Below are 70,695 nucleotides of genomic sequence, written 5' to 3'. Positions count from 1 at the left end.
CGCAGCTGGAGGGACTGTCATCATGCATCACAGACAGGGCGGGGCAAAGGGCTCATCATCTATTTTCTATATATAACCCTGACCTACACCCTCCTCCTCCTCCTCCTCACCATCCAGCCGCCTTGTTTCCTCGCCGCGGCCTGAGTGTCGGAAGCAGCAGCATCCATCACGGGCCGGAGAGGAGCCTCCTGTCTGACTCATCCATCTCTGCTCTCCATCTCTCGGGGGAGGAGAGGACCACTGCTGGCTGTGTGACCTGAAACTGAGAGGTCACAGGTTCAAACAACGGCAACTTCACAATAAAAGTCTTCAATGAAAACTCAGTGCTGAACTTTGTCTGTCGATTATGTATTAATTGGTTTAGTATTTATTTACATTGGTTGAGGAATTACCCAGACCTTGTACTGATGAAGTAGCAGTACTCAAGTACTTGTCATGCATTTACATTTTTACAAAGTAAAAGTACAAAAGTATTAACATCAAAATATACTGAATGTACCAAAAGCATTTATTATGCAAACTGGCACATCTTAGAATAATGTAATATTATTGAATTATAATTATTGATCCATAATGTGACTCACTTTCATGTGAAGGTAGTTGAACTACTTTATAGTTTTTTTTAGTTGGTTTTATCTTAATCTGTACATCACAATTATTTGATTACATTTAATTTTGGTGATAACTCTTAAATCTTTAAAATAACTAGTAACTCCAGTTTTCTAATAAATGTCATGGAGTAAAAATACAGAACAATATTAACCTCTAAACTGTAGTGGATTAGCAGAGAATGGAAATACTCAAGTACCTCAAAACTGTACTTAAATACTTGAGTAGATGAACCTTTTATATTATTATAAATTACCTCAAACATCAAATTCAGACAGCAAAATATCCTACAAACAAAATTACCAAATCCAGCCAAGTTAGTTAGCTGCAGATGCTCTGAGGAAAACATACACTTCCTTGGTGTTTGGTGCCCAATGTGGGTGAATTATTCTAACAGCAGACGATGCTGTTTGATGAATCTTCATCAACACTGATTCATGTCTCCCACATCACCACATGGTTCTGCTCAAAGTTTGAACTCGGGCGACTCTAACCAGAGAGCTGACTTTGAAGAAAGGATTTCAAGTTTGCAGGTTGAAACTGTACCAGTTGTAAATTCTTAAAGGTCTCCTCCACGTTTAATATAATTTTGTGTCTAATGATTGTTTTTGTTTTTTTGTTTTTCTAACATCTTCGATGCAACAATTAACGGACATTGTTAGCATTAGTGACAGATGCTCTTTTTATGAATCAAAATTGAACTGAGAGACATTTCAGTCCAAATGATGTCAATGTGTAATTAAAATGTGTATATTAATAAAATAATAAGTTCAAACAACTAGTATTTCTGGTGCTGACTGCTGAGGGTGGCAACATTAAATCAACTAGTCAAATAATCGTGTGCAAGTAACGGTTATAATGCCAAACTTGAGGCTTCAAAATGGTCGTCCACACACTGATGGGTGATGTCACGGTGGGTTTACACTTGATGGTGATGTGGCAAAGACATGCTGTTCTTCTACACGTGAGCACAGAGACACTTTCCTCTTTCAGCAGACGATTGTGACGTGTCAAACTCTGCACATGCATCGTTCTGCATAGCTGAAGTTGGGGTGTAGTCTGGGTATTTTACTCCAAAAGTCATCGTCAGGCGAGACAGTAACCTGTCAGTGTCATCTGTCTTGACCTGGTCCTGGTCTCTGATAATCCTGTGGGAGGAGACACGCTGTAATAATCATCAATAACTGACTGACAGCTCTGATTTTCTGACCTGCTTTCTGATATATTTTTTAAATCAATCATCCTGCCACAATACATCCATCATCACCTCGTCCAATCAGCCTCAACTGCTCTCCACAGTCTGTCACATGTTCCTTTTCAGAGAAACAAACCTGATCAGCTTCAGGATCCATCAGAGACTCAACAGATGAAAGACAGAAAAACAGACTGAATGTCAAGAGTTTTATTCGTCAGTTTTTCATTTACGAGAGAAAATCACATCTCTAATAATGCAGAGACACAAAGAGAGTGTTCTGAGAGTGTGAGGTTATTTTTTTTTCTTTAAAAACAGCTGCTGATGCCACATTACCAACAGTAGCTTTAAAATAAAAATACCCAGCTGCTTTTTATGCTGAAACCTGTTTTTTTAGGGCTTCATATAAAACAAATTCAGTGGTTTCCCTGCCCTCTGCACCTGAGAGTAAAAATTAATCAAATGCAACATGAGCCTGAGCCCACGTACTGAGTGAATACAGTTAAACAAACACTACAAAGACAATTCAAACTGGTTTCCAGGTGAATCAGACAATGAAAATAGAGGATTTTATTTAATTGTGTTGTTGAGTTCAAATTCGACTGGAGGTTAAAACTATTCTGACAGTTTGATGATTAAAATCAAACTCATCATGTCAGAGAAAAATGACTAAAATCTGAAACAGGAAAATTTCTCAGAGAAAGTCCAGTGTGTAGCAGCAGCGCCCCCTGCTGCCCGTGAATAAAACTTCATGTTACTTTTAATAACAGATGGTGTTGTCCATATTTATAGCAGTCTTACCACATTTTTAGCTTTAGAGTGAAGAGAAAAAAATGCAACAGGTCAACAGAAATTACATTAAATACTTCCATTACTAAAACTAATCATAAAAATGATAGTGAAGTAAAATGGAGGGAAAAAATTAGGAGAGTAAAAATAGTTAGTATGATGTATAATTCATACATACATACACACAGTATCTATATACATGCATATACATTAAATATGCATATACAGTAAATTATTTTCAGTGTACGTTATTTTAAGAGAGCTACATGTGTCCACTGCAGCGAACACATCAACAGTAGAAAAAGTGATACAAACAAAACAAAAACATGGGAACCAGTTTTGGGAACAAAAAAACAAATAGAAAACATGGAGAGAAAAAATATGTTTATTTTTTTAAGTTCCATACTCAAGTCATATTAAATACATTTTATTATAGTGGACCATTGAAGCCAACAAACATCTCTATAGATTTATTTTGCAGGTATTTATCTCTGGAGCTTTTACATGTTTTTATAAATGAATGAATAGAACCTTTGGATGTTCTTTACACGGAAAGGTAAAAATACATTTGAATAATTAAAACAGAATTGCTTGTTTGTTTGCAAGTCCCATAGCTGTTGCTCTGGAAACACAGTTGGATTTAAAGGATTGGCTCACACTTCAAGTCTGTCTTAAAGCACTACTAAAACTGTGTGTACACTGAAGGGGTTGATAGTTGTTGTAAGCATTCCTCCTCTCCACACTGAGATTTATGTGAGACAGTTCAAATGTAAATGATGGGAGACAAAATCCACAAAATGTACTCACTCTGTGCAAAAAACTAATCTGAGACTTCAGCAGTCTGATTTTTTACAATTAAAATGTCTGTTTTCCAAAGTGAGTCTCTTTGTGTTTCCTTGCTGATCTGCAGCAGACAGATAGTAACACAAAGGGGGACTGTTACGCTAAAAGGACTTTGAAAGACATCAACTTGATTTGATTAACTCAGACTGCTGAGGCTGCTATTAACAGAACTTTACACTTCACATCAATCACTCACATTGAAAATTCTTTAAGAACCAAGTTTAGACAAGTGAAATTAGCAACCAGTAACTGACAATGTCATGTACACATGGGCATGTCCTGTATGAAAATAATATATTTAAAAATAATAATATATTTTTTCAAATGTGAACCCGTGCTTTAAAAGTGTGATAGAAAGTAACTGAGTACATTTACTCAAGATATGTACTTAACTAGGCTATATGTCAATATTCTGCTACTTAATTTTGTACTACTCCACTACATCGTGCAATATACTTAACTACATTTACCTGACAGCTGTCACTTTTCATATTAACATTTTACAATAAATCATAATGCGTTATAAGAAGTATTTATTAAAAATGCATTGTAAGAGATTGGCCCTAAAACAGTAAAACTATCCAATATTTCACGACAAATAAAAGGCTATAGAAAAGCTACAACAGTCAAATGCCCTTACACACTGATGCATCAGTAACAAAAACTAATGTCTTTATTATTTCCATACATTATTACCGACTTCAAGATTAAGTTAAGTAACTTAATTAACGTACATTAACTGTGGCACCACATTTACTGTATATGATTAATTAAATGTTCACAGAATGAATTGTTGCTGCTGTAACAAAACAGGTCTGTGTCCCACTGGATTCATTACAGCACAAACCTCACAAACATTAAATAATTATATAAAGTGTGTTTGTCTCCAGCAGAGAGGAGCTTTGTTCTTCGGCCGGCGCAGCACCAGTCAGAGGACGTGACGACGTGATGACGACGGACGCAACAGATTTCTGATGCTTTCAAGTGCTGGGTGAAATGTTGGAATTATGAATGATTGGAATTATGATTTTTCTTTTTGCTCAGTGAAGAAGAGGGGAGGATAATTTAGGTGATTTTGAAACATTCTTAATATGTTTGATTATCTGATGTTAAGGAACAGAAGAACATTTCACACTGAAAGTCAGTCTGTCATTTTGTCTGGATTGATTCCTTGCCTGTATTGATAGTTTTCTTTTGACATGTTGGCTTCACAGAAGCACCCAAGAAAACTGACTTCAAACACCCTTTCAGTATCAGCTCCACTCATAGATGTGACTTGATCATCTTTTTTTTTTCACTTCACCAAAAAACAAGACAAAACAAAAACTTGGTTTTGCACAAATGTAATGACTTACATCCCCCTAAATGCTACACTTTGAACCTTTGATGACAAACAATTTCTAACAATTTTAATAACTCTCTAATTTTCTATAAATCAAAGTTTGTGATGCAATTAAATAGCCAGTTTAATTTCTTGTTAAAGGCGTTACTATGAATAACAGCATGATCCCAGAAAATAGGTGAATTACAAAATGTTAAATAATTCGAGTTTTGTGGCAGCACTTGAACGCAGCACTTGGACAGAGCGCCTCCTACTTCCGGTACAAAACCGCTATCTGTCAGAAAAACATCCCGAGCAGGAATCCGCTAGCCGGACCCACGTCAATAACACTGCCGCTGCTTTTAGTCTTTATTTTCGGGGTTTGGAGCCTCACCGGACACTCAGAGAGAACATGGCCGTGCGTAGGTAACCGTCCCGGGGCTGCCGCTGCCTCCTCAGCCGGCTGAAGGACGGAGCAGGACGGATAGACACAGATGGAGAGGCCGAGCAGGCAGCTACTGCTGTCCGAGCTCCGCGTCAGAAACACCGCGTACGATGTGAGCCTGAGCCGGTCCCTGCTCACCTGGAAGAGACGGATCTCCAGCCCGGTGTACCACCCGTTTAGACCCAGTAAGACCCGCATATCATGTCTGTCTGTGTCATGTGTGTCTATCTTTACCTGTCTGTCTGTCTGTCTGTCTCTCTGTCTGCGTGTCTGTCGGCCTTGAACACACCGCGACATCCTGTGTGATAAACAAAGGACAGAGAGGACACAGAGAGGACATGTAGGACACGATTCAGTGTTTGGACCTGTGGATAACACACACCCTAATGTACAGGACATAATGTATGACAGTACATGAGACATAATGTATCCGGTTATGTAACACACAACATCCAGCCTGACACACAATATGTGGAGGTCACAGTGAGGCTGCAGGCAGGGGGGGCGGTGTAAACCAAACCTCACTCATTCTCTACAGTAGTCTAAACACAGGGGACTATAGAGGCTGTTTCCTTCTATGTGATAAACAAAAAAGATCCTGTTAGTCATTGTAATGACAGACTTTCTTTACATAATCACATGGTGTCTCAAAGTAATGGATTACAATTACAAAACAATTATGACTTGCTTATCTCAAAACAATGATTAGTATCTCAAAACAATGAGAAACTCTCTCAAAATGATGAGTCAGTATAGCAATAATAACTTTAGTATCTCAAGATAAGGACGTTTTTGATTTTGTCATAAAGTCATCATGTTAAGATACATAATACAGATCATTATTTTGAGATACTAAAAATATTATAATAATAGATCATTATCTTGAGATAAGACCCTTTTTTGAAAAGGCTTCTTATTATTTTGACATAATAAGTCATCATGTTAAGATACTATGTCATTGTTTTTGCGATACTTACTCATTATTTTGACATATTAAGTCATTACTATAAAATGTTGATTAATTATTTTGAGATAATAATTCATGATCTTTACATACTAAGGCCTATTATTCCTAGAAAGTTTCTCGTTACAATGACTCACAGGATCTTTTTTTCCATCCACATGACTTAAATGGGCTTTCATAGAGAAATATTGAGAAATAGAGGTGGAGATAAAATGTATTTGAAGAACTGCATACTGGACATTTTAACATGCAGTTATTTCCACATTTTCTTAAAGGATGTGACGACTTCTTGAATCACTGGGAGAAATGTGTGTGCACCCTCTCTCTCTCTCTCTCTCTCTCTCTCCCTTTCTTTCCCTTGTTCTCTCTCTCTCTCTCTCTCTCTCTCTCTCTCTCTCTCTCTCTTATTAATGTTTGATTGCATCATAACCTTTGAGTTGTGTCAATGAGGGAAATATCAGGGACTCTGGTTCTGCCAACCTCTGAAACCCTCAGGCGTTCTCCAATGAATGCTTTGCATTCCCTTGTGTTTTTTTCTCTCTGGACGCCCACTGTGATCACTCTTACTGAATACTGTGAGACCTTGAGTTTTAGCATCCTCAGCACACAGTGATGGAACAGTCCATTAATGTGTAGAGCTTATGTAATAATAAGTAGATATTATTAATAATCTTTATGTGTAGTGCACGTGATTCTGATCAACATGATCCTCATCAGTAGACCCTCCCTGTTCACCTCATGTGTCCTCATTCAGGAAACAGACTATTTGAATATTCAAATAACAGAAAGGTTTCAGATCAGACTGAGGCCGTCGCAGGGTTAACTGTGACCTGCTGACCGACTGCAGGCTACCGCAGGGTTCACTGTGACCTGCTGACCGACTGCAAGCTGCTTTAACTGAATTGATCCTGAACTGATCCAGAATCAGAAAGTGACCTTTTTTACGCTGCTGAATGTTTCCGCAGTCAAAGATTACACCTTCAAGAAAGACAGAATTTTAAGCTCTGTGATTGGATGTTTTTCACTGAAATGCAACCTGGGAGTTGTAGTCAACTTCAGATCGAATCAGATATTTTCTGAGACAGTTGTTCATCTTTAATGAACCAGTAGATTTTCACGTCACTGTGCAAACCTGAAATAACTCTGACAGTGTTTCGTGTCGGCAGGTTGACGCTGCTTTCTGTCTCCTTTCGTTCGGTGTTTCAGCTGATCACAGTGCAGCTGTTTCTCATCCACATCCCTTTGTGTTTCTGTCGTCTTGGTGATGACAGAAATACCTGCTGGGTGTGTTAACCTGAAATAGACAGCGGCGTGTGTTTGTGTTGTGATTGTGTTTCAGGTGTGAATCTTTAATGTCTGACCTGCTTTCTGTCTGCTGCTGTTGAAAGATGCTGCTGCTTTTTTCATAAGATTTACCAAGTCTAAACTACATATGAATGAGACAGATAGTTGAACAATAGTATATATAAAGTACAGTACAATAAGTGAAAGGATCAGAAATAAAAATTCTATTCTAAGCAAAGAGGGGCGTTTTCAGTGTCAAATCGTGGCTGGACCAAAGGTTTCTTTTTTTTAAATTCTCTTTTAATTTAGTTACTACATGGTACAAACAACCAATATTATCATTAATACATAACTTAATGTCTTTAACATAAATACTGTAAATCACGACTGTATCAGAAGGTTATACAACTGAGTTAAAATACATCATCCAGAAGCAAATAAGGACCATTAAAGTACAAGTGAAGTACATTTCCCTACAGAATTTGCTAAATAAACAATGCAATATTGCAATCAGCTACTGTCAAAAGAAGGCTGTCTTGTAGTGGTCTTAGAGGACGAGTTGCCGTTTCTAAACCACTTCTCAGGAGGTGAAACCAGGCCAAACACTTGGAGTGGGCTAATGAATACCAGAATATCATTTACCGATGAATCCAAGTTTGAGACAGTGTGTGGTTCTCCTGCAGGGTTTTGTGTTCCTTCGTTCCGTCATCGACCAGACTCAGGTAGGAGATTTTTTCCCCCCACGATGTAGTGGGCCACGTCCACCTGCTGACTGCAGGTGTAGTGATTGTGGTGCTGCTGTTAGAACATGTTTCTGTGTTTGATGGCTGAGCTGTGAGCTCTGTTTGTGTGTTCCCAAACTGAACCTGCAGTTATGTTCCAAAGTGATGCCAATTCATTTAAAAAGAAAAAAACAATCACTCATTCAGGAATCTCAAAAATGCATCTAAACCCTTAAAGGCACTTGACCTACTTTCCAAATTGCACATTAGTGTCAAACTAGTAGAGTACCATTTGTCTTGATTTCATGAAAAATCACATTTTGGAATGCAACTCGTTTTCAGATAGTAGATAGTGTCAGTTTTAGTGCTGTTTTCTATCAACATCAAATCCAGCAGAAACATGCTATCCTCCTCCTCGCTGCTCCTGGTTCAGTGTTCAATTTGTAGTTTGGCTGATTAGTTTCAGTAACTCTGCTGTAGTTGGTTTAGTTTGTAGATAGAAGTGCTGCTGCTGCTGCTGCTGCTTACAGGAACATCTGGTTCAATCAGATGTTCATTAAAGGAATAATTAAACTCTAAAATGTGCTTCCTTTTGTGAGCGTCAGATGTTCAAATCTATACAAATGAGTCTGCACATTAGCTGACGCTTTCAGGAACTTTTCTTAAGCTACCACCATGTGACGTTTCAGACATGAAACAAAAGCAGAGACAAGTACTTGCACCAAGGGATCACCTGACAGGTCATGTGACTGAACAATGTTAGTCACTAGTTTTCAGTCTTGTTATTCTGTGGCTGTCATGGCCATGTGTCATTCGGCGTTGGGGAAGGAAGGAGGGAAACTAAAGAATGGAGAGGCAAATAAGAGCCCTTTTATCGGGTAGTTGATAAATGTCATTATACAACAATGTCCAGAACTGAGCTTGTTTAATTAGTATGGACATTATGTTCTGGCCACTGAGAGCTGATGAGTCTGCAGCTGATTAACTTGGGTTTACAATTTAACATTTTATACTGAAGTGATGAATAATGTAGAACTACTGATCTCCTCTCAAACCTCTTTATACATCATCCATTTTCCCTGACTGTCTTGTTTAAATGTTTAATATTGCATAATCAAATCTAATAATAATGGTAATAGTTGTAAATGAATACAGAAGGAAGCAGAAAGTGCAAACTCCAGGGTTTGCGGTTTGACTCCTGGCTCCTTCGTGTCCACCTGTCAAGTTAAAGTGTCCCATATTGCTCTCGACATTTCCATCAGTACTTTGCATCTGTGTCCATGTGAGTCAGTCAGAGCCCTGCAGGTCTTACAGATGTCAGTGTGATTTTGGATTGAGGTTTCTTTACTTCTGGAAGTTCTGGTTTCACTTCAGTTCTCTGAAACACCCAAGAATAAAGCACTTGAGTAATGACTCTTACTCAATCCAGTCTGATTCTAGAGTGGTTTCTTATTTTCCAGGAGACTGTTGAATTAAATATTACACTAAACTTGCTGCATCACCGTGACAACTATTTGAGTCGCAGTGACCTCATTCCCGCATTCATGTGCTGCACCGAAATATCTGATGTACAGCTAACAAAATGTGTGTGCGTGTGTTTGTGTGTGGTCAGGTGTGTGTCACAGCGTGTCAGTGTCAGAGATCATCTCTGTCAGAGAGGAAGAGGAGGAGAACAGCAGCAGACGAAGAGATGATGGCAACTGGAAAAAGATCAAAGAGAGAGAAGGGAAGGACTGCAGGCAGGCCTTCACAGGTAAACACACCTGGAAACACAGTAAAATAAACATCTGGAATCACATCTGTACACGCAACTGAAAATAGTCACACCTCTCCACACCTTGGAAAGTACCAGAAAAGATACTCAAAATCATACCTGGAAACACAGTTGAAATCTGTTACACATCCTTTATGGGCCCGTGTCCACATAATGTTTTTTTCTTTTTGAGGGCCAGCGTTTTTTTTATTGTTCCCAATGAGGAGAAAGCAAATGCGGCAGCGTGCAGCTGCCTAGACAAAACCTCCTGCACCCAGCATCTTTTTTCAGAGACTCTGAGTGCTTCTAAAGATCTCCGAGCTTTTCAGAAAGGCCTCGGTGTGATCACAGTCGCTCTTTTTCAAGCAATCAATAATTTATCAGATCAGGCGGAACCAAGAAAATTGAGCAGAAGCTTGTTCTGGTCGTTTCTGTGTATCCTGAGCTTTATGAGACAGAAACTATCATAACCGAGAAAGTTGAGCCCAGATTAGCACTCCAAACCAGTGCTCCCCGGCGGAGTGTCAGTGTTTTCAGCTGGAAAGAAACATTATGTTGACATAAGTCCTAAAACAGTAAACACATCTGGAAACACAGTGAGAAAGTCAGTAAACACACCTGGAAACACTGGAGACACAGCTGCATGTTCACTCTTGGATTGACTCATCAAGTAACTGCATGAAGCAGCATGAGAATGAATTCTGGAAATAACTCTGTGACCAAATCTGTCTCTGTAGTTCCTTCAAAATAAAAGCAATTCTTTGGCTCACAGGTGAAATGTTTTTAATGTGAAGCAGCTAATCAAAACAATTTATGATCAGTTGTTTATTCCCTCATGAATCATTAAACGATCGGTTATAAAATGTTTTGAAGTGTGTCTGTGTGTGTGTGTGTCTGTTGTGTTTCAGTGTCGTACGTGGAGAGGTGTCGGCGGCACCGCTGGCGGTGCGCTGAGGTCACCTTCACGTGTCCAGAGGAGGCTCTGTGTCAGCACTGGGTCAGCAGCATCAGAGAGCAGCTCGCCGCCAACAGTACGACTTCACACCAACACACACTGACTTACACACCCTGACTATTTGATTGTAGCCATCTGTCAGTAACATTATTGTTGTTGTTTACAGCCAGCAGACCTAAAAACCTGCTGGTCTACATCAATCCGTACGGTGGGAAGCGACAAGGCAAACACATCTACGAGCAAAAGGTCGCGCCATTGTTCGCCCAGGCAGGCGTCTCCACACATGTCATCGGTATGTCCTGTATCACTCACTTCCTGTTGTTGGGCTCCCTGTGTCAGGGATTATACAACTAAAGCATATTTTGTCTGTATGTTTGTTGTCATAGTGACGGAGTATGCCAATCATGCGAGGGATCACCTGAAGACAGAGGCGGAGCTGAAGAAGTTTGATGGGTGAGCATCGTTATTGTAATTGCATCAAAAAGCAAGAGAGCTCATACAGGGTAACCGCCAAAATAAAAGCACCACAGAGAAGTCACCTGTCAAACACTTTGACTGGCAGTAAAAGCACAGAAATGTTTCACAGTTAAAAGCTAACTTTTGACCTTGACCCCGGCTCAGGGTGGTGTGTGTCGGAGGTGACGGTATGTTCAGTGAGGTGATGCATGGGCTTATCTGGAGGACACAGATCGACAGCAGCGTGGATCCAAACTGTCCTGATGAAACTCTGCTCCCCAGCTCGCTTCGCATTGGAATCATTCCTGCAGGTCAGAAACACTGTTACCACTCCTCGAATCACAAATTCTGATTTTATCTTTTGATTTTTGGGTTGAGGTCCTTTCGGGGGTTCCAAAGGTCGTCTAGCAGGTTGTGGACGTCCTTGAGGAGTTTAATGAGGTCAATAAGATGCTCCCGTTGGTCCCCGAGAAGGTTCCAGAGGACTGTGAGGAGGTTTTATAGTCCTGGAGGAAGTTCCAGGGATCCTTGAGGACTCTGTGTAACTGCAGAGTCTGACTGTGGCCTCATTTCTCAGCCTTTCTTTGCCTTTTGTTTTTCTGTTGTTCTGTCTAACTGCTCTATAAATACACTCACACGCACACAGTCATCTGGGAGACATTAATTTTCTCTGCAGCAGTGGATGAGAAGCTGCTCACCTGGTTAATTAATGGCTGCCGTGATTGGTGCAGGTGTGTGTTTGTGGAGCAGCGTTGTTTTTAAAACTTTGTATTCAAACAAGCAACGTTTATAAAAAAATAAGCAGAACGTTAGATGTTGTCAGTACCATCAGTGAGGGTAACTCGGCATGGAAAAGTTGACAGACAATCTGTTTGTTTGTGTGTTTGTTTCAGGTTCAACAGACTGTATCTGCTTCGCCACTGTGGGCACCAACGACCCTGTGACCTCTGCACTACACATCATTGTTGGTCAGTCACATGGTCTCACTACACAGTTACTATAACTTGAATCATTTCAGCACCAGACAGGTTATTTAACAGGCTGTAAACAGGAAACACATGAATAAAAATAATAAAGAAAAAGGATTCCCCAGAATACATTGATGTGATCTGCTCTTCCCAATTTGGTGCAAATCCAGTGGCACCTTTCTCCTTTTATCTCAGGATTAAATTGTAAGATGTCACTTTATTTTGGATCAATATCCAGTTTGTTCTCCTATGTAATTGTCCCATATTTAATGAAAATCCAGTGATGCACATAACTTTATTTTCCATGGTCTACTGCTGCCATCTAGTGTGCAAATAGGCTCTGAACATGCCCTTAGTGGACAGTAGGAGGGCCTCTGAGCACGGCCAAATGAACCAACAAACCACCTGTGTGAGCTTTATATAGTGATTCTCTTAGCTTCCATCGTACCTTGGGTAAATGTGCTTTTGAATCGTGGGTAATGAGACCTCAGTGCACCTGCAGGTTTAGTTTTTAAAAATAAAGATTTGAGTCCAACAAAATGATTCCAGGTTAGTGTGTTGATTGTGTGTGTTTATATGTGTGTGTGTGTGTGTGTGTGTTCAGGAGACTCTCAGCCGATGGACGTGTGCTCGGTTCACCACAACAACACTTTCTTGCGATACTCCGTCTCCCTGCTGGGATACGGTTTCTATGGCGATGTTTTAACTGACAGTGAGAGGAAGAGATGGATGGGACCGGCCAGATACGACCTCTCAGGTAGAAATACAACATTTTGTTAAGATGTTTTCAGGGGAATTGAAGAAGAACTTTGGTATTGATGTTAAATCATTTTGTCTGAAAAATATTACAATTACATATTGTCAACTATAATAAAAAAAATTAAAAATTCTTTGCTGAAATAATGTAGAGATTTTTTCAGTCCTGAGTAGCAGCTCTTTTTACACATAAACATTCATTTTACTGAATGGTTCATCATTCCAAAAACAAATCAGCTACGAGTGCTGTAATTCAAGTCTGTAGTCTGTAGGCAGTGAATGAACAGTCCAGTCCAGAAAATTCAGACTGTGAACTGACGATGAGGGTTGAGAGTAAACCCTGGTCCGTCTCCTTCATTGCAGGTGTGAAGATGTTCCTGACTCATCATTACTATGAAGGAACAGTGTCCTACCTGCCGGCCAGAGGCATCGTAGGAACGCCGCGGGACGCTGCTAGGTGTCGATCAGGGTGAGTGAGATGTAAATAACGTGAATGTTTTTTTAAAAAAAACAAAAGAGGACTAAAATTGCCTGGTTCAAGTTAGTTAACACTTTAATTTAGTATCCAACTCTATTTTGTTCAGATAAGCTACAAACGTTTCATTGTGGTCGAGTTAAGTTTATTTTCAAAGAGAAAACAGTTTGGTTAAACATTGATAACATTAAAGTTTACCATCTAAAACCATTCTGCTTAGTTCGGCTAATGATTTGGTCCAAGTGATCTAACAGTTGGGGTCTGATTACGTTTTATGATTATTGTTTTATGTATTTTTTTAAAATGACATTGGTGTCTGTACATTTCCAGCTGTTTGGTTTGTCAGCACAACGGGCAGCTACTTTCAGAGAAAGCCGAGATGTACGAGATGGATGACGCATCAGACAGCCGTGAGTCCAAAAAAATCTTCATTCAGAGCTTTTAAAACACAGTTAATAAGAAAATTACTGAACTGTCTTTGAAGTAGATATCCCGTCACACTGTCAGCTTGGCTTCTTTGAAACCGTCTGATGTTGAAGAATGTTGATTCTTGTTGTGAAAATAAAAGAGTGGAGCCCTGGGCCACACCACAGAATAGTCCACAGAAAAGACCCACAGTTCATATACTGCCAAGTGTTTTTTCATCCATTTAGTGGCTGTTCTGGAGTTTTCAGTCATTTCTCATGATCTTCAGCAGAGAGTTTGACCAGTTGGATTTGCAGAACAAACATAAATATTTGTAATATTTACTTTCAGTTCATTCTCAAACTTGGAAACTCTAACTGACAGAACAATCTCATCTAAAGGTCCATTTTGTAGCTGTTCTAGAGGCATCGATCACATTTCCAATAACAAGAATAAACTTTGACTCTCAACAGTTTAAAGTTATTCTAGTTTGTTGTGTGTTTATGTGAAGATGAATTTCTTGACTTCCGTTGCTAAACTGGCTAACAACCTGGATTGATGAAGGTTTGGCAGGAGCAGCAGCCAGAAATGTCAAACCTGTTTTTGGGGGGTTCTGGTTCCAGAGAGTGACAACGAGTGGAGGACAATCCGAGGGAAGTTCCTGGCTATAAACGCTGCCAGTATGAGCTGCGCTTGTCCTCGCAGCCCTAAAGGCCTCTCACCTGCTGCTCACCTGGCGGACGGCACCACGGATCTCATCCTGGTCCGAAAATGTTCCCGCTTCGACTTCCTCAGACACCTCCTCCGACACACCAGCAAAGATGACCAGGTAATAAATCAGTCTAGTTTATGCTTTCTCCACATAATCATAGTAAAAAGAGTGTAACCACGAGAAAGGTTCAGTTCTCAGTGGATGATTGAAAGATTGATCTGATCGAGATCAAGAACTACACCTGCTTTCCTCCCTCACTGTCTCCTTTTTCTTCCCTTGTTCCATTTTGGCCAGTTTGACCTGACCTTCGTTGAAGTTCACCGGGTACGGCGTTTCCGCTTCACACCACGTCACTGCCAGAGTGACTCAGACCTGGAGCTGGACCTGCGGGAGACCGGCAAACGCCAGATCTTCAGCCAGATCTGCCGAGACCACCCGGCTTGTGGCTGTGCCCCCGCCTACAGCAGCTGGAACTGCGACGGCGAGATCCTGACCCACACCGCCATCGACGTCAGGTACAGCGACCTCTGGGAGTTTCTCACTTTGTATTGTCAAAATTTTAACCCAGATTGATAAAAGCCTCGTTTTTTTGTTTTTTTTTCCAGAGTGCACTGCCAGTTGATCAAGCTGTTTGCACGAGGGATCGAAGAACCAACGGTGTTTGAAGATCTCACCAACCCCTGTGCAATATAGACCCACGCCCCCATTATTCCATCAGACACTGGAGTCGTCACTCTGTCTCCAGCCTCTGTCCACGTTACTGCTGCTGCCGTCACGTGACACTAATCACATCCTTCACCAGGAGACTCCAGAATATATGACTCAGCAACAAGTTTTGCTTATACTCGACAAAGACCAGTACAGAGAGAAACAAAACTTTACTTTCTGGGTCTTAAACTCCTGAATTGTTTAAATAGTAATCAGAAAATTACGTCCCAGAGGGTAAAGTTTGACCCTCAGATTTGTTCTGGTTGATTCTGTTGTTGTTTTGATGTGAACAGTTGAATGGTTGCAGGGTGTCTGGCACCTGATTTATTTTTAATATTGAACACTGAAAGTGAGACCTCATCATGACCTGATGATCTCGTTACCTTGAGGTTACAAATGTCGCCTGTTACAGTAACAAAATGTGAGCTGCTCTAGAGGGAAAACGTCAAAGCTTTTCTGTCTGCCTATAGAATGGACTTTTCTTGACTCAGACTTGTAGGTGCTTGCAGATGGATTCGTCCTGGTTTCATGGGTGTTTTGATGACTTCTCTTGACTCGGACTCGGTCATGTAGGTAGCTGCATTTGGACTTGGTCTTGTGGCCGTTCTGACTCTGACTTGTTACACCGTCTTGGGTGTTATGACTCAGCTTTGTCTCAGTGTCAGCCACCAGTCAGCGGATGTAAACTGTGAGTATAAAGCCTGCCATTCAATCGGGATTCTCCTTCCCTTTCACTAGCTGTGTGTTAGTGTTCTCAAAATCCCTGTCTCTACCGGAAAAGACCTCCTAACTAGCAACGTACACGGGAAATATTATTATTATTCCCCACTTTGCAAGCTTGACCAAAACAAGCTACAGAAACCGGACAAACATGGCGGCTCGTTTGGAAAATTTCTTATATTACAAAAAATGCTCAGCGAAATGTGTTTCTGAAGACATTTTAGGTGAGAAATAAGCCATGCAGTTACAGAATCTGTCTACATTTTAACTCGACAATGTTTAGTTTTTACAGTGTTTCACAAGTTTCCAGAGGCATCTCACGTATAATCCATTGCGCTGCTTTCTACATAGACAATGACTGGGAAGTGTGAAAACCACGGATCCTGTGGACACGTACCTTCTGACTCGGTGTTTTGAATCAGACTCGTCTCTGTCTTGTGGATTTTTTTACTTTGACTTTGACTTTTTTCGAACAGACTGAGAGTCTTCATATTTATTCAGCTTATAAGTAGATTAGGAATTGTTACATAAATGATAGCTCATTTGCACTTTTTAAATAGCTTTAATTATTTTAAATACTCTACTCTTTGCTTTTATCTGTTACATGTTTTAAGGATGCCAGACACCTGCAAGTCATTGCTGTGGTCATGTGATCATTAGGGGTCAGGAGTTGATTCACATTCAAGATAAGTAGAAAGTAAATCCCCTGCACATGGTCAGAGATTTATTTCCCACTAATGACCAGTAATGTGTCTATTCTTCAGCTGTGTGAAGGTTTCTGTTACATTCTGCGTCTCCAACAGGTCCACTAAGTTATCTCCAGTCCTCCATGTTCCCGTCTTTTTTAAGAAAAGCTCAGTCTCAACCATGAAATTGTATTTTTGTGCCAGGTCCCAGCAATTTATGAAAAACAACTATGACAAATCTCAAATTTTACTTTAAATCAAGGAAAACGTTGTGTCAGTCAAGCTGGTCATGGCTGAGCAAGCTGAGCAGCGCACACATGAATGTTTTCAAGCTTCCATTTCTGCTCGATATGCAAATGAACTCAAAGACAAACACAAATCAAATCATCTGAGCACTAAAAAGAAGAAATTCTGCTTTAACAGCAGTGTCTCACACTAACTGTGCAGGTATTCTGTCTGCAAAATGAGCTGAAGTTGTAGCCATAACTCCAATTTTCTCTGTGTGACATGATGTTCTGAAGTCGTCTGTCAGTTTTGTTTCATAAAACCTGAAGTCAATCATCTGAACCTTCCACAAATCAAATAAGATTCTCACACAACAACATTAATTGGGATTAATTGTAAAAATGTGACGATCCTCTTGCCATCTAGCGCCATCGTCAGGTCAAAATTTTCAGACCAAATGCCCTCAAAACTCACAACATTCCCATCAGCCTCAGCTGCAGCATAGTAACACTAAACTAAGATGGTGAACAGCTCAGGGCTGAAGATGAGCATGTTAGCATTGTCATTGTTAGCATTTAGCTCAAAGCATCACCGCATCCAAGAACAGCCTCACAGATTGTGAGAGTTGATGCTGTAATGATTCAAATCAAACAATGTAGACGTATGCAACCTGAGAAGAGGCCTCACAAGTAGACAAGATAAAAAGGTTGGAATTACTGCACAGGGCTCTAAGTGCAGATAGTTTCTGATTATTTATCTTGTTTGATACAAAACCTAGTTATGAATTTTATTGTATTAGTGGAACGTTCCTGTTATTGATTTGAAGTTTTGTGAATGCTGTTTTTTTCTAAGGAAGCTGCACTGTGAAGTCCAGAGTTGATATTCAACCATCTGCTCCCAAAAAACAGGTTGACAAAAAAATGTAATCGTCGTAGCCAAACTGTCTCTGTAGCCGCTGCTCACTGTGTCCACAGGGTTTGTTTTTTGGTCACAAAATACAATCTACATGTAGCACAATCATCTGTGATGTTATTTTCAATATTCTTTACTAATATTATTTAAAGTGAAAGTTGCATTTTCTTCACAGTCACAGGATGGTGAGCAGTTTGATCGAAGGATCTGTTTAAAGATTTTAATGACCTCATGACCTTTCACCTAGCACCATCCTCAGGATGAAGTGATTGTTTTTAGCTCCACTACTAGTCTCTCCAGCTTCTAGGGAACTTTGTCATTCAAAACACAAACTAAATAGATTTTAAATCATGTGATTGTCTCCATTTTGTTTTGGGAGAATAATTGAACTTTGACCCTGAGATGAACCAGACAGGACAGGAAGTTGAATATCAGCACTGGACTGTCAGACTGTGGATGCTGTTTGTTTGTTTGTTGTTTGTTGTTTGTTGTTTGTTGTCCAGCAGTTCTGTTTCCTCTCTGCTGACATTGAGCGGGACTCAAACTGACGGAGGAGGGAACCAGTAGCAGCTCACGGTGCTCCAGATCACCAACCAATCAGCTTCCAATCACCAATCCTAATCTGACCAAATACCAGCCGGGGTTAAATGATGTAGCTGTCTGTCTGTCTTTGACAGCTGTTGGTCATCCAAGAGATGTTCACAGGTCCAAAATCTCAGAGACCTCACAGACCTGATTAGACTGACAATAATGTGAACTCGGCCCGACTTGGGTCTCAGGTCCAACCTCAGTTAGAAGGAACCCAGTGGACCTGTGAAGATCTTTGGCTCAACTGTCTGTCTCGTGCTGATTTGTCTCTTAAAGTTATATTGATGTACAATCAGAGTCTTATTGTTTGCTGTAAAATCCCCAAACAACAACAAACCAAATGTGTTAAAAACATGCACACAGAGGTCGACTGATGACATGTGACTGAAGTGGCTTTTTAATTAGGAGAGGGTACAAATATTTAATGAGATTTAGCGAGCTGTACATATTAATTAAATGTGTTTGTGCTTTACCTTCTTTATATTTAGTGCCCAGTCAAACGAGAAACTCGAAAAATGAAAAAAATGTATTTTATGTTGCAACTTCCTGTTTGTTTAGGTTGAACTTTCTATTTCTCTCTTTCCACAATGCTGTGCTTGTGCTCCTGTGAAGTTTAGGCACAAAAAACACTGAGTGAGGGTTAGGAAAACATCATGGTTTGGCTTAAGATACCTGTTTTGGTCGCCAGGCGCTGTTTTCTCTGTACTGGGCTGTTTACGCTCTGGAGAATTCACACCATTCATTCAAAAGACATTTTGTACCATCAAATCCTGTCTCACAATTGTCTGTCAACCGTGTCTCTGTTGTGGAGCGGTTAATTAAAACTGGATGGTGAAACACTGCTAACAGGCTAAGCTAAGTCAGCACTGTCACAGCTCACTATTAATCTGTTTAGGTCAGCCTGTCCTGGTTCATTCAGAGTCAGGATCTGAAACTATGATACGACACTATGATATCTTATAACAAGTTAAAAGAACTACACAAGTATCCAAAAATTGATTTAAAAACATGAGGTTTTCTCGTTCTCTCGCGGACAAGCTCTAGTTAGCACTTACTAAGCTAGCTATGTCACTAAGTGGACACTACACACAGATAACGAAAAGAATCTATTAGTATCATGGACTGCTGGGTGATTGCAGACGACGCTTCATGTCTTTGTGGAGCTATTTTTTAATCACATCATACACGGTGACACGCAGCTAAGATATGGTCCTCAATTTTGGACAGTCCAACTCTCCATTCCTTCACAAGTCAACACTGAATGAGATCAGTAGCACAGATTTGTCAACGTTGAGGTCAAAGCGAAGACTCCTTACAAATTCTTTTTGACGCAAAGATGACGTTGAAATGAACTGATTTTGTCATTAAAAGTTTGCTGATACGAATGCTGCGGTGACCAAGAGCTTAATGAAATATGTTAAAACCTAGATTAGAACTGAAGAGGCAGAATTACAAATAAGGAGAACATCTGTAGCGTCGTGTTAGGTGCAGTAATCTGCTAACAGCATGTAGAATATGTAGAATGAAAGATTACTATTTTTATGATTGATTAGTCTTAATTAGCTTTCTGATTAGTTCTAAAATGTAAAAGAGCGCTTTTTCTCAAAGTCCAAAGTGATTCTACGAACTCTTCAGTTAGACTGAATAAATCACAGTTTGATGTAGTGAATCAGTCGACCTCTAGCTGTAATCTGAGCTGTAACTGATCTTTACCTTCTGCTGTAGCTGTTTCATTATCAGGAATTAAAACACTTATTCAACTCTTCTGTGTTCACATTGATTTTATTCCATCGGACCTCTCACTGTTTCTGCTGCATGTGTTGACAACCAGCTGCGTTATGATAGCTGTTCACATACAAGCCTGTATACTACCCGTGTTACTGGAGGATACCACTAGATAGCACACCTTAGCTTCTCTTTTAAACTTCCTGCCATTATTGTCCCTGTTGCTGACATCCTTTCTGACTCTGATCCTGTCACAACCCCATACAGGCCCTACACTGCCCCTCCATTCATGTGTATATTGCATCTTGCAGAAGCATAGCATTTGTTTCTTAGGATGTGCACAACCGACACCACAAACGGAAGCAGGGTACACCAGGCCACCATCATGCGTACGCAAATTTGTTGTGAAAAGCAAGTTTATCTCTGGTGTAAGACGCTCCAAAGAACCATTACATTATTTATTTCAAATAGGAAGAAGAGGTAGGCTGGGCTAGTATCACATTGTGTATGTTCTACTACCATAATACCTGGCTTAGATATTACCACTTTATTACCAAAACACCTGAAAGTGGGGGGACAAAGTCTCATCCCCCTACACCTGAGCAGTGGCTTTATATTTTCTGCCACCACTCCTTGTTAGGTTCGTGACATCTTTCTGTCAATCCCACTTCAGTTTAATTTTCTCACTACCTCCACGCTGCCAACCTGTTGTCCTTGCAGTGTTTGGGCAGCTGGGATCAAGTCCCAGTTGGACTGCAGGGCAATGAAACGTTTATTTGACTTATCAGCCTTGTTGTCAGACTTAAACATCAGTTAAACATCCTCCATTCTTGCAACCAACCTGGCTCTGTCCAAGGTTAACACCTGTTTTACCCCTTTTATTTAAAAAAGTGTGTAAAATGGTCGCCTAATTTGTTGTTTTTACACTTTTTTATGTGGTTTAAACAATTGACAATTGAGCTTTAAAGGTGCTAGAAGATGGCTTTTATGAATGTGGACATACTGATAATGATGCTAGTTCATTAAGTGACTTAATATTTCCTCAGGTCATCCTCTCACCTCTCACTAGTAGAAGTCATAGGATCACATTATCCCATTTAACTTGTGACCGGCTGTGTTTTCACGTAATTCTTTCCCCAAAACATCTTAAAAAGGAGGACACCTGAAACATATCACTAGTGGTGGTTCAGTGAAAGGCAATAACTGCAAAGCCCATAATTCACACAAGGAATGATGGGACTAGGACTCAGGTGGATAAACCAAGACAACAACAAAAATGTTTGTCATCTAAGTAATACTGAATATAGAAGAGACCCCACAAGGAGATGATAGAGGGAAACTTATGACTCAAGTGTGAGGACACTCAATCTTGCTGAGAGTGGTGAATCAACTCACTGCAATCAGGTGTGTGTGGCACTGATTGGCGGTGATTAAGCCCAGGTGTGGGAAGCCTTCATATACCCTCAGTCTCCAGTGCCCTGTGCTGACTCATTGTCTCACCTTCAGAGGCAGTGAGAGGTTCTCCCCGGTGTCAGTGTGTCTGACAATACCATACTAAGAATTCTACCTGTAGTTTTCCCAGAGAAATAAGTTGGTCCTTTAGAGTTTGCTGTGACTCCAGCCTTAGCCTTTCATTTAGAGTTTTTCTGGGCCTCCTGGACAATTTTAGTTTTAGTCAGCTGCTTGGCAGTGGTGGTTTTGTTAATCATTTGTGGTGCATTGTTTTCTTAAGGAAGCCTGTAGTGGCTCCAGACAATTTTGTTGTTTTGTTTTCCCCCCCCCCATTTCCAGCCCATCGCTACTGCGATTTTTGTGGTTATCCCCCTGGGATAGCTTAGAGACACCCCTGGGTCTGCACCTGTGTCCCACTCCCCCCCCCCTTTCCTGACAGAATGAGTCAGCCAAAGGAGGACACAGCGGACCCCTTCGCTAGTGCTTCTCAAACTTTGGATCTCAGTGATAAACTAGCTGCACATGGGCAGGCTATCACCGCACAAGGAGCCCTTTTAGGCTCTCATGAGCAAATGCTGCGTGCGATCGCTGAGCAACAGGTCTCTCATGACAATATGCTTAGGGAGATACTTGCATGTCTACAGACACCTGGACCAGCCCCAACCCCAGTACAAGCACCAAACCTCGCAACTCCCCAAGCCCCTTCAGTTCCACCTCATGGACCCATTGTAGTTCAGGAGACCGCTGGCACCTCCAGGGAGGCCTCCACCTCCACCCAGGTTGATTGGGGGTCAACCAGCATACACGGTTCGTCGGATATTGGACAGTCGGCGTGTGGGACGTGGGGTTCAGTACCTTGTGGACTGGGAGGGATATGGACCTGAGGAGCGGGCCTGGGTCCCGGCTAGAGACATTTTGGACCCTGCTCTTATCCGGGATTTCCGCCGCCTTCGGCCTGGTGGCCCTGTTGGAACGTCGGGTGCCGTTCCTTGAAGGGGGGGTCCTGTGAGGACACTCAATCTTGCTGAGAGTGGTGAATCAACTCACTGCAATCAGGTGTGTGTGGCACTGATTGGCGGTGATTAAGCCCAGGTGTGGGAAGCCTTCATATACCCTCAGTCTCCAGTGCCCTGTGCTGACTCATTGTCTCACCTTCAGAGGCAGTGAGAGGTTCTCCCCGGTGTCAGTGTGTCTGACAATACCATACTAAGAATTCTACCTGTAGTTTTCCCAGAGAAATAAGTTGGTCCTTTAGAGTTTGCTGTGACTCCAGCCTTAGCCTTTCATTTAGAGTTTTTCTGGGCCTCCTGGACAATTTTAGTTTTAGTCAGCTGCTTGGCAGTGGTGGTTTTGTTAATCATTTGTGGTGCATTGTTTTCTTAAGGAAGCCTGTAGTGGCTCCAGACAATTTTGTTGTTTTGTTTTTCCCCCCCATTTCCAGCCCATCGCTACTGCGATTTTTGTGGTTATCCCCCTGGGATAGCTTAGAGACACCCCTGGGTCTGCACCTGTGTCCCACTCCCCCCCCCCCCCCCCCCCCCCCCCCTTTCCTGACATCAAGTTCAGAAAGATGTAAAAACCCTCTAATGATGCTCTGAGGTCAAATCCTACTCTGGCAAACAGAGTAATAAAGAGATATATGTGTGTTTGTGGATCAATACTCTGCATTGACGTGAGGATGATTTCATGTGAACAAACAGCAGGCAGCTCTCACAGGTGATTACGGCTCATTAAGGAAGTCGGATCCAATAATTTCATTAAGATTTCAGCAAACGGAAGTTGGAAAATCTGATTCCTCACTCAACATGTTGACACGGTAAATAATCAAACCAATAAAATCAGAGTGAAGTCTGTCGGAGGGTCGATACCTGCGGGGGTACAAAAGGAGGCAGCCCGGACCCAACAGCCAGTCTGCAGTTCTGATCCGGTCTGATCTGGTCTCTGAGCAGGATCTGTACAGGTGAGTCTCTTCAGACACTGACTTTGTTCTTTCACTGTGAGAAAAGTTTTAATTTAATTTATGAATATCTCTGCTCTTTTCTGATTTATACGTTGACATGTTTGTGAATGTTGCATATTTGTGTGAACTTTCTGGTTGATTATCACTCTTTTAATGTTTCTCATTCTGTTGGTAAGGTTTTTAAAAAACATGTCGTTGACTCTAAATTTTTTTTTTAAATTAAGAAATCCATTATTGTCCAAAATGTGTACATCCCAACAATGCAGCCATTTGTGATAGATGACCAAAAAATCCAAAACCAGTGGCGCTAAACTGCTGCTATACTGCCTCCAAGCATGAACCCTTTATGATGACCCTAATTAATAAATCAAACATTTATAAACTTCAGAGCTGAGTCAGCTTTCACGCTTTTGTTATCTTCGCTCTTTATTATTATTATTTCACTGTCGTTTGGCGTCTTTCTACTTCTGTACTATTTGTCGCAGAAACTTTTTACCATTGTCAAAATGTCTTCTCCAGGAGATCTGTGCTATTACTTTTCTTTATTCTAACATGTGTCAGTGATATCTAAATTCTGGAGCCGTGGCCTAAAGCACACTACTCATCAGTGCTACAATCGATTTAAACCAAATTTATTAATGTTGTATATGCAGCCACATTGCACAAGTGTGTAACATTTCTTATAAGTATACCCTTAGGGACGCCATAGTTACAATAAAACATGATATTTTCACAATTCTGTTTGCTTTAATAAAATGTACCTTGTTAAACAAGTCAACGAGCATGTGCATGATATACTTAAGCATGGCACCAATAGCTCTACCTTGTGGCCACTAGCAAAACACCACCAACAAGTACATATTAATTGGCGTATCTATAGTAACCAAATTCAGCAAGGTTGTCCAGATGGCGATGCTGCTGCAGCTGTAGCTAAGCTAAAATTACCATTAATGAATTATGGTTATTATAAAGTGTTACCCTCCAATCTTATGGGAATGCATTCCACCTGATTTTGAGTCTGATTATAGAAATATATCAGTTAAAAAAAAGTGTAATGATCATTGTAGCAGTGATCACTGGATTTCATTCAATGTCTTTGTCTGTTTGTGAGGGTTTGAAAAATCATCTTGTGTCCTCAGGAAATCACCATCCTCATCTTCCTCATCCTCATGATGCCGTCCATCAGTGTGACTCAGGTGTTCTTGTTGTTGGCCCTCCTCCATCTCACCACATCACTTCCTGTCAGGTAAAGCACTCAGTGAAAAGAATTCAGGAAATGTTTTATCATTTCGTCAGATTTCTTCTGCGTATGTTCTCAAATACACTTTTCAATCTCCTCCGGATAAAAAGAGTTTTATTTGTTCTTTGTATTTATATAAATGTTGTGTGTCGTCCTGTCGTGTGACCTCAGGGATGAAGATGAGGTGGAGGGTTTCCTGACTCAGATCAGACACCTGAACGTACCGTGGTCTCTGTCGGGGATGAACTCTGAAGACGCTCTGCTCGAGGCCGGACTCAGGTGAGTTTACACTAAAAGACGCAACAAAAACACACAACACCTTTACACTTTTTGGTGAAGGAGATGAATCCTGGGGAGCTTGTAACTCCTATAGGTTCAATTTTTGCAGAGTCGAGGTTTAAACTGCCCCTAAAATCATCTGTTATTACTTTATTTTAGTAAAGTAGCTTCATAGAATAGTAATTACTTCCTGTTTTAGTTCACTCTTACGCCTGTCAGTGTAATTTTTGGCAGAATTATTCATTAGCAGCTATTGTCATTATAAAAACAACAAAAACACAGAAGCATCTAAATTGTGAGGGTGCATCAGAGACCAAATGTTTGATCCTTATGTATGTGTAACCTTATTAATGTGACTGTTGATGTGACTGTGTTTCAGGCAGCTTCTGTCTGCAGGTCTGGACCGCAGGAGGCAGCTGGGAGACATCGAGTTCTCCAACAGATACGCAGAGTTCCTGAGATCTAAAGCCAAACACAGCTCCATCTGCGCCTTCCTGCGCCGCATGCAGGGCGCCAAGAAGAGGTGCGAGACCTCACGTCTCAGACACGTCACACACAACAGCGATACACATTATAACAACATTATAAAACTGTGATACATGTGAAAGCAACTGGGATAAAACATACAAATACACTCAACACACTCAACTAAGGTTTCAGTTTCATTCGTTCAGTAAAACTGTAAACAGAGTCTTCAGACTTCCAAGCTGCCTAGTGCCAAACTCCAGAGGAGAAGATATGAGTTGATAAAAAAATATTGATGTGTTCATCCAGGTCTCTTTCAGTTATTACCCCATGGTAATTGCCCACAGCCCACACTGTCATTTTGCTTTTTTAAAAATCACGACTTATCACTCAGTCGGATGACGGATGTTACAATTACAAACTGCAGCAGGCATCTACTCTGTGCAGCAGCGGGGCCTGCAGCAGAGTAGGAGCAGGAGTCACATTTCACTTGTCTTTAGCAGTAAATTAGCATAGCGCTCTACAGATAGTGAGCTTCTTTTCTTGTAAAAAGCTGGTGTCATCACAAGCTTATTAGTCAGTAGGAACATTTTGTCATCGTTGGCTTTGTTATCATGCCGTGCAAAAAATTCACTTCATGTTAGGTTTGAACACACCATTACTGTTTAACAGTTTGTAAGTTATCATAAGAAGAGAAATGATAAAAAACTTTGTTATAACTGAGAAAAATCAGTTGTCAAAACGGGAATATGAGTAAAGATGACAGTCCGTCTGTCCTCTGCAGCAGTGTTTAACAGTCACTGTGTTTGTGTCCACAGCACGGTGGGAGGAGACACGGAGAGGGTGAACCTGCTGCTGAGACAGTACATGTGTCCGTCCGTCTACAACAACTGGCCGACCGACCTGTAGTGGACACTCAGCAGAGACGGAGGGAGATTAAAGCTGATGTTAGAGGGACAAACATGTTACTGATGATCTGAATAAATTATCATATTTAATGTGGAAACACCTTTGTTATTAAAATATGTTTTAAGAAGTACTTTTGTTGTTAAGTGTGTTTGATGACTGTGTGGAGAATTTCAGATTTACTCTCACCGTTCATACACTACAGCCAGGTTGCTGAGCAGATATAAACAAGCACTGTAGTAAAAAGTTATACTGAGTTATTGATCTCAGTGACCTTGATATGTTATGTAGAACTCGAGTATTTCTATTTTCTGCTACTTTATATCTCTACTCCCCTACATTTTGAATATTGTACTTTTTGCCCCACTACATTTATTTGATAACTGAAGTTACTAGTTACTTTGCAGATCCAAAGTAACACACTTTTAAATTAATTCATTTTATTGGCAATCTGATAAAAAAATTCTGATATTTTGAAAAATGATATCAGATCCAACAGTATATACATACATGTCAATATATGTATATTTTACTAGTGCATTTAAAATTTTAAGACTCTTATTTTATTACTATTTGTAAGGATGACTTTCACTTTTGCCAACATTTTAACGTCATATTTTTACTTCTACTCAAGTATGACTCTCGGCTACTTTTTACAACACTGTTTCTACATAATAGACACCCAACAGTAATTTTTGTAACCAGATATAAATACTATCTGGTTCATCCTAACGTGCTGTCCAGTGTCGCCTTTTATTACTCGTAATGTCATTTTTACCACAAGCTGAAAAACAAAGTCTGTTTGTGGCAGTCGACTGGATATATACAGTGTTTTAGTGTTAATACCAGAGGTGGCAAAAGTCCGCACTTCTTTACTCCACTAGAAGTTCAGATACTTTGGTTCTGAGACTCTGGTAAAAGTAGAAGTACTGAGTCAACTTCTTCACTCAAGTAAAAGTAATAAAATACAGGCTCTGACATGTACTTAAAGTATCAAAGTAAAAAGTATCCCTCTGAAGGACATTTCTACTGGCCATTACTGTGCAAAGCTAAAACAGCTGGGGAAAAAAACACAAAATGGCTCCATACAGCTCGTCTGGCATAATCCAAGTCCCCGGAAGCCCTGAGATCCCAAATTGGTTTGAAAAGACATTAATACGCCATCTGAAGTGGGTGCACAAGCTCAACCGCACGTCGAGGGTCTAATGAATATCTTTTTAAATCAATTTGCTGAGCTTCTGGAGACTTGGATTACTATGGAGCCATTTAATGTTCTTGTTTTTTTACATTTCATAACAAGTCTCCAGCTACTTTAGTAGAATGAAACTACAGAAAGAAACTTCACCTGACTTTCCATCAGTATGGGGGTGAGTAGTTGAGACTGAATTTTCATTTTTTGGGTGAACTTTTTCTTTAATCTTGAGTTAATTGTGAGGTTTTTTTTAAGTTCAAGAGAATGTTTTAACAGAAACTCAGACGTTTCCTTTGATGGACAAATTACTTGCCTGACCATTCCCTAAACATTAGTCCTAAATTGGTTTTTGCATCTCATTCCCAACTCTTCAAACAGCCTACTGACACTTTGGGATGGCAGCTGTCTCGACGAGTTGGGAATGAGGCTCAAAAAACAATTTTCTTACAAATTGGACTTTTATTAAAGAATCAGAACATTTCTGAGTGGCTGATAAGCTCTCAGAGAACAGAGAGTGTAACCACACAAAGGGGTTTGAATGGAACAAGTCGACATTTTGGATTTAGAGAGCTTAAGTCACGTCCCCTCCGGTGGACCTCATGGGACCTTATCTCAGAAAAAAATCTGTATGGTAGTGAACGAAGAGAGACAAATAATGTTTTGATCCAGTTTGAATCACACGTATGATGTTTGTCAATTTAAAATATAATTTTTCTACTTGAGAAAGTCTCAGTTTGTCATAAAACTAATGAAATATCAGACTGAAAATACGTAATCATTAAGACTACACAGCCAGCAGTCACATTAGTGATGTCGTTATCACCAAATCCTGTAACTTAAACATTGTAGAGCTGCTCCTGTATATTAGCAGCTCACAAGACTGACCAACTCTCCTTTAACATAACTGCAGTTGTCCATGTGACCAGATTTATTGTGATTTTCACCTTTTTTAGTACCTTTTCTGTGCCGAGTTGGCGGCCATGTTGGTGTTTGTGTCGTTATTGAACGAGACGATGTAGTTCACTGAGACTTTTCTGGCTTGGAAAATGATCTTTTAAATTGACAAACATCATATGGCATAATTCAAACTGGGTTGTATAATTATTTCTCTCTATCCATTCACTACCATACAAAGTTTTTCAGAAATAAGGGCCCATGGGGTCCATTGGAAGGGTTGTGACTTCAGCAGTAGCAGGCAGTTGGGTTATAAGCGTTCTGGATATAAAACTGATACAAATTTAACCTTCCACATTCAATATATTTATGGTGTCTATCTGTTCTCTTCTCTGTAGTTATGTGTTGTTATGTATGTTTGTTGTCAACCATAAACAGAAACCAGGAAACACAAACTCTTGATAAGAGGAAGGGTGAGAGGCTGATCATAAAGGACATACTTGATAGAAAGTTGATAGAAAACTTAAATGATGCGATCATTAATTTATGAACTTCTGCAAATATGTGACCATGATGTGTCTCATGTCAAACCAATAAAGAAAGAGTTAGTTACAATTAGTTTGAAAAAAAAGATCATATATGACTTCTCAGCAAACAGACGCGTGGTATGTTTTTATGACGGGGAAAAGTCCACTGCAGCCATAAAGCCGAGCAGATAAGCAGAAAACAGACAGACGAGGATCAGTTCAGACGGAGACATGGAGGGGATTCATGCACACTTCACTGTGAGGACGTCCTTCAGCTTTCTGCTTCTGATTCTGCTTCAAACGTCCACTGAGGCCCAGAGTGAGTACTAAAATTAGCTTCACGGTTCACCTGAGGCTTGTTCGTTTTTACCTGACTGATGGTGTCACCTTACACAAATAATGGGCTCATTAGCCGTGTGCTGACTGGTACTAAAAGACCATTTCTAACTACACACAGTGCGAGAATTAAGAAAAATGTCATACAAGTGGAATAAAACCAGAGGAAGAAGTAGTTTGACATGTACAAACAGCACAGTGCCAGAGAGGCGAAGGGTGGAGACATTTACAATCACTGCTGTCATTAGGTTTAGCAATCCAAGCTAAGATTATCCGTCAGTTGATCTATGGGTCACTGTGTTTATTACAAAATTCTCAAAAGGTGGAAGGCAGGCAGCAGCTTGTTTATAGCTACTGAATCTAAATCTGATGATAAGTTACAAGGTACAACTGGATTAGCTACCTAGCAAGAATAACCCAAGCTTTCCAAAATGTTGTATTTGCTGGAGTTGACAGTTAAAGAGAGTGACTTACAGTAATGTAGTTTTGAACGTCTCCTCCCTTTCTCCTCTTGCACATCAAACAGTTTGGGTTGCTGCAGTTGCCCCTGATGGAGGAGACGGACAGTGGTGGTATTTGAGCTTTATTGTTTGAAGTGTATGAATTAAAGCAACATTATGCAACTTTTTAACCTTAAAATAACAGCTTCAAAATCATGTTGATGGTACAGTGTCTTGTAACAGGGTGAATGGTGTCTCCATCTCAGCCACTCTGCCCCCCATCACTTGTTTCTGCACTATGTAACTTCAGTGAGAGGGTGTTGCACTCAGAATCTGTGGATTTTTCTTTTCAATAGTTAATAAAGATAAAATTAATGATTTGAGTGTGTTTAATATGGATGAATACATCGACATAATCTAAATCCTGCTCCAGTTTCATTCATGTTTTCACATATCCATAGAGCACTGAAGTCACGCTCTTTCCGGTGGGACTTTATTTTCGGAATACTTTGTATGATAGTGAACGGAGAGAGAACTTTTTTTTTCAATTTGTCATGCATCACACATATGATGTTTGTCAATTTAAAAGATAATTTTCCAAGTCAATTTAACATAACTCTAGTTTGTCTCAGAGCACACTGGGTCTGTACTACTAAAACAATAGATCCTTTGGACACACGGAGATGAAACAGATACACGTTTGCTCATCTGACTTCGGAGAGGAAAGAGAACACACAGAAAGGTTGGCATTGTGTCTAATTTTGACATCTGCATTTTTCCTCTCTCCGAACAGTCTGTCAAGCTCCTCGTCGTGTTCAGTTTGACGAAAACAATGAGATCGGTGCTGTTGTTGTGGTAATTACCATCCAACCAGGGGTGACCCTCCAATTCAATCCTCCAGACGTCCCTAACAACCCATTTAAACTGGAAGGACCTAGCCTGATAGCTGCAGAGGTGTTGGACTATGAGGTACTGCCTGTCATGTCTAATAGCACCAACCAGATCCAAACCCATCTCATCTAAGATACTGGTCTGTGAAATCAACTGACTGTTGAGCTTGATTTTCTTTTCTTTTTTTGGTTTTCAGGCTCAAACCACTTATGAAGTCAAGATCACCTGCAGTTTACCAGGAGAGAGTGATGTAACTATGTCTTCATACACTAAACCTCTCATTCTGTACTAACTTTAAATTTTTCCCTTCATGGTGTATTCAAACTTTTTAAATAACAAATAACACATTTTTTGTTAAGGCAGAATGTAGACAGATTAACTGGATCCATGAGTGTGATGATGTCATATGATACCACTCAATATAAATGAGGGAGAAAGAAAGAAGAAGACAAACTGAGGGGTCCTAGTTCCCTGAAGCCTCTTGAAAAGCTTGACGAGGATTCCCAGGTTCCTGGGGAGATCGTTAAGGTTCTTGAAGAGGTTATCGAGACTTCAGGGGGCTGTTCAGGTTCTCAAAGAGGTTAAAGGAACTTAAGGAGGCTGTAAAGGTAGTTTCAAGATATTTTAGGAACTTCAAGAGGCTGTCCGGGTTCTTGAAGAGGTTATAGGGACTTCAGGAGTCTGTACAACCTCATATAATACGTTACCTTTTCGCAGAGTCAGGCTCTACATGCAGCTTAAAGATGGATGTCAGAATTCTGTGTATTTATGTCACATTCTTATTGTTATTTGATCACATATTAATTACAAGTTGTAGTAAAGATGTAATCAGTAATAAATAAGAATATAAATAGCAATGGTAAAAAAAAGTATTTTAAACAATGATTGTCTCTGTTTCCAGTTCCCCCTCGACTTTCTTGTGTCTCTGAACAATGTGAACGATCACCCACCAATCTTTGCAGAGAACCAATACCATATCAATGTCAATGAGGTAAAAGTCTAAAGAAATACATTCAACTTAACAGGAGTTATTGTTTGTGTTTTTCGTTTATTTGTTCCCTTACAGAGGCTTTTTTTTTCATTGGATAATTGTTGTTTTAATAGATTCAAATTCTTGAAGAGCTAACATCCTTGTCTCCTTAAGCTTATCTAGATCTGGATATGGCTTCTGTAGATAATTACACTATACGACCAATATCATGTGAACACAACTAACGTTTGTTTTTTAATGTGGTCTGAAACTTCGTTTCACAGTTTTTGTTTAAATGAAAGAAAATGTAGTGCTTCCATCTTTGTGTCAACAGTTCATTTGTGTTTGGCCCTCTCCTGTTTCAACAACACAATGCTCCACCCCATCCAACACCTTTGGGGTGAACAGAAATGTGTGCTAATTGTGTGATTGCGAAATGGCCATGAATAATTCATTGAAATGTTGAAAACTGTACCATTTTGTCCCAGATGTCTCCGGTGGGCACAAGCGTGGCCCGCATCGCTGCCACAGATAAAGACAGCCCCGACCTCTACTACACACTGACGTCTGAATCTGTAAGACCTCATCATTATTTTTCCTTTGTCATAATTTAGATAAATCCTCTTGTTGTTTGTCTTCTGGTCAGGTGACATTTCATTTAATCTCCAATACAGTTTGTGCCGAATCCCTTTAAACTACGGTCAACTAACAATCCAGATATCCTTGTTGAGACGCCTCTCGAGTACGACAAAGTCAAAACTGTCGAACTGTTGTTGACTGTTCAGGTGAGTGTTACTCGCTGCAAACGATGATTTTGTTGTTCCAACTCAGGAATAATGTTTTAATAACGTTTCTGTACAAAGATGTTCAGCAGGTTATTTAAATAACTTGATGACGTCTTTTTACCAAAACATTATTAAAATGTTATTTCTGATTGACGGTAGGTTTGTTGTTCTGGATTTTGTTGATCATTGGTCTTCTACCTACATGTCAATCCACAAGGGTGCAAAAGTCAGTCTCTGTTACTTTCAGTTGGCTATCTTTTGTGCTGCTGTCTGACGGAAAAGGTCAATTTCAGGATTAATGTCAGCAGTCAACCATCAAAATGTTCCCAAAATTTAGATGAACATTGTGTGTGTGAAGAAGAGGCTGAGAAAGAAAGCTGTAACCATGGTAACCAAGATGACAACAACTGTAGTAGCTTCAAATTGTTTAGACGACAAAGATTCAAAATGCAACTAAAATGTAAGTGACGGAAATGTAGACTAAAACCATTTTAGTTTAAGTAGACTAAAACTGACAAAACTTGTACTGAAACGAAAACACACTTTCATCAAAAGAATAAACTAGAAACTCTTGAACTGCCTCTTCCTTACTACTGAGAACACACGTGTGGGTGTAGACCTTTAAATGTAAAGAAGAGCCTTTTTGTTACTACAGATCAGGTCTCCAAACAGCTGAGCCTTGTCAGACTAGTTTCAGTCCAATTTCTCAGACCTCTACTGACTATCATATTGTAAGTTCTACTGAGAAAATAAGGTTCGGTTTTCCATTTTTTCTTTTCAGGACACAGCAACTGGAGCAGGCGGTCCTTCATTCAATGCCTCCACCACCATCGTGATGACCATCGTAGACGTGGACAACAGACCACCATGGTTCCAGCCCTGCGTGGAGTTTGAGAATGGGGGGGCTTTGATCTGCCAGAGCTCCGGGTACACCGGCACGGTCAATTTAAACGAACAAGAGGTGCGACACTTCAATTGTGTCAACACTTAATCTGGAGAGGTGATACTGAACCACCAGGTGACAAATGCTGATTGAGGGAAGCGATGTGATTTTGCCTGAACTGAAGCACTTTGAGGCCAATGAGCAGCCAATCAGTGCCGGATATACCTGAGATAAACTAGTAGGACCGCCGTAGGACCGACTATGTCTAAAGTCAAAGGATGCAATGGCCCTATGCCGTTTCACCACCAGCACTTTTGACAGCGGCAAATCAAACCAAGCCACACCGAGTAGGGCCAAGCTGGGCCCATCCCGCCTCCAAGCGGTGACGTCAACTGCTGCCAATGCGTAACAAGCACCCGCTCTTTTAGGACTCGTGCTTAGTTACTGCTGGTGAAAACGCAACGTTTCCTGTAATGCTGCTTCATATTAAACGCTTTTAAATGACTAAATAACAGAAGGCTTTTACTGTGAAGAAGTTTTAGGAAATTAAACGTGTTTGCAACTGAATTAGCGGAGTCACATTGTTAGTGGCGATTCTTCGATAGTGCTGCATGGATCGAGACAAGCGCGTCAATGGTTTAAGACACACCTTAAAGCAGGTAGCCCAGTTGTGGTGGAAATGCAAATACCTGCCGTGCCGAGTCAAACCGAGTAGAGCCAGGCCGGCAGATGTAATCGAAAAATGGCCCTAGTTGTTGTGGTGTTATGGTATCCATGATTTTATCCACTAAGTGCGGCTTCTCCTTATTTTTCACCTCCGCATCTTTGCCATTGGCATTTGCAACCTTTCGTCAGACATATGCTTGATTAGAAGTGGCTATATCAGCGAGAATGGTGTCAGTGTTTTTATATCTGCAGTCCAGAGTCTGCAGACTAATTCCCTTTTTGAATAACAAATACAGACTGCTGTCACCTGGTGGTATGGAGAGATATTTCCTCTCACGCTGTTGGCCGTCAGCTGTAGTCTTTGCAGTGTGTTCAAGGGCAGCTTTTTTGGCCAAGACACAGGCGACATGAGGCAATGCAACAGTCAGCCTTTGTTGTAACCAGCACTAGTTGATGTGTCTGGGCCAAAGAGTTTCTATCTGTTGTAAATATCCAAGAAGGAGGCGTGATTGGCCTGTCATCACAGCCTCCTCCTGGCTTCATCCCCCTGATCTCGGTGTCTTTTGCGTTACCGCGATGGCTCACTGGGATAACCACACACACTTTCAGTCTCTCTTTAAAGACGTTAATGATGTTGCACTGTGTTGAACATACAGAATGATTCAGTCGTGTTAGAAAACCACTTTGTCTAAAGCAGGCTGGACTTGGTGTTTTCTCCTCTGCAGACCGGAATACTACCGCTGAAACCAGGACCGCTTTATGCCATCGATGGAGACAATGGAATAAACGAGGGGATAATGTACTCATTCCTAGATGGTAAGCAACCCAGACTCTAATAAACAACAGTGGTTTGTTTTTCAGTCTGACGTCTACATCTGCAGACATGAGTTGTTGATTATTTGCAGGTGGAAAGAGCTCAGTTTGTCTGTGTTTCAGGAGATGCTGGCGGGCTGTTTCAGATCAACTCTGACTCGGGGAACATCACCATGCTGAAGCCGGCCGACTTGTTGGGGACGATCAGTCTGACAGTGCTGGTAAAGACAACACATTCAACTCCTTTTATCCAATTCATTCAAATCATGGCCCCTTGTGTCTCTGTTAATACTTGATCTGTGTTGTTGTTGAATGCTGCAAAAAAACAGTAGCCCAGTTTTAACTTAGAGCATCTTTTCTATCACTGAGGGCTGTAAAGGTCATGTCCTCATTCATTTTTCTGGAAATTTGGAGGGTTTTTAATGACATTAAAGGCAATTTACATCATTTTTAAACTAAATCTCTGAAGTCAAACTGAAATTAAATATGTTTTGTCTGCTCTGTAAATCCCATCCTGTGTTCTCATTGTGGAAAAAAAATCTGAAACCAAAAGGGAGAAATGTATATTTTTCAAACACAGACAGGCCCCTTCAGCCGGTTGAGACAAAAGGAGCATTTCCAATATTTCACCAAAGGCCTTTTTTTCTTACTTTTGATAATGAAGAAAAAAACTGCAACTAAGAATTAATTTAATCATCTCTGGTTATTTTCTCAACTAATTGATTAATCGTACGGTCCATAAAATGCCTTCAGATGACCAAACATATTCAGGTTGACATTACAGAAGACTAAGAAAACCAGCATATTTTAATTCATAAGGCTCGTATCAGTGACCTTTGGGCATTTTAACTTCAAAATGGTTTCCCATTTATTTTGTGATGGTTGACAGATGGTTTAACAGGCCAACGGTTTCAGCTCAACTAACAATACATTTAAAAAAATAAAATAAAAACCATGTTTACATTATTTTTGACTACAAAAAGGGACGACTAAATGTGATTTCAATTGGACTTGAAAATAGAGAAGCCCTGAAGGGCAAGTGAGAATTATATTTTCTGGTGATCCATTTTCTAAGTTCTAAAAATTCACCAAACCTCTCAAAGACTCTCTGTGGACAGACAGTCTGTGTCTGTGTCAGCTTCTGTGTTTAATTCTACCATCAGGTATGTTTTTCTCTCCCAGGCTGCTCAGAAGACACACAGTTTTCAGTTTGCCACCACCACCGTCTCAATCAATGTTCAGGTGAAGAGTCTCCACCCTCCAAAGTTTCCGAGCTCAGAGTATAAAGCTGTTGTCACTGGAGTCGGCACCATGGCGGTGGACCTGAACAACAAGGACGTGCCACTGCGGATCCTTGCCACGGATGATGACTACGCTGCCACTGGGGTAAAACACTGATTCTAGACTATATATACTGTGTATGTGAAAGTTTGTTTCTGTCCAGCTGTTTTAATGCACATCTGCATAAAAAAACTGAGTACCACAACATGTACCACTGCTAGCGGTCAGTCGTACAGGTAGCTCTCAAGTCGTTGCTGGGGATAGCGACTCAGATTGGGGACGGTATTATTTAATTAAGCCTCAGCCTTACATAAGGAGGAGGCCAAAATCTGAATGGCTGACCTAGGCAGCCCAGAAAAAACAGCCTGGGATGTCTTATTTTACAGTTTGTGCCTTGGTAGTCACTCCAGATACCCACATGTGTGTGCCCTATCACCGAAAAAGTGAGTTTTTCTTAACATGTCTCCTTTAAACTTTGTTTAGTCTATCAAATAAGTTTGGCTGACCTGGGGGTTATGTCCAGTGGCCATGATGTTTTAGCTTTTTATTTTGGCTCTGAACACATTTGGTAATATTTAGCTTTTATGGTTTAAAAATGCACATGCATGCAAATATCTTTTATAATGGCAGTAAATTTGAGATGTGGGTGGTTATTCAGAGGTCTGGCATCAGACTACTTTGCATTATACAATGTTTTTGGTAAGCCAGCTGAAATACACAGATGGATGACACATCTCCACTTCCTCTCACTGTTAAAAATTAAGCCAAAATATCCCAGATCCAAGCGCTGCCATCTTGTGCTGGTGATGTCATTTGAAGCCAGAGCCTGTGCAGTAGTGATTGGCAAACCCAAGGCTGGTTCTGGGCTGGTGCTCATGCTGGTTTAGACTTGGTTCTTCCTGGCTTTGCATGCCTACATTGGCATCCAAACATGACTGGTCCTCAGACCACTGATTTGGCGTCCAATCTTTTGTTTATTCTCCTTTGTATAAGTCAGAACATGCTACACTAGCAATTGTTTTCAAAAATGGCTGTAGCGGTAACCTTGACCTGACATAAGCAGTTCTTTGTTTTCGACCAGCAAAGTGTTGATGGTGCTCTGGAACCAGTTTTCCTGGCTGAGAGGCAGTTCTTTGGCTATTGAAACACAAAGAACTGGTTCCAGAGTAGGCACTGGCTCCGGACCAGCCCCTGAACCGCCTTGGTCGAAAAGGGGTAATGATGTCACATTTATATAGCATCAAATAACTAACTGAAACCAAACTTATCATAAATATTATAATAAACATACATCCATGAACTGCCTAAAATACCAGAAACCATCTTCATGTGTACTTTGGGGTTTTAGTCTGGCCCAAGCAGCCAGTCACCAGGAGATGTGTTGGCTTCAGTTCGTGTCATCCATATACGATGCAGTGGTAACTTAAGGTGGTGGGCTACCGCTTTGCTGAATTTTCATCCTATCGTTTTTGTGTGTTTGATGACTGACAAAGTAATTTTCTGTCTACTTGACGTTCTGCACTAACCTTTTCATTTCTGTTCAAACAGGGTTTAAATCCCCACATCACTTACCAAGTTACAGGTAGCAGTGATTTCTCCATCGTTGATGGCTATTTATTCATGACCACGGATCTCCCAGAGGAAACATTATCTCTACAAGTGAGCTTACAAATTTAGTAAAACTTAAAATGACTATTTGAAAGATAATTTTCTTATTAAAGACTCAACTTTCTCTTTGCACTTTCAGGTGGTGGCAACGGACACAACTAACGACCAAACAGCTACAGCTCAGTTGTCAGTGCAGGTGACAGCAGGTAGGAAAAAAACCTTAATTGATGGCTTGACTAATGATTGAAAGGTCAACAACAGACTTTTCTCAAAAATCTAGCTAGTGACCCCTCCAGACCAAAAGATCCTTTCCTTTTGGTTTTACTCAATTTAAGGTTCACAGCTGGACAGGTTCCAGCACAAAACGTCTCCAGGAACGTTTTTATGAATTCAAGAAGAAATTACCTACAGTTTAACCAGAGGAACAGGGTGTGAATTCATTACCTGGGTAGTCTCGTTCAAACTGACAGACTGAGACGGACTCTGCCCTGGCAACTGCATTTAGTCGTGTTTAAATTGTGTCACATATCGACTACTGCACAGTCCTGTGGTTGGTCTCCTCTGATGTCACCAAAAGAAACAAGTTCGTTTGGACGTGAGCAAAGTATTTAATTGTAACAGTGTATGATTCCACTTCCTGAACGTGTGCAGACAGGACAAGGAAGTAGAAAAACTAAAGGGAACTCATTTATCAGACCCCTGTTTGCTCAGTTTTGAGTGCCGAGGTTTCCACATAAAGCATGTTATCTATCAATTTCACTACTGAACATGTGTATGCAGAAACCCCTCGAGGTAGAAGAGGAGAATTACTACAACCAAGCACATAAAAAGCTCTCTGGATCCACAAGGACGACTAGCTGAGAAAGACTGCCTTGTCCTGTGGCCCTTTTTTGTGGGTTGTGTCCATAGATTTTAAACAGAAGTAGATAGTGAACCCAAAGATGGCGCCCAGTCAGTCCAATAAAAATTGCTCGACTGGCTCACACACAAACACAAAAAAATTCTTGCCCTCACGGTTTACTTCCTGGTTATTCGGCCCACTGAATATGCACAGTAGAGTTCAGAGACTACTACTAGATTTTACATTGTGATGTCGTCACAGATTTTAAAATCACTTTTCTCGCCTCAAAGAAAGTTTTATGAATATTAAACTTCCATGGATCAAAAACTCATAAAAGAAAGAGTCATAATTGACTCGTAATTGATTGCAGTTAAAGGTGTCCCGTCAACGGTTTACAGACATTTCTTCTATAATGGTGGTTTATGGATAAAAAAATGATTTTGGGCTGCAGGAGAATTTCTCACTGCAATACCCTCCCTGAGTGGCCACTGGGCAAAATAGGAAGCAGGGCTGAGCGGCGCTCGAGTATTTGGGTCTATAATGCATTCATGGCTACACCACTACCTGTATGAGTAGCGTATGGGCGAGTGCGTCCACCATCTCAGACTGCTACATACAAACCATGGATATAATAAGAGAAATTTGGATACAGCATCAGGAATAGAGGCCTGTTCACTATGAAAGCTGCTCAGTGATGCATGAAGCCAAAAACGTTTGACTTCCTCCATGTAAAATTACCTGGTTTCCACATTGTGCCCGTAGTGTGCACGCACTAGAGACTTCCGGTTTAGCCTTCCACGAATCTGAATGGGAATAAAATAATTGAACATGTTGACAGAGTCATATGACATTCAAAAAAGTATTTCCCATTTTGCTTCTTTCATGCTTCTTTCACATTGTAAGCCTATGGGAAAAAGTATTTTTTGGGTGTGCATCACGTGACGTTGTATTACACGGTTTGGCCACTAATGCTGTGCTCTTCCTGGGAGCTTGATGGCAACACCACGTGGACAAACCACTTGCAGAACTATAATGAAACTACAAATTTGTTAAGTAAGTTTATGATTATAATTACATTTGCTAATGATTACTTTGGACAGCGGTGCATGGTTTCCTGTTGTAGCGTAGCATATTTTTGTCCATGTCCATATTGCTGTTATTATTTCTGTCCAATAATTTGGAGAAATTTTACTTTTATGCTTTGGCAATATTGTTTTCCATGTCAGTAAAGCCCCTTTGAATTGAATTGAACTGAAAAATATGCTAAGACAGGCAACTACACACCGTCGTCTGGGATAAATATGAGCAAATCATAAACTAACTCAACAAACTAACAGTTTTACTGCTGTTCTGAGTATGCTTTGTCCAAGTGGCGTCGCTGCAACTAAATCTTGGATGCACTACTCAGATCTGCCAGTGACAGGCTGCAGTCATTTTTTGGTATCCATATCCTTTCTTCTTTGTGACTGTAAAATAAATAATGGTAAAAATCCACCTTGCGTCCAGTTTGAAAATAGGGCCATGAAAGTGTGCTCTCCTCCCAGGTCTCACCACCACCAGTTTGCCTCAGACCACAGACAGTGTGGCCACGACGTCCGTAGACGAATCCACCACCAACGGCAAGACCACCAACCCAACCACAGTTTCAACCACAGTTTCAACCACAGGAACCAGTGGCAGCACAGCTCCCCCAGGTGGTTTCCTTTTGGTAGACTAAGTTATATAAAATATGTTCTCGTTCATGAAATTAATCTAAGGTGAGAGCCACCCTCACCTGGTTAACAAAGACACCACTTATTAATAAGAAAAGCTTTTGTACTTTGACCAGAAAAGGTGACATGTTGTTGACATTCAAAGCAACCAACCACAGAGTCTCTGCTTTGTCGTGCAGTGACAGCAGTCAGGTCTAAAAAGGTGCTACCAGACTTAAACAGACTTACCTGAAACTCGAACTTGAGCTCGATGCTGAGCAAACTACCTCAAAAAACAAAAGTTCGGCTGAAAAACCTCTGCTGACAAAATAGCGACTCACTATGTAAGATCTCAACTTTGCACGCCCTGAAGAAGAGATGATTATAATGATTTAAATTTCTAATAACATACTGTCAAACAATGCCGTGGCATCGCTTGCACATATTCCGTTTTCTTCACTTGAAAAGACAATACACTTAAAAGTTTAATGATGAAGTAATTCTTCAAGATCTAATTGTTGTAGACCATAAGCTTTGACATTTGCTACTATATTAGCTTCAGTTTTAGACTATTTAGCAGTTGAACTGTTAGTTTAATTGTATTTTTCTTTTATAGACTACACTGTTAGCTTTGACTTAAGCTAGCTAATATTTAATCTTAAACCTAGCTATGAGATTTGCTTGGATTTTGTTGAGATGAACTTTCAGTTTCAATTCTGATTAGCAACTAGAAGATTCTGAGTTGTGTGTTAGCTTCTTATATGTGACCTTTGTTCTTGCAGTGATCGTACCATCAGGTGGATATGGGCTGGTGGAAATGGCAGCAGTCGGTGCAACCCTGGGTGTCCTGCTGTTCATTTGTCTGGTGGTCATTGGGGTGCTTGTCTTCCGTATTCATAGGGAGAAAGCAGATTGGAGAAAAATCTACGAAGCCAGCATGTTCCAAAGCTCTGTAAGTTAAAAGTTCAAGAGGTTGTTAAAGTGTTTGGAGTAATGGCTAGGACAGGGAATAGAGAATTTTTCTACCCACCCAGACTCATTTCTGCTCCTGCTTATCGCTAAAGTGGCACAGACGCTGAAATTTCATCACAGCTCTTTGAAATACAACGCTCCCTACGATGACCAGTCAGATTTCCATGAGAGTTGGCTCCCAGAATGCTGCTTTATCATCCCCCCTTTCCTTGAGGAAAAAAATTAATAGGATCCGTGTTCCCCAGAGGATGAACCTTTAAATTTAAATCCCTTTAGCTTTCACTGTGGCACATTTTTAGCTTCAGTGCTGGCAAGGCTGTAAGAATAACTTTGTAAATGATCTGTATGTTGACCATTTATTCTGCACCCTTAACCTCGAGTTGACATTGTTTTGTCAACATCAGTGTAGGTTTGACTTCGGTTAGCTGAAGTGTAACCTTTCATTTTAGTTATCTACCAGGTTGTTAACTTTGATTCGGTTTAGCTTTAAAACTTTTCAAGGACGAGAACTACCAGTTGGTTTTGCAAATCCCTAAACTTTGTCTCAAGGCTGGGAACTGTTAGCTTTGCCCAAGTAAGACTCCTAACTATAAGCTATAACTTGGGTTAGCTTCTAGACTGGTGACTTTAACTTTGATGAGCAACTAGACCTTTTGTCGACTCTGGTTGGCTTTGAGATTGGGAAGTTCTTCTTGGGTCCCCAGACTCTAGATTTGTGAGATCCCATGACCACGTGATCTTGCAAGTCCAGCGGCCTCACAAGGTAATAAGGTTGCAGGAACTCAGTTTGTTCTGGACAAAATTGTCCACCAAATAAATGTTATGCCTACACCTATGGGGAACTTTTTGTCCTCTGAATTTAGCCTTGAATGCAGTGACTCCTTTCAAGCAACAGAAGTACCTGTAAGCCTCTGGGAGCGGAGCTGAGTTATTCTAGCCGATAGTCCAGATTATCACTTGACACACACTGGCCCGAAAAGCATTTTCTCTTGCACGATCACTGGAAAAACAAGCAGCTGTAAAATGGTGAATACATTTTTTGACTACCACAACCCTCCCCCAGGAATGAGTCTTTATTATTAGAATTGATCTCTTTGGTCCAATAACATTTTGAAAGTCTAAAGGTCAAACAGGAAGCTACAATACTGCAATAAAGCTCTATTTTCTTCTCTCCCTGAATGTGTTGTCGTTCTGCAGCTGGGTAAAGGTTCAGTCGCTCAGAAGGAAGGTATCCAGTACACCAATGATGCCTTCCAGAACGATGAAGATGGAGACAGCACTGGCTCCAGCACTCCTAAGAGGGGAAGTGTAATGGTTGTTGAAGAGCCACGAAAAGCAACAGGGGTCCTTCCTGTCAATGAGGCCATTGTGAAGTCTTCATTGGCGCTGCATTCCCTCCTGCGTGACGACACCAGCGAGGCAGGGTCGGACAAGACCGACAGTGATAAGGAGGTGAAACCCATCCTGACCAAGGAAAGACGCATGGATGAGGGATACAAGTCAGTCTGGTTTAAGGAGGACATCGATCCCAATGCAAAGGAGGAGGTAGTCATTATTCCAGACAGCAGAGGGCACGACAGCGAAGATGAAGACGATGAGCAGCCATCCAGCAGCAGAGAAGAAGACGAAGATGACAACCTGTCGATAAAAACCCCAAGAGTCGTCTTTAATGAGACAGATCTGGACAGTGGACTCGGGGTGAAGATGGAGGATCCAGCAGAGAGCTCAGAGGATGACGACGTAGTGAACGTTGAACTTTGAGTGGAAGGATGACGACATGACGGGACAACACCCTAAAAATCCTTGTCATTCCTGCAACACTCAATGTTAGCAGTCTATTACAGATGACAAGTGGCACAGATCCATAAATGAACACACCTAATGGAAAGATTTTAATAAGTCGTTTATGAATGTATATGAATTTACAAGCCTCGCTCTGTGTGAAGGTTTAGATTTTGAGTAAATTTAACCTTTTACAACTTTAATTCTTTAATACTTGATACCTGATTTAAGATATTATGTCCATGTATCATGTACTGTAGCTGCTGCCGAGATCAGTGAGGTGTAAATGCAGGAAGAGAGTGCCACAAGAATAAGTCTTAAAACCTGGAAATAAGCATGTTTGCACTTCTGGTTCTCCCTCCTTCAAGTCAATTTGTTTTAATCTCAACAGGTTTAAATAATAAATAAGGTTTGTGGTTAACAAAGGATTAAGACATTTTAGATTTTGTATGAAATAAAATATGTCAGTAAAATACCAAACGTTTGAAATAAAAAAGCATACGTCTTTTAAAAAAGTGGTGTTCATTTGAGAAGATTATCTTGATTAGCAAAACCTGTGAGTATCATAAACTTCTGTTTGCCACAGAGCTTACTTTCCGCATTAATCCAAAATCCCGTTGATGAGAAAAATCTCATAGGCTGTGTTGAGGGAACCAGGGTGATGCCAGTTTCCACGTTAAGCTTGATTTATGCTTGTGCATTAAGCATAGCCTCTGCGTATGTGCTTGCCCTACGCCATAGCCTGATGTGCACCCCAGAAATGTAACAGCACACTGCAGCCATGCGAACCACAACTACTCATTTTGTCCGCTTGGTAGCATCGTTTTTCCGGCTTCCCCTCATGTGCTTAGCAGCGGTGGTTATACAGACGATTATGACCTGTAGTTTCCCCAGTAAACACACTGCTCTCTTTGGCTGTTGCGGTCCCTCCTGACTGGCCGGCTGCAGCTCTTCTTGAATTATACTGCCACCCAGAGCCGCTTTTCACTGCCGGATTGTCTCAGCGCTAGACAGAGCAGACAGGCTGGATGTCTGAAGGGCGGTCAGAGGCAAATGCCGCCTTGCCGAAAACTGAGTTGTTGCTCACTACTGCGCAGGCCACTTATGTAGGTTGCAGTATGGACCCCTAGTGGTCCTCGCTTGTATCAGAGGGGGTCCATGGAAGATTTTTAAAATAAATGTGTATGAATGGATTTATGCTCACTAAAATTAGACTCGTATTTTAAACCTACTTTTCATTATTAAATTACAAAATCTGTCAAGACAAGGCATAGTGGGGCCAAGCTTGATACACAATACACCAGATGTTTATAGAGAAAAAATAAAAATAATAGTTTTTTTGTATAAATCACTGTTTGTGCGGTTGTATTTTTGTGAGGTAAAAATGCCCTTTAAATATGTCAAGTTAGGGTTATTTGAGCATTGTGGGCAGAGTGACACAGGAATGCAGACTATTAAGGGAACTTTGGATCCTAGTACCATTTTGTAGTTTACCAATAAAATGTAATACAAGAGGTCTTTGTTTTTGTCCATGGCACACCAATAGGTTTCTGTTTTGCCTGTGCAATAAAAATTTGGGCACCTCTGTAGATATATTAAGGTAACAGCAGCAGGAATTTGCTCTCTCTCTCTTAAATAATGACAGTTCTGTCACTATCTTAGACTTTGTAGTAGAGCAACCAGTAACAATGGTTTTTAAATTGTATCAGGAAATGTCAGATGGAAAAACAGACTCAGTCACCATACTCACTGGTATTTGGGGTTTATTATTGTTCTTAATAACTGACACACCGAGAGAAACAGCAGCTGATAAGACGGCTGTTCCTGTCTGTGATCATAAAACCCTCCCTGCTGATACTGAAGACTGTAAAACATTATGACTGAAACAAACTCTGAACTTCCATTAAATAATTCACAGCAGTTCTCAGACATGTTTCAGTAGTTTCGTGTTGAACTGCAGAAAACTGATGTAAATAAGTCTGTTGAAGTTGTAATAAACCCTTAAACCTGGGAAATAAGGTGATTGTTGAAAGTCATCAACTTTCATTTAAACATTAAAGTAGGGATGTTAATAATTACTATGACAAATGTTTGACATCAAAGATATTACTGTTTGCATATGTGGTTCATACAGCAAATCTGTCTCCTTATTTAATAATAAGAATATGTTGGTGTTTGCACAACAGAGAACATAAGCCGTCCATCTGAAACTGCCAGAAAAATCAAACTTTCCAGTGGTGACACCAGCAGGCTGGAGCAGGTACTACACAGAAACAACCACAACAACAGGAGTATTAGTGTTTAACATTTGATTTTACTTAAATAAAAAATGTACATCACATTTAACAACAGAAATCCTTTCAATTAAAAAATTACACCAGTTTGTACAATGACACGATTTTATAAAACCATTAAATCTGAAAAGACTCAATACATGGACAGATATATTCGCAGCGCTAAAGAAACAGGACAGAAACAAACTTGAGAAACCACAAAAACAAACTGAGAAAGATTGAAGTCAAGCATGAAACAATAAGTCTGAATGAGGCAACGTGGCATTAACAACTGGCATCAAAATTGCAAAAACTTTTTTTTTACTAAGAAAAAAGATTTGGCAACAAAAGAGCTTTGTGAGGCCCGATCAGACTAGTGAGATGAATTAATCAAGACTTTGTATTTGAACAAACATTGATATAATGTGTTTGTAACTTAAGGAAAAAAATAAACTGCTTCCTTTATGCTCTATGTTTTAAGTGCAGGTAAGAAAAAAAATATTATTTTACATTTACTCACTTAAAGGATAGGCTCCTCCATTTTGGACAGATTGTTTTAGGTCAAATTAACGACATTTTTATTAAATTAAGTTAATTTGATGAAGTGATAAATGCTGGTGTGACAGTCTTTAGACTGACAGTTACAGACCAGTGGTGATCAGCAGGAACAGAAACACTATTTCAAAATCCACAGAGCTGCTACCAAACTGTTTTCAGGTTGCCAAAACCATTAAACTCATTTAGTGTCAAACTTAAAGAAAGTACAGATAAGTGTATCACCGTATCTTCAAAATTAAGTCCAAGCTCACGTGAATCAGACTGATAGCAATTTGAAAGCACTAATCGTTCATTTGAGAGCGACAATTAGTTGTTTGTGTGAACAAATTAGTTGGTTTTATTCTACGACACCCACAGGCTCTGTACAAAGTGCAAAAGAGAAGCTAAACTGAACAGAAGAAACAGCATTTCCTTTTGTTGTTGTTACTGTTTAGCTTTAGCCTCTTAGCTAGGGTTAGAAAATTGTTAAACAACAAAAGCTAAACAAATAAATGCCAGCATTTCAGCTTTTTACCCTTGTTGTTTGTAGGCTATGAAAGAAAGCTATATCTAAAAGATGATAGAGCTGTGATTTAAAAAAAACCTTTCATTTTAGGTCATTGTGTTGTTTTCTGTTGTTTAGCTTTAGCCTGAGCTGAAAAGAGCTGAAGTTAAACAAAAGATATACAAAATATGCCAGTTTTTCAGCTAATTTACCCTCATTGTCTGTAGTTTATGAATGAAAGCTAAACTTTAAAAAAAATCTTTCATTTTGTTGTTTTTAGTCGTCTAACTTTAGCTGACAACGTTCAGCTCGGAGGAAGCGAAAGCTAAAGTTAAAACAAATTTTAAAAAAAAAGCTTTTTATGTTACTCATTGTAAAAGAAAGCTTGCTAAAACATGAAAGATTAAAAAAAAGCAAAAAACTGAGGCTAATTTCATGTTCTACATTAAATGTTGCACAGAAATGAGTTATTAACATTCATATAGGATACAAACAGTCTCTTAACACCACATAAAAAACAGCATACTGTCACGGACTGTAAGGCTTAGCTGCTACAATACAGAGTCATATAATGAAGGTTTTACAATTCCCTGAAGACACTAATGTGAATTCAAATAAGGTTTAAACAGGTTTATCTGCTAATAACACTGTAAAAACATCTGATTTAAATCCAAAAAAATCCTTTTTTCTTCTTCAGATGTCGGTGGAATATGTTCAGAAAAGTGAGAAACAGATTGTGTATTAAACGTTACAGTGTAATATATATCGGCGGTGTAAGGACAAGACGCTGTGCTCTGCAGTAATGAAAGTAAAGGTTTGCAGTTTTTCTCAGTCTTATATCATCCTAAACAGAATATATTGGGGTTCTGAACTTTTCGCCAGAGAAAACAAAATAATTGATAGCATTTGTGATTATTTTCTGACTGTTTTTGGAGACCAAATGATGAACTGAGAAAATAACAATGAAAATAATCACGAGTTGCGACCTCTCTTTAAAGATCAGTTTTACTGTGATTGTTGACTACAGAGGCAAATGTCCCTTTCTGATACTACCACTAGCAGGTGCTAGAAGAAGACGTTCTTTTATTGTTTGATAAAAGTGTCTTCTGTGTTCTTTCATATGTTTTTCTTTTTCATATTTTTGTCTCTTAATTAACTTATTCACTTCAGACCGACAGCCATCACAATCAAAAGTCAGAAAACAGTAAAAAAAAATGTCCATCAAACTTTAAAAGAGCCCACGGTGACATCTTGTTTTGTCCTACTAACAGTCCAAAATTCAAGGTATTCAGTTTACAATGATGTATAAAACAGGGGAAAAAAGCAAATCCTCACTGGAAAATGATTGGAGTTACTGATAAATAGTGACTTAAACGATTAATCGATTGTCAAAGTTGTTAATTTTCTGTTAATCGAGGAATCATTTCAGAACTAACACATTGGGCCCTACACTTCCTGCTCTAACATATAGTCAGTGTAAGATTTTTTAACAGTTTCCCTACAAATGCTTCAGAGTATAACCTTTTCAAGTAAGGGAAGGATTGTGCCCTTGGAAGGTTTTTAATGTGAAGTATCTGTACAGGAAGTGTTGAGCTCAACAGTATTAGTGTTAAAGAAGAAGCGTTAGAGAAGCAGCGGGGTGAGTATGACATGTATGTACATTTAACGGAATTTATCAAGTGAAACATTATAGAAGAGGTAACCTCACACTCCTCAATGTCTTCACCTGGCCTTTATTTGTTAAATGCAGGTGATTATTTGCGACTCCATTTAGAAGCCATTCTTAAAAGGTGTAATTTTATAAGAAATGGCCAGAATTCTTAAGGTATTTCAGAAAACTATAGGGGGCAGAAAAACTGCTAACTGCTGCCTACTACTATAGCAACTAGTTAGCTGTGAAGCTAAGAGGCCCTATTAGTTGACTGAAGTCTGCCTGGATCGTGACCTCTGAATACGGAGGTGATTTACAGCGGCTATGACCAAGACCATGACTCTACGGGCGAAAGAAGACATGATAGGCGAGGACAGGAGACGCATGAAGCAGAAGAGTATTGTGAGTTGGGCGTCAGCAACGGGCTTCTTGTAGTATGAGACAGGTTGGGACAAGCTGGTAGCCCATTGAAGTCTTTCACATAAAGTCAACATTGTTTCTTCAAAAAAAAAAAAAAAAAATTCTGTCCATTTCTTACATAAAAACCAGCCATTACCTTGAGAATTTATGGTAAATTGACACTCAGGAGTGGCAATAAAGTTGTTAGTTTTGTGAGAACTTTCAGTTAACTAGTTAAGAACAGTGATTGGTGTTGGTTTGATTCAGAAGTGAAGTCAGTGATCTGTTGGTATCAGCTGACATAACATAGATTTAATGCCACAGAATCGCTTAGTTTTGATGAGTGAAGCGGGAACCATAATCAAAGCAGCTCAAACTGAAGTCAGCAGCTGTTTGATGATGTCACTGGTGAATAAAGTGAATCAGTTCCAGTGTTTGTGTGAAGATGTCACTATGTCTCTGGGTTGGTGGCCGTCGCCATGGTGTTGATTTTCATGTACTGAGTGTTGATGGCTTCAAAGGCCTCGTCTCTGTGGATCATTGCACCAAACACCATCGGCTGCAACAGAACAGAGGAACAATGTAGTGCATTTACTTAAGTAATGCTCTTAAAGGAACAGTTCACCCCAAAATGAAAATTCCGTCATTATCTGCTCACCCCCATGCAGATGGAAAGGTTGATTTTTTACAGCTGTTTTAAAACAAGTCCCCATTTACAACGTTTTTTGTACTACGAAACTTCAGCATGGGAATGAGTAGTTAATGATGGGATTTTCATTTTTGGGTGAACTTAACCTTTAACAAGCTCTTACCTTTTGAGTGGATGGTGTCGCTATGGAGATCCCCATCCCAGATCCAGGAAGCACAGACAAAACTTTGTACTGTGAGGGACAGAGAGGAAAATACATCTTTATCCAGGTTTAAACTTTATTTTCGAGAATCAGCACCAGTTACTGTTGCAATAGAAGGTTTATGACACAACGTAAAAGACAATATGTAAACAAAACAAGAGAACAGAACTGGGCATCGTGAAAAAAGAAGAAATAAACTAAACATGGAATGAGTCAGGATGATGGCATTTCTTTTTAACAAGTTGTTAACCAGCACTATGTATGAGTATTAACAGAACTGCATGGAGAGATGTCTCTGCACACGATATGTGATTTCACAAACTGTCTCATTTATCATCGGAGACATTGGAGCCCACTAGGCATTGACCGATTGGCCTGGCCGATTATCGAGGCCGATATTTAGTATTTTTCAGATTATCAGTATCTGTATTTTTTGTGTCCGATTGCCAATAAAAGAAATTAATTAAAAAATGTGCTACTTTATGGTTTCACTCAATGTTTTGCCCACAGCACTATCTGATTGTTTACATGTCACAAGTCATAGCCTATCAACACTGAATAATCTAAATCTGCAAAGTACCTAGTAACCAAAGGTAATAAATAAATGTTAAAAGTATGGGAGTGGAAGTATAAAGCAGCAGAAAATGGAAACCTCTAAATTGTACTTAAGCAGAGTACTCAAGTAAATTGTACTAAGATACATCCCCTCACTGGATATTCTGAATATTTAGACCAAGATTTTCATTTCTGCTTCAAATGTACATGGGTTCCATTACTAATAATCGGTATCTGTATCTGCCCTGAGAATGACATACATCAGCCCCTACCTCATGTTTCCCTGCACTCACACATTTAAGGTAATGATGAGTCTGTGAGGGTTTAGTGCTCAGGGCTCAGGGAGGACATTGGGACAGACCCAGAGACTCTTCATACCTTCTGGATGTCGGTAATATCCGTGAGTTTGATGACTTTGTTCCTCTTGGAGGATCCAGACCTGGAGCTCGAGCTCTCGAAACACAGATGACTGTGGAGACAGAGCAGAGTCAGTTAAAGTTAAGCTTGGTAAGCTATTTTAGAAGTATTTTTTCTTATATCTGTAGAAAATCTCTCAACATCCCAATAACAAATGCTCTGAGAATGAAGAAAGAAAAAATCTGGTGCCTGTCGCAGGCCTCCAATAAGCCCATCCAATCAATTAATTCCTAAATCAAATGATTGAATGACTTATTAAACATTGATTTAGATATACCAAGCTGATCTCTGTCGTGCAGCTCTGTCTGTAAAATAAACTGAGCTGACAGGAAGTGGAGGACTTACTTCTCAGTGACGTAGAGGTATCCGTTGCGGATGTAGTCTGTCGGTGTCTTCCGGTCTCTGTTGATGAGGCAGCAGCGCCAGCCGTTCTCGCACACTGAGACAACACAAAGACAACAAAAAGAAACTCGGTCAGGCAACAGTTTACATCTCCTGCTGACCTCAGAGCCTTTACATAACACCTGGTGGTTTATGGACTGATTCCAGTGTTTTTAGACTCAGTAATTTCAATTTAAAAGCCATAAATAAAGAAAGAATTCATTATTTCCCATTAAAGTTCAATTCCTGACTCTGTGAAGAAGAAAAAGCATTTAGACCTTAATGTTCGTGGGTAAAACTTGACTTTAACTGAATTAATACTGCATTGGAGGACTTCATTTGACTTAAATCTGCTGTTGTCTAAACAAACAAAAAAATCAATTACAGTTAGTGAAAAAAGTCTGCACCTAAAGTCTGAAATCATTTTTTACAGTTTGAAGACTTTCGGTCTGAATCTGAAGCCAAAATAATTTTTGAGGATTATGTCTATCTGGACTCCTCTTTGTGCAGTTCCTCCCCCACCTGTCAGAGGGTGCTCACTCTCCGGCAGGTTGAAGACATCGTGGAAAGCTCCTCTCTTAGTGCTGTACGATCGTCTGTCATCATCATCCCGGCTGACACCCAGAGGAGCAGCAGCCCCGAAGCTGCCTCGACCCACCGCAGCAGGAACCTGAACAGGTGGACAGAAGGTGGGAGGGCAGCGCAGACACTGGATTAGCAAATCAGTCAGAGAGTGAAGCTGCAGGCAGAGCCAAGAGTCGACAATAACAACTCACCTGTACAGGTGTGTCCGTCTGTTTGACAGATTAGGTCAGATCACCTTCATTTTCACTCACTTTCTGTTTTGTTAAAACGCGCCTAAAATCTTGCTGCAGTTCTTATTTTAATGTTTATGACAGCAAAGATATAAACAAACAATATCATTTAGATTTAGCGATTCTTACCAGAGGGTGGCGCTGGAGGAAAGAACCGACACAAACGTTAATGTTAAAAATCCTCAGAAAGTTAATAAAATTGGACTAAAAATTGGGTAAGATCTAATCTCAGTTTGTCCCGTAGGTGGCACTAGAGGAAAGGGGTCATTAAATCTAAAGGGGACAAAATCCCGCCGATGCATCAACAAGTAAACTCTTGTAAAAAAGAAATGTAATCTTAAGTAATTGTGTAAAATTTGCATTTTTTAACTAATAAAAATGGCCAGATGTGTTTCTTTCTTATTCTTTTTTCATCTTTCTATCTCTTCTTTTTATTGCGGCTTCTGGAGACTTTTTTTCCCCACACCGTATAGAGCCATTTTATATTTTCTTCTTCCGTTCTCAAGAAATGTTTTGTGGACTACAAAACTTCATCTGACTTTTCATCAACATGAGGTTCAATAGATAAAAACTTCAAGTATAAAATGTTGCCTCTCTGTCTCAACTCTCCAGAGTTTCTGTCTGTGTGGTGCGTTTCATGCCTCCAATGTTGTCAACGACACTACATGACAACATCAATGCCTGTTGCACTTCGAAGCATTTGCTCTGTGAAACGCAAAGAAAAAGACTCCAAGACATATCCAACCAAAGACCTTGGTTAAGACCAAACCCAATTCAAATTAGTGTAAAAAAAAAAGGATACAAGCCTAAAAGTTCAGGCATGAACTTCAAAATTTGGGTAAAACCCTGAAACCTGAGTTTTTCCTGAGAGAGGCTCTAGAGAAGGAGGGTGGGGTCATTAACATCTAAAGGAGTCAACTGGAATGAGACATTCACTGACAATCTGACCAGTAGCTTTTGGGACATCTCAGTTTTAAACAGACAAGCTAGCACGAATCGTCAGCAGAATAGCAGCTGATTGATGTCTGTTCTAATGACTCTACATCTTTAACTACAGTACACACTACTGACCGCTACACGCAGACTGTTAATACACAAACACACATCAGGATCCTACCTGTTCACACTCAGACAGCTGAGAGAGAAAAACAACAACAGAAAGCTGAAACCAGACCGACCAGGGACCACTTACTGGGACCAGTCAGAACCAGTAACAGTCTGGTCTATTTTGTGCTGATCATTGACTGTTCAAAACACGGATGTAGTCTTTGTGACATCACCCGTAGGTTTTATGAGGAGCCATTTTTGAAGCTCGGTGTGGCGGCTCCAGTAGCCATCATCTTGGTTGTGACTGACATCGACTTACTCCCAGCTAATCCAGAAATGATCGCAGAGGTGAAGCGTGGGTGGAGCTGAGGCGGCTGTATGAAAAAACGCCTGGTTGCTGACAGCTACGTAGACAGCGAGCCCACGGCTGTTATTATGGATAATTTTAAGCTTTAATATAATTTAAACAAGTGAGTTATAAAGCAATTCACCCCCTGTACAGTTGTCATGAAAGCTACAGAGACTGAAAACTGTTTTTTGTACCAGGCTGTAAATATGTTTATTTCTGCTGTAAAGATTGACATTTTAACACGGACTCTTAATTAACTATTTATTGCTCAGAGATCCACTTTGTGACCCTGAAACCAAGACGTCTCTGAGCCGACGTTTCCTCTGCAGATCTCAGATGTTTCAGTTACATCAGAACGTGAGTCTGAACTTAACTTTGTCTTCAAATTACCTCTCGGTTCAAGTTGCATGATTAGCTTAATTGAGGAGATTATCTTGGAACAAAACTGATGAATAATGTATTATGAAAAACCCACTGCAGAACTTGATGAGTTCATGTTGTGGCTCACACTGTAACTTGAGACCTCTTCATAATATCAGACTCTTTAATTTGAAAGTAAAATATCAGTATCTTTTTGTTGACATTTATGAGATTTAATCAATATTCTGTATGTTAACGTCTGAAACAGATTCATTGTCTAAAAAATGCTTTTCAGAGCAACTCAGGATAATAGTCCAACTCTGCTGCCATCTAGTGGTGAGTATGTGCTATTTCCACTCTGTGTAGCACTTTTTAAACCCATTAAAGCATTTGGGGGGCTTACTTAGAGATCTGCCAGTCCACCGAAAAGAGACAGGAGAGACAGATGCCGACTGACAGACCAGTGTTGCAGTCTGTGAGCTGTAATTCTGGATGTTTCACAGAGTTTGTACTGACCCGTCGGCTCAGCGTGGTGTTGCTGCGCTCCTTCAGCTGCAGGTCAGTGGGTAAATTGGTCCAGACGATGAAGGGGGTGTCGTAGCGTTGCCTCAGCTTGGGACAGCTCTTAAAGATGAAGTCGATGATGAAGAACTTTATACCTGCGTACACACCTGGGGAGGGGGGAGACACTAATCAGAGACGCTCTGAATCTCACTCCTGTACTCAGCGAGGTGTAAAACAGACACCAGATATAGATTGTGTATCGTGATATAGCCTAAAAATAAAGTGAAATTATGAGTGATATGATGGAAAAAGTATAATGATGACAGTATGTGAGTGTATACACTTCATATGACGTACCTATAATGAATCCCAGCAGTTTGTACGGCAGCAGGCAGGAGGAGATGAAGGCCACCCACAGTCCAACATACAGCTTCTGGGTCAACTCCGGCTGAACCCATATGAACAGACTGCGCGCACACACGCACACACGCACACACACACGCACACACGCACACACACACACAGTATTAAAAGAGGTATGTGGAGCGTAATTTCTCCCCGACATGGAACAAACCGTGCAGATAAACTCACTTCTTTATTTTCTCCAGGATGTTCGACATCTTCCCAAACAGATTCTGTGAGTATGAAACAAAAAGACAAACATATTTACTGTGAAATCTGTGCAGATGTGGGTCGGCCGTGACGTAGAGCCTCTGACTGTCAGTCACGTCTCACCTGAGCTTTCTGAGCGACGTCCAGAACCAGCTGGAACTTCTCTGACACAGTCAGGTCTTCTTTAGGAGGCTCCTGGAAAACAGAGGAGACAAACACTGATACTTACTCCTCTATTTTACAGTACATGTATATCATCCGGATCACCTGTCCAGGTATGCATCTTCATGTTAAAAGGTTGATGTTAAAATAAAAAAAACAAACAGTGGATACAGCAAAGTGTCTGCAGTTGTGAAGAGAGATTTCTCACCACGGGCTCCGAGACTTCAGGTACGATGCTCCACTGGATCCTCCAGCCTCTGAGAGCAGTGCATCATGGGAACATACAGGTGCATATGAGATCATTTCAAACTCAGTATATAATTTAGATCCAAACTGATCAGAATCATCAGGTGGTTTTAAAACCCAGTAAAGGCTTCCCGTGTGTGCATGTAAAAAGTCATCAGTGTGTCAGGAATTAAATAAAAAATGTGTAATAGATAATTTGTAACTGAAACAAGAAAAAAATTATATGTAATTGATCCATTTTCCAAATCAGTGAGGCTCCGTTTAACCTTTTAAACGACAAATTCCCACCTTCCACTTCCTCTTCAGCCGTTTTAAAGACAGATCTAGACTTGGAGGTAGTTTTAGCAGGGTCAGAGTTCCCTAATGCAACCCAAAATCTGGCTGTGTGATTGGCTGCTGACCTGGCGATGAGGTAATTCAAGGAGAGGCGGAGGATGGCGAGGAACAGGAACATTGGGATGACCCAGCCGTGCCACGCTGCATACATGTAGACCTGTGGAGAACATACAGACATGCATGAACACACGAACATGAGGTCAATATTTTTTAAAGGCAAATAACAAAAATGTTGGGGAATCATTTAGTTGAAATACCAAAAATAATAAGGTCTGTAGCCTGAGGATATAGAAAAAAAGTGTGGAAGTAAAAAGTGCACATATTGTTCTTAATTCTCTTAAAATAATTCATGAAGCAGATTCATTATAAAAACATATTTCTTAATAAAAAATAAAATCAACGATGTATTGTTTCTGCTCCAGCCACTGAACATCAGTAACCTTCTGACTGTCTCTGTGTGTGCTGACTCACAATGAAGGCGATGGCTGATGTGTAGACGGAGTACCAGCTGGATAAGGCAGAAAGGTTCCTCATGAAGTTGGTCACAGGTTTGAATCCTCGTTCTGGAGACACAACAACAGACCAATCACAGACTGACAACAGAGAAATCTAACCTCTCTGTCTTGTGTATGTTTTAAATAAACTTTTAATAAAGCATCTAAAGTGCTTTCCACAAGAACACCATGTGGCTAAAAGTATGTGGACACCCCTGGTTTTGTATATGTGATGTATTAGAGCTGTGAATTTGATGCCTTGTGTTAAGTCAAACTCCCACAGCTTTGAAGTTCAATCAGATATCAATACTCACTGAGCCGTCTCATGTTTTCAGTCAACCTGTGAGTAAGAAACCAGATATTTATTTAGATTTAAGACAAATGCAGCTTTAACACAATAAAAACATATGTTTCAGTTTTCTTTAAATCACCATGTTTTAAAAGTAAGAAATTACTTCCAAAGAAAGTGAACATGTCCTGTCTTTTCCTCCTCACCTCTTGGCACTCAGCGGCTCCTCTGTCTCCACTGTCTGCTCCTCCGGTTGGAAGCGGAAGTCCTCGATATAAACGCCAAAACGATTATAAAGCCATTTCAGGAAGCTGTCGGACAGAGTGTCTTTCTGTTTCTCTGAGGACAGAAAGAGAAAAGAGTTTGATGGGGGCAACCACCACTTTCTTTATCAATAACAGAGGGGATAAAACACATTTTAGAAACACCTTTCAATACAATGCTGTCCAGTACAAAACCAGCAGTAACTACAAGCTCAGTAATAAACATATAGTTGGATTAACACCATTTTATTTTCTCCTTTTGCAACAATTCCTCTTGAACATGGAGCACAGATTAACTCAGAAAATCTACTAAACATGAGCAAGATTCTGCAGCTCACCTGTACTGCTGACTGCAGGTGGAGGTGGTTGTGTGGGCGGGACTTTAGGCGTCTGAGAAGGCGAGTCTTCAAGGCTGTGAAGTGACCAACAGAACGAACCAGTCAGTGAAGGCTTTAAACCACAGGAACAAGCTGCTGTCAAACCAGTTCATTAAATAAAGTTTTAATCAAAATAACCACCTGGATCTCAGGATGTCGTTGATCTTCTGCTCCAGCTCACTGTTTCTGCTGCGCTCCCTCTCCAGCTCCTGTCTCAGTGAATCCACGTTGGACTCCTCTTTAAGTTTCCTCAGCTCCTCCTCTGAAAGAGTATGGTCACAAGAACAGATCAATGAAGACAAAACAGTACTGGAGCAACATTAGCTTCAAAGCTTAACGATCATGTCTGGGCCAATAAACAACATTTACAATATTAGCTGACAAACGTGCAGAGGTGGCAAAAGTCCACACTTCTTTACTCCAGTAGAAGTTCAGATACTTGTCTAAAAAAAGACTCTGGTAAAAGTAGAAGTACTGATTCAACTTCTTTACTCAAGTAAAAGTAATAAAATACAGGCTCTGAAATGTACTTAAAGTATCAAAGTAATAAGTATCCCTCTGAAGGACATTTTTACTGGCCATTTCTGTGCAAAGCTAACTGAAGCTCACTATTAGACTAAAAGGTAGAATCAGTAGGATTTGTCCCAGCTGTTCCTAAACGCACCACAAAGACAGTTGATTGTTGAGTCTCATTGCCAGGATGTCAAATAGTCACATTTTGGGTTGGTAAAGCGTCCCGAGCAGCAACAAAGTGAGAAAATAAGAAAATCCAGGCAGAGGGCTGCAGAGTCTCTGCAGATATGAGACAGTAACACACCTCTTCTCCACATTCGAGTCTCCCTCTCTGTCTGTTTCCGTCTTTTACGTCATTTGGTCTCCCTACGTCTGCTGTGCGTGATATGCACTGATAGGTTGAAATCAGTGAAATAATCCATAATTACCCTCAAATGCATTCAAACTAAAGTAACAAGCCTGTTTTGAAAATGTGAGGAGGAAAAAGTCCAGATACCAGTGTTCAAATGTAGGGAGGAAAAGTCAAAAGTTGTCAGAAAAATAAATAATAATGTACACATACCTGAAAAATCTGCTTAAGTACAGTAACAGAGTATTTATTACCTCCCACCTCTGCAAATGTGCAATAATAATCATGTGTTCAGCTGCACTTTATTTAGCGCTCTATTTAGCTGTGTGATGAGATTATAGTAGGAGGACAGCAGCAGTCTGTGTCGTACAGTACAGAACATATGAGGTAACTACAGGCAGGTAGTTACATTCTGCTGCCGGCCACTCAAAATGTAGAACATCACTGTCACTGGACAGCAGACAGTCTAAAAGCACTTTCACACATCACTTGCATTAGAATTTCAATATGAGGGGATCTTTAAATGGCCAGTATTGGGACAAATGCCAATTACAGCAACCAAAACTCGCTTTAAGACAGACTTGAAAATTGTGAACTTGTCCTTTATTTAGCTGTAGAGCGCATGAATTTAAAATGCAGCTCCTGACACCTCCTCTTGAGTTGAGAGAAAACTAACCTCCTCCCCTCACTGATACTCTTTAGTCTCATCACTACTTAGAGAACTCTACTTCCTGTTTCATAACGTCTAACAATGAACAAATAGAGCGCGACACTAGACACTAAGTTGGGACTCTCGTTTGTGTGTGTGTGTGTGTGTGTGTGTGTGTGTGTGTGTTCGTGTGTGGGGGGGGGGGTTGTCTGATCAGGTCAGCATGGTTATTAATAGCTGTGTGTGTGTGTTACGTAAAGCAGACGGCAGATATTGATGGATTACCCAGCATGCTGTTGTGCTGTGGGGAAGTTTGATTCCAAACTGATGAGAGAAGCCACAATGACCCAACAGCCAATCAACACATGGTCTTCCTACACTTCACTTTTTCTTCAACTTTCACGTTGTTTCTGAACTTGCAAGAAGATAAACAGTAGTCTGACCAAGAGATCTTAACTCAAGGTGCGTTTACTCGCTTTACCTCGGCCGAAGCATGTCAGTACAGTAGGTCGTTTCCATCAGAGACATTATAGAGGAGACAAATCACTTAAAGCAGTTTAAACCGAAAGTCTGTAATGCCAAAGACGGTGGTCGTATGACACATATCCACACTGGAATGATATCAGCCAATGGCTTTTGCATTGATGGGAGTGCACAGTTGAGATTCACAACAGTTACAACCGATTTGGTGTAGCTACAGACGGCCTTCTAATAAGCATGGAAAAGAAGGATATCACACTATTACCAAGAGAGGTTAGGTTTTCAAACATTAAACATTAAACTTGCATTTGTTCGAGTGCTCTGGTGGAATGAGCTGACAGTCACGTGAAACCGTGGGCATGTGCAGTAAAAGTACAACCTGTGGGGAAAAAGCCATTTTAACCCTTATTTTGGGGCAAAATCACCAAACTTTTCAAGCGTTTTTTATCAGATTTAACTGGTGATTCTTTACATGCAGTTTTTATGTCCCGGCGACTGTAATATTCCTTTAAAATAATATTCACTCAGGTTCCCTTATTTGAATTTTGTCTGGCACTCTTTTAACTACAGCTCAGACTATCCATATCGACATCTGCCCCAAAAGCCCAGTATGGGTCAGGCTCTACTTTTAACTGCATCCTTTTCTTCTACAATAGAAAGTTGTATAGTGGCACCTGACTGGAGCAATAGCGCCACCCATCATGTATGTGGATGAACCACCTTCTAATATTCGCATAACAGTAATGTTTAGAAATGGTCACGTGTTTGAATTTATTTTGCTGATTTCAGGAAAGATAAGGGGGCACTGGTGACTGATTGGTTGGCGTGAATCTCAATGACTATTTTTCAGAAAAATTCTGAATTATGGAGATGAAATTAAAATACTTCCTTCCACAAAGAACCAGGTGATGCTTAAAGACATTTAAGTCAGAATACTCACGTAAGAAGTGTTTCTCTAACAAGGCGATTTCTAGGTGACCTTTGACCTCATTGAGATCCGTCCTCGAGTCATCTTGGAGAGCTGCAGAAAATGAACCTGGACCAGCCTGAGAGACAAACACAGAGACAGAAATATGAAACAAACAGGCAGCATGGGCCAGATGAAACAATTACGGTGAAATAAATCAGTTAGGAGAAACAAAAAACTCAATCAAAAAGTACTCAAAACGTTTCATAAATACTAAGACTGAGCAACAAAATCAAATAACACAATATATTGACCATATTCCTCAAGATTGATATTGCAACAATATTGTAGGGATGACTATTTGTACTTTCACTGAATATAAACATAGTCTCATGTCACGATAACGATATAATATCGATATACTGCCCATTATATATTCCATCAGACAGCAGCAGTTTATCAATGTCACCACAAACTATAAAACAAGAATGATAACAAAGCTCCATCTCTGATTTCCATCAGTTCTGGTAACATTTTATTCAACAGCTTCATCACAGGTCAGTTTTAAAAGACAAACAGGTCAGTTTAAAGGCTGCCTCGGAGGACATTTACAGAAATGGTTCAAATCAGAGTCCTACAACATGAGCCTTCATACAGCAGGCAAATTGGTAATGGACCTGCAGTTTAACCAAATTATCGATAATCTAATCTCATGAAATCATGCCAAACAGTGTTCTGGCTTGGTCAATCAAGAATTATCAAGAGTAATTTACAACCAAATTTTGTTGATTTCAAGGATCAGGATCAGGTTTCTGTTTAAACTCCTGGCTGATAAACAGTAATCCTCAGAACCAACAGGTGTGTTTGTGTACCTGAGCGTCACTCTGCTGCTCTCCCTCAGCCTCCCTCAGCTCCTCTGAATCTCTGAGTGAGACTCGAGGTTTGATCAACATCTCCTCAGTGCATTCTGTGTCTGACGTGTTGGGAGACTCGGCCAGATCCTGGAACTCGTCCCGTCTCTGGCCCCGGAACCGGATCCTGTCCAGATGCTTCCGCATGGTGGGCGCTTCGGAGCCGATCTCTACCTGAACATGACTGACGACGACAGCACTGCAGAGACTGGAAGAGAAAAGGAACACTGAGAAATGATTCAAAAACAGCCAATGATAAACTGATAACTGACGTGTTTTCACATGTTGTGTCAGTCAGATTAGCCAAGACGATGTTCATCTGACCGAAATACCTCAACTGTTGGATGGATTCCCATGAGGTTTTGTACAGATATTGATGGTTCCCAGATGAAGTTCCCTGACATTTCACTCAAACAACAAATGTGAACCACATTATGGGACTAGAGGAAATGTCAGGGGACTTCAAGTCAGTAGGATTAAACTTTTGTGAACCAGGAACGTATGTACATATTTTGGGACCATCCCTCCAACAGTTCCAACAAGGAGTTTTTGAAAAAACATCAGTTCTAACATTTGAATTAACTTACAGCTGCAGTTCATTTAAATCCTGTCAGACAACTCAACACATTAACAGTGAGGAAACAGATCCACTCTACCTAAAACTGGAGCAGAAACAACAAACATGTCTGAAAATGGACACACATCTTCTGACTGTCATGAATATGAGGCTCCTTCAACACTTAGAGGCCATCAGCTTTATTTAGACAGGAAGAGTCAGTACTCAACACTCCAGCCAACTCCCATAAAGACTTATACAAACAGCCAATCAGATGATCCACTGGGACATCATCATGCTGTTTGTTCAGGGTGGAGGAAATGTTTTATCGTCTGCTTAATGTTCCCCATGTTCATGTTTCAACCTCTGCTCTCCAGACTGACACAGGGACCATTACAAGCCTGCTCATCTAAAACCTGGACTCTGGGTTTATTACTCACCACCATCACTGTCAGATTGTGGATCTCATTTGGTCATAGACGCTGAAGAGGGACAAGAAAACTGCCTGTTTGTCAACGCAAAGAGGAGTCATTAAAGGAATAGTTCCACATTTTGGAAATACATCTTACCCATCTGAAGAGAGATCAACTCCACTCTGATATCGGTCTGCTAAATAGCGTAGCCAGAAACTGGGGAAAACAGCTAGCCAAATTTACCTTGTTCCATTTCAGCTTTAGTACAGATTAAACAAATGAGGCATAATGTTTTGATTAATTAGTGAGCTTCAGGGGTGCTGGGAGGTGGGTACTGTTACATTTATAGCCCTGACACACCAAACTGAAATCAAAGAACTAGCTGCGTCAAGGCCTCACATCTCCGGTGTCTCAGCCAAAAAGCTGCACTTGAACACACCACAGAGACTTCAGCTAGTGGCCAAGAAGCTTGTACATTCTGTGCCTGCAAGAAAGGAAAAATCTCTCCTCCAATATACAAACTGTTGTTATGATTAAGTTGATTAAACTTAAGTCTGATAAAACATTTGCAAAGAGCACTAGCGAAAAGGCAGAGGAGAAACCTCTCTGAATGGGTGAAATCATGGATAGCAACAGGCTTAAGGGGCTTTCAATTTCGATTATTCTGCCGTTTAATCTCGATTTAATCTTCTCAATTAATTGTTCAATTTATAAAATGTCAATTGTGACAAATTGTGAGAAATGCTCATTACAATTTCCCAGAGCCCAAAGTGACCACTTCAAATTGCCTCTCTTCTCCAACCAACAGCCCCAAACCTAAAGACTCTTCATTTACTGTCATAAATGACAAAGAAGCAAATCTTTGACATTTTTTGCATGAAAAATGACTGAAATGATTAGTCGATTATTGTAAGCAGTTAATTTTCTTCTAATTGCTTAAAGGTGCAATATGTAAGAATTGGCTTAAGAACAAAGCAAGGCCACTCCAAAGTAATAGGGAACAGCATATCACTAGAGTAAGCGGTAACTGCTGCTAACTGTAGCTGCTGTTAGCTAGCTAGCTCAATTAGCCGTGCAGCTAGGGGTTCAGACAGTTAGTAGTCCAAACAGGGAGGTCGAAGTGGTATTACAGGACGGGTTGAGGCTAGCTGGTTAGCATGCTACATTATCACATTCTGTTGATAATTTTAGTACTTTTTCAATTATTTCAAACCGAAATTCTCACATATTGCACCCTTAAACGAATAATCATTGGACGACTCATATCGCAACCAGATGATATATAGAGGACATCCCTGCCAAGATGGATCAGAGTGGTTACAGTCGATCATGGTTGCAATGTCGACATAAATAATTAACCACCTTAAAACTGCTTTCAGAAAGACCAAAGATGAAGTGAATGGAATGACTTCACCGCAGCGCCTGTTTGGTCTAAATGAGGCCTCACTGTGTGGGAGTGAAGATGTAGTTCAATGTGAAGATCACTGAGCCGTCTGACTGGTCCGACTGCTTCTAATGACAAAAGGTCTGATTCTGTATCTGCAGGACTTCAACACCGTCTGTGCATGTGCTGACTGCCTACTGTTTAAACAACATCACTGCTGACTGACAGACAAAGAGGCTGACTAGTCTAGAGCTGCTAGATGTGGAACTGGATAGTGATCAACTAGTCAATTAATTGACACTTATTTTGATAATCGATTAATCAGTTTGAGTAAGTAAGAGAAAACAAAAAGGTGAAATTCTCTGAATCCAGCTTCTTAAATGTGAATATTGCCTGGTCTTTTCCCTCCTCTATGACAGTAAACTGAATGTGTTGGGGTTGTGGAAAAGACAAGACATTTGAGGACGTCATCCTGAACATTTGTCAACATATTCTTACATTTTACAGCCCAGACAACTAATCGAGAAGTCGTGACAATAATCTAGAGATTGACGAATGGAAATAATAATTAGCTGCAGCTCTAGACTGGTCTGACAGCTTCTAATGATTACCTGTTCATTCTCTACCTGCACATACTCCAGCGCTGTACAGGTGAGACTGACTGGCAGCTTACAGACTGACGTGTGGTGAGAGACTGAATTCACATTGACTGACTGACAGAAACAGACAGAAAACTGACTGACTGGGTCTCTGACAACAGAAAATACTCTCTTTTTGCTTCTGTTTGCCACCTTAACCGCTAACAACCAACCAGCTGTCGTTTCTGCGGGCCTCAAGGATGATTTACAAGAACCCGACCGGGGTCCAGCCCACCTGGACACCCCTGAGGAACAAGAGGAAGAGGGTAGGAAGTGAGGAAGGAAGGAAAGAGGGGACAGGGAATCAGCTTCTCACCGTGAACCGAAGCTGAAGAAGCAAACTTTCCCCTTTTCTTTCTTTCCCGGCGGTTCGAACCCGCTCCAGACCGGGTCAAATCCGCTCCAAACCGGCCCAGGTTCCTCTCAGACCCGCTTAAGACCTGTGGGAGGCTGTGTCCCGGCAGTAAGTTCAGAAAATGGGGCTTCTGGGGTCAAAGCCGGACCGTGTTTCTCTACCTGACACAATAATCTGCGCTGTGGGCGTGGTGGCCAGCGGCAGACAAACCAGGAAGTGACGACATCACGCTGCGCTCTTAAATCGAGCGTCCGGGTTGAGGCCAGGCAGGCGGAACCCAAACACACAGTTCTGTGTTTCTGGAGGAACATCGAAGTAAGTAAGTAAGTAAGTTTGACAGCCAGTTCATTGATAATTACTGTGTCGTGACAGTGAACAGGCCCAGAGATTTATCTGTTAAGGCAGTTTATAACCCGCAGAGTTTCAGCTGAGAGGCGGACATGGTTTCCACGATCCAGAACACCGACGTGAAGCAGGTAAGACTCACCTGAGGCAACGTATCTAGCGCTCTGTCACCCCTAAAGACAGTGAGACAGGTGAGATCACATACCTGCAGAACCACTGCCACCCGGCCCTCACAAACATTAGAAAAATCGCACTAAATTGTGTGCAATAACTCAAAGTTGTCCACCAGATTCCATTTAAATAATCACGTATTTTATTGTCACCTTACTCATTTCCAATAGAACATCGGCTAAATCTTATAACTCGAGACTTCAGGGCCTTCTGTTAAATTCGGCTCATTTTTGATTACCATGCAGCCCACTATTGCACTAAATTGTTAACTCTTTTGGCTCACAAACGTCCCGTTGGAGTGGGAGAAAATTGAAAGTGGCACATGTATTTTAAAAGTTACATAGTCATTGAAAAACTGCTGTATCTGGTATGTAATGTATGCCGAATTGACGAGCGGGACCTAGTAAGTTAAAGTACAGCATAAGTCAGTTTTTATCTGTGACATATATTCGCTCGTCATTGACGCAATGCTAAAAATGCACATTTAGTAATAAGTATTTGGACCGCAAAATATGAGGCTAAAATTAGGGCGTTGTCTGCGAAGATGCATTAAAAGCTTGCTGCTCAGCATCAGAAAAGATATTCTAAAGGACTATGAGACAATGTTCATTAGCATGTTTTTTTTCTCACACACAAAAATCTGTGTAAAATACTTAAGTTTAAATGTATGTATTGGTTAAAGACCAGGTTTCACTTCAGATTCATGTATTTTAATCCAACTATAAGTAGTGTTCCATGCTGGTTCTATATCAGGTCTTGTGGTGATTGCCTACAGGCTGTGTATTGTTTTCCTGTTGGTTCGGTGCTGGTTCTGTGTTGTACTGTTTGGACTCTCTCCAGACCAGATCTCCACAGACCATCCTGTCTGATTAAAGGGGAGATAAATAAGTTCAGATGAAGTTCCAGGCTCTGTGTCTCCTCTGCAGAAGGATGCTGATCGTGCAGTGGTCGTCGCAGTAACGTGTCGTGCAGTGTTTGAATCTGGTGCTGATGATGGAGATGACATATACGGCGGGGGCGTGGCTTTCCCACTGCTGCAGGTCAGAATCAGACACATCAACTAAAAACTTTTCACAACAGTTGTTTTTTGTGTGTCACAAAAATATAGAATAACACCAGTCTGAAAGGAAGATTTCAGATGATCTTAATTCATAGTTTTACTCTTCAGGCGCTGCAGAGAGTGAATGAACGTCTGTTGGAGGAAAGTCCTGCTGAGTCGCTGCTGTTTGATGTCATCCTGATCACCACCGACAGCCAACAGCAGCAGCAGAGCTCCCGCATCACCAGCAGCACCAGACATTACGGTAATTTAATATTAATTACCAGCAGGAACACCAAACATTATAGTTATCTAAGACAAACCTTCAGCAGACAGATTACAGTCAGCCACTGATCAGTGTTGGAGTTTGTAGTTGACTTCCTGTCATGATGTCATCATCTTTCTCTCGTAGGTCTCGAAGTCAGCAGGTTCTGTTTTTCCAGCCAGGAAGATTTCACCGAGAGTTTACTGAAAAATAATGTGCAGATCTTCCTGACGACAGACAGAGATGAGGTGCTACTGGCATCACAAAACGGTCAGAATGTTTCTTCCTCTGTCATTTATCACAGCTGTGTGATGTGTGATGGATATTGACCCCCAAATGTTTTGAGGTTCTGAGGAGGTTTTACTGCTGATTACAGTCTGTGTCGTATCTTGGAACCTGAAAATTCTGACATATTCCTGAGGAAACGAGATAAAACATCATATCGGGATAAAAATTTTACATTTTTGAGACTGAACTTAAATACAAAACCATTTTTTTTCTGCAAAAATAAATATGAGAGCTGGCCGGAAGGGTTCACGTGACACAAAACCTATTGCAGTCGCATCTTAGTTTAGCTTGATAGCATGCTAACGTTTGCTTTGTAGTGTGAAAAATAAAGTACATTTGAGGCTGATGTATTTAGTTTATTTTAGTTTTAGGTATTTGGTCATAAATCAAATAAAAATCTTCATTAAAATTATTACAAATCATCCAGAGGGAACATAAATGTGTGATCCAAATCCAATCCAGAGTCATGATGTTGAACTTGATCTTAAAAAACATTATTAGGGACATCTGTTGCTTTTCTCCTAAAAGCTTACAGTTATGATTGATTTACGTATTGATTGACGTCCAGGTGAGTGTGTGAATAATCCCTCCTGTCATTGGTCCAGGTGTTCTCTCAGCACTGCTGGATCAGCAGTTAGCTTTATGTCCATCAGAGCAGCTCAGAGTAATGATCAGTGGAGACGCCGTCATCCGGCCTGACACTGATCCAATGCCGGGAGGCCAACAGGCTGCTCAGGTACTCACACCAACATCCTGCTGATACAACATGCAGAAGATTGTTTAAAGCTGACGCAAAAAGATCTGAGACATCTGAGACTATTCAAGGATAACTCGCGTTCTTCCTCTGCAGAGTTTCTCGGCTCAGCTTGGCCAGATGCGGCAGAAGTTCGGCGTCTTGGACAGCCCTCTCAGTATCGTCCTGGTGACGTTGCATGGCGGCAGGGAGAGCTGTGGCAACGCCTTGCGGACGCTGCGTTCCCGTGGAGTGAGTGTGGATGAGGCTTACTGCCTGGCCGGGGCCCCACGGGGCCCCATCCTGTCCGTGCTCCGATCTCACTTCCTGCTCTGTGACGGCGTCAGCGGCCTGGAGGAGTGATGAGATCATGACAGGAGGTGGTGTCGCATGACCTCATTAAAAACTTCACTGTGTCTTTGAAACAAGCTGCCAAATCCTCATACTGAACTCAGACCTGTTCAGCTCATTGGGCCTTAAAGAACCAGTCAGTGTTCCTGATTTAAAATTTGTGAAGCTCCGCCCACCACCAAAAATCAAACCACCGGATTGGACGCTGTTACAGTGAAGTGTAGCCATATTTTGTGTTGACATATTTTGTGTTGTGCTGAACAAATCGTAATTTTTTTAAATTGTATTGTAAATCAATTTGAGGGATTAACATTTATGTATGTAACTCAGTTACAGTCCAGCAGAGGGCAGTCTAACTCTGATACTTCACAGAAATCTGATCATGTTTGCCTCTATGTCTGCTACTTTTTATCTACTTTCAGCTGTATGTTTGCTTATTGTCTGTATTTAAACACACTGTAAGGAGTTTTTGCTTCCAAAACAAATGCCTGCACTAGCCAGATCAAGAGCCTTACCACACAAGGTGATGGTGGTAATACCACTTTGCCCACAGGGGCCGCCACAATCAACAAAAAATTCAAGTCTATTGTAGCAGCTTTAAGTCTGTCCATCATCTGTTGCTCCAGGATAAAGTTAAACTGGCTCTGTCAGGGTTTTAACACATCATGTCCACTGGATGTGTTCCCGTCTTGTGTATGTCGTGATTCAAATGTAACATGGTGGTGTTTCAGTCTTCAGACACATTTCTGTATTGCTCAGAATTGTTTTTTTTGATCAAGGTATTTTTATTTAGTTTTACAAGTTATAGTTTACAATTTAACATAAGTACAACAGAACACACAGGGAGAAAAAAAACAAACAAACCGTAAATCCCATCCACCCCCCACAAATACCAGACATACAGAGTTCACAGTATGAGATACATAGTTCAGTATACAGAACTCATATAGCCAGATAACAAAAAACAAACAACATATACAACAAAAAAGAAATACAATAATAAAGATGACTGAGGGCAACAACAGAGGTTTACAGTGCTATATTGTCTGCTTCCATATCTTCAACAAACATTAAGAAAGGCTGCCATATGTTATAAAATTTTCTAGTAGACCCCCTGATTGTGTATCTGATCTTCTCCAACTTGATATGGTACATGATTTCCCTAACCCAATGGCTGTATGTTGGAGGTGCTGGGTCTTTCCATTTCAGTAATATTAGTCTCCTAGCTAGGAGAGAGCAGAAAGCCACCATTATTCTTTCCCACTTCTCTAGATGGGAGTCTATCTGAGTTACACCAAAAAGTGCAATGAATGGAGATGGTGCAAGCCTTTTTGCAAAGATCTTAGAAAAGGTCTCAAAGATGGGCTGCCAGAAAGCGCAAAGCTTTGGACATGTCCAGAACATGTGTAGGAGAGTGGCTGGATCTCGCCCGCATCTATCACAAGTGGGGTCTATATCAGCATTGATCTTAGAGAGTTTTACTTTAGACCAGTGCAGACGATGTACAATTTTAAACTGAATGACAGAATGTTTAAGACAGATGGAAGATGAAAAAATTCCCTGTATTATTTTGTGCCAAGTGTCGTCTGTGATTTGCTCATTTAAATCTGTCTCCCATTTATTTTTGAGGAGGTCCAAAGGCACCAAGTTATGAGAATATAGTATTTCGTATATTGTGCTAATAGTTCGTTTTCTGACTAGTTTACAATCAAAAATTGAATCCAACAGGCCAGTTGGAGGACGTAAGGGAGAACATATAAAGTTTGAGAATACAAAATTCCGAAGTTGCAGATATCGATAAAAATGTGATTTGGGAATGTGATATTTTTGTACCAACTGTTCAAAGGAGGCAAAGCTGCCGTCAATATACAGATCAGACAGTGATACCATACCTCTTCTGGACCACATATCAAAGACCCCATCTATTAATGATGGAACAAACATATGATTCAGTGTAATTGGGGCAGCCTGAGAAAGATCTGTAAGTGCAAAGGATCTTCTGAATTGGTTCCAAATCTTGATTGAGTGCAAAACAACAGGGTTGGAGGTAAAGTTAGAAATGGGCTGTGTAAATGGCAACTTAGAACACAATAAGGCTTTTAAAGAAGTGAAATTTACAGATGCCCCCTCCAGATTTAGCCATTCAGTGTCAGTGTTATCATTATCGTTATCCATCCAATATAACAGTACTCGAATGTTAACCGCCCAATAGTAATACAAGAAATTAGGGAGTGCCATTCCTCCCATTAAGCGAGGTCTCTGAAGTACACTTCTTTTTATCCGGGGCGGTTTTTTGTTCCAAATGAAACTTGATATCTGATTATTCAATTTCGTAAAAAAAGATTTAGTTAAAAAGATGGGAAGGCACTGGAATATATATAAAAACTTGGGCAGTATATTCATTTTTACTGTATTAATTCTTCCACCCAGAGAGAGAGGCAGGGGATCCCATCGTTCGATATCCTGATTTAAGTTTGATAACAGGGGCTGATAGTTAGCAGCATAAAGATCTTTATGTTTATCTGTAATCCATATGCCGAGGTATTTGAATTTTTTGAAGCTAATTTTAAAGGGGAGTGAATTTAAGGATGTCTCATCATTACTAGTGCCAACAGGCATCAGCTCACTTTTTTGAACATTGACCCTGTAGCCGGATAGTTTGCCAAATTCTTTTAGTAAGACCATTAGCTTAGGAAGACTCAAAAGGGGTTGTGATATATATAGTAGCATGTCGTCCGCGTAAAGCGAGACTTTGTGCTCCTCCCCAGCTCGGTGAATTCCTCTGATATCAGTATTTTGCCTCAGAGCTAAAGCTAGTGGTTCCATTGCAACCGCAAAAAGAAGCGGTGACATGGGGCATCCCTGTCTTGTACCACGTTTAAGCTCGAAGAAAGGGGACAAATTATTATTAGTACGAACAGCAGCCATTGGAGAAGTATATAAAAGTCTGATCCATGATATGAATTTATTGCCAAATCCAAACCTCTGTAGTGTACTGAAAAGATAGCCCCACTCCACCCGGTCGAACGCCTTTTCAGCATCAAGTGAGAGGACGACCTCTGGCACACCAGGTGGAGAGGGGCTATAAAGGATGTTAAAAAGGCGTCTGACATTGAAAAAAGAGTAACGGTTCTTAATAAAGCCTGTTTGGTCAGGTGATATAATGGAAGGCAGAACCCCTTCTAGTCGGCGTGCCAGAACCTTGGCAAGGATTTTTGCATCCGTGTTAAGGAGAGAGATTGGGCGGAATGAATTGCACTCTAGAGGGTTTTTTCCTTTTTTGAGAATTACAGAGATTACTGCTTGGCGCATGGTCAGAGGTAGGGTCTTAAGTGAAAGTGATTCTTCAAAAACTGACATTAGTAAAGGGGCAAGTTGGTCTGAGAATTTTTTGAAGAAATCTGTTGGATATCCGTCCGGCCCTGGGGACTTGCCGCTTTGCATAGATCTGATTGCAGATATTATTTCCAGGGCCGAGAAGTCTTTCTCCAATGAATCAGCTATGTTTGGGTCTACGGATGGAACATGTAGGGATCTTAAAAAATCCTCCAACACTGAGGGTGCAGTTTGACATTCTGATGTGTATAATACTTGATAGAAATTTTGAAAACAGGAGTTAATTTTGAGGCTATCTGTACACTTTGAACCTTGTTCATCATTGATTGCAGGTATAGTCTGATTGGCAGTTCTTTGTCGTAACTGATGTGCGAGAATACGTCCAATTTTTTCCCCATGTTCATAGCATCCGTGTCTAGATTTGGAGAGAAGATATTCCGCCTGTTGCGTTGATAGGATATCAAATTCGGTCTGCAAAGACAGACGTTTTTTCACTATGTCA

General features: G+C 40.5%; 4 protein-coding genes across 13 annotated transcripts; 3 read left to right on the top strand and 1 right to left on the bottom strand.

Moving 5' to 3' along the window:
* Positions 1 to 5,089: 5,089 nt before the first annotated feature.
* LOC141001042 (ceramide kinase-like) lies at positions 5,090 to 20,251 on the top strand. The gene is made up of 13 exons (XM_073471975.1): positions 5,090 to 5,384; positions 9,782 to 9,922; positions 10,831 to 10,953; positions 11,044 to 11,169; positions 11,264 to 11,330; positions 11,499 to 11,644; positions 12,227 to 12,301; positions 12,906 to 13,058; positions 13,421 to 13,526; positions 13,863 to 13,942; positions 14,561 to 14,766; positions 14,944 to 15,164; positions 15,255 to 20,251. Exons 1-13 carry the CDS (start codon positions 5,249 to 5,251, stop codon positions 15,340 to 15,342), a joined length of 1,668 nt encoding a protein of 555 aa, XP_073328076.1. The 5' UTR covers positions 5,090 to 5,248; the 3' UTR covers positions 15,343 to 20,251.
* Positions 20,252 to 33,890: 13,639 nt separating this feature from the next.
* On the top strand, positions 33,891 to 43,575 carry LOC141001516 (uncharacterized). 3 transcript variants are annotated; one of them, XM_073472609.1, is made up of 9 exons: positions 33,891 to 34,092; positions 34,825 to 34,915; positions 35,036 to 35,133; positions 36,095 to 36,298; positions 37,742 to 37,852; positions 37,941 to 38,007; positions 40,187 to 40,336; positions 41,116 to 41,285; positions 42,503 to 43,575. In XM_073472609.1, the coding sequence occupies exons 1-9, from the start codon at positions 34,045 to 34,047 to the stop codon at positions 43,064 to 43,066; spliced, it is 1,503 nt and encodes a 500-aa protein (XP_073328710.1). In that variant the 5' UTR covers positions 33,891 to 34,044; the 3' UTR covers positions 43,067 to 43,575. The 3 variants fall into 3 exon arrangements, with proteins under 3 accessions (XP_073328710.1, XP_073328713.1, XP_073328712.1); XM_073472611.1 differs by lacking the exon at positions 33,891 to 34,092 and adding an exon at positions 34,171 to 34,224; XM_073472612.1 differs by lacking the exon at positions 40,187 to 40,336.
* Positions 43,576 to 45,381: 1,806 nt separating this feature from the next.
* Positions 45,382 to 63,894, bottom strand: LOC141000987 (GRAM domain-containing protein 4-like). The gene is made up of 19 exons (XM_073471889.1): positions 63,627 to 63,894; positions 60,281 to 60,527; positions 59,442 to 59,547; positions 56,652 to 56,772; positions 56,472 to 56,545; positions 56,077 to 56,209; positions 55,896 to 55,921; positions 55,559 to 55,650; positions 55,153 to 55,244; positions 54,714 to 54,762; positions 54,467 to 54,538; positions 54,323 to 54,366; positions 54,089 to 54,198; positions 53,744 to 53,898; positions 51,179 to 51,326; positions 50,621 to 50,714; positions 50,237 to 50,327; positions 49,265 to 49,333; positions 45,382 to 49,011 (listed from the first exon to the last, which is right to left on the bottom strand). The coding sequence occupies exons 2-19, from the start codon at positions 60,464 to 60,466 to the stop codon at positions 48,904 to 48,906; spliced, it is 1,770 nt and encodes a 589-aa protein (XP_073327990.1). The 5' UTR covers positions 60,467 to 60,527; positions 63,627 to 63,894; the 3' UTR covers positions 45,382 to 48,903.
* A 43-nt stretch (positions 63,895 to 63,937) lies between these two features.
* Positions 63,938 to 67,520, top strand: LOC141000988 (cytosolic 5'-nucleotidase 1A). 8 transcript variants are annotated; one of them, XM_073471896.1, is made up of 7 exons: positions 63,938 to 63,984; positions 64,085 to 64,141; positions 65,108 to 65,221; positions 65,350 to 65,485; positions 65,633 to 65,755; positions 66,379 to 66,509; positions 66,624 to 67,520. In XM_073471896.1, the coding sequence occupies exons 2-7, from the start codon at positions 64,106 to 64,108 to the stop codon at positions 66,867 to 66,869; spliced, it is 786 nt and encodes a 261-aa protein (XP_073327997.1). In that variant the 5' UTR covers positions 63,938 to 63,984; positions 64,085 to 64,105; the 3' UTR covers positions 66,870 to 67,520. The 8 variants fall into 8 exon arrangements, with proteins under 8 accessions (XP_073327997.1, XP_073327998.1, XP_073327991.1 ...); XM_073471897.1 differs by having other exon boundaries at positions 63,947 to 63,980; XM_073471890.1 differs by having other exon boundaries at positions 63,958 to 63,984; positions 64,071 to 64,141.
* The last annotated feature ends 3,175 nt before the right edge of the window (positions 67,521 to 70,695 follow it).

This window comes from Pagrus major, chromosome 8, assembly GCF_040436345.1.
Source record: "Pagrus major chromosome 8, Pma_NU_1.0".
In the NCBI taxonomy this organism is placed as follows: domain Eukaryota; kingdom Metazoa; phylum Chordata; class Actinopteri; order Spariformes; family Sparidae; genus Pagrus; species Pagrus major.
The sequence above is the reverse complement of the archived record's forward strand: the minus strand, read 5'-3'. Positions and strand labels throughout refer to the sequence as shown.

Coding starts and splice junctions, on each gene's coding strand:
- LOC141001042 (XM_073471975.1), top strand. CDS start 5,249: ATGGAGAGGCCGAGCAGGCAGCTACTGCTGTCCGAGCTCCGCGTCAGA. Junction 9,923..10,830: donor CTGCAGGCAGGCCTTCACAG/GTAAACACACCT, acceptor GTTGTGTTTCAG/TGTCGTACGTGGAGAGGTGT. Junction 13,527..13,862: donor GCTGCTAGGTGTCGATCAGG/GTGAGTGAGATG, acceptor GTACATTTCCAG/CTGTTTGGTTTGTCAGCACA.
- LOC141000988 (XM_073471896.1), top strand. CDS start 64,106: ATGGTTTCCACGATCCAGAACACCGACGTGAAGCAG. Junction 65,222..65,349: donor TGGCTTTCCCACTGCTGCAG/GTCAGAATCAGA, acceptor TTTACTCTTCAG/GCGCTGCAGAGAGTGAATGA. Junction 66,510..66,623: donor GAGGCCAACAGGCTGCTCAG/GTACTCACACCA, acceptor CTTCCTCTGCAG/AGTTTCTCGGCTCAGCTTGG.
- LOC141000987 (XM_073471889.1), bottom strand. CDS start 60,466: ATGCGGAAGCATCTGGACAGGATCCGGTTCCGGGGCCAGAGACGGGAC. Junction 56,773..59,441: donor GTTAGAGAAACACTTCTTAC/GTGAGTATTCTG, acceptor ATACTCTTTCAG/AGGAGGAGCTGAGGAAACTT. Junction 56,210..56,471: donor ACCTGCAGTCAGCAGTACAG/GTGAGCTGCAGA, acceptor TTCTGTCCTCAG/AGAAACAGAAAGACACTCTG.
- LOC141001516 (XM_073472609.1), top strand. CDS start 34,045: ATGGATCGAGACAAGCGCGTCAATGGTTTAAGACACACCTTAAAGCAG. Junction 34,093..34,824: donor TAAGACACACCTTAAAGCAG/GTAGCCCAGTTG, acceptor TCTCCTCTGCAG/ACCGGAATACTACCGCTGAA. Junction 40,337..41,115: donor TGGCAGCACAGCTCCCCCAG/GTGGTTTCCTTT, acceptor TTGTTCTTGCAG/TGATCGTACCATCAGGTGGA.